The sequence below is a fragment of the Eleutherodactylus coqui genome, chromosome 1 (assembly GCF_035609145.1).
Source record: "Eleutherodactylus coqui strain aEleCoq1 chromosome 1, aEleCoq1.hap1, whole genome shotgun sequence".
Lineage (NCBI taxonomy): Eukaryota > Metazoa > Chordata > Amphibia > Anura > Eleutherodactylidae > Eleutherodactylus > Eleutherodactylus coqui.
Genome location: NC_089837.1, coordinates 468,526,128 through 468,598,216, shown reverse-complemented (window position 1 = coordinate 468,598,216; position 72,089 = coordinate 468,526,128). Strand labels below are relative to the sequence as shown.

At 42.7% G+C, this 72,089-nt stretch overlaps 2 protein-coding genes across 3 annotated transcripts; both read left to right on the top strand.

Annotated features, from left to right (window-relative positions):
- The first annotated feature begins 9,858 nt into the window (after positions 1–9,858).
- Positions 9,859–11,752, top strand: LOC136613107 (SCAN domain-containing protein 3-like). Its single transcript, XM_066593963.1, has one exon. It carries the CDS (start codon positions 9,864–9,866, stop codon positions 11,670–11,672), a length of 1,809 nt encoding a protein of 602 aa, XP_066450060.1. The 5' UTR covers positions 9,859–9,863; the 3' UTR covers positions 11,673–11,752.
- Positions 11,753–17,590: 5,838 nt separating this feature from the next.
- Positions 17,591–40,829, top strand: LOC136613096 (uncharacterized). 2 transcript variants are annotated; one of them, XM_066593948.1, is made up of 5 exons: positions 17,591–18,011; positions 25,646–25,702; positions 25,846–25,964; positions 27,274–27,421; positions 29,102–30,608. In XM_066593948.1, exons 3-5 carry the CDS (start codon positions 25,922–25,924, stop codon positions 29,934–29,936), a joined length of 1,026 nt encoding a protein of 341 aa, XP_066450045.1. In that variant the 5' UTR covers positions 17,591–18,011; positions 25,646–25,702; positions 25,846–25,921; the 3' UTR covers positions 29,937–30,608. The 2 variants fall into 2 exon arrangements, with proteins under 2 accessions (XP_066450045.1, XP_066450050.1); XM_066593953.1 differs by lacking the exons at positions 25,846–25,964; positions 27,274–27,421; positions 29,102–30,608 and adding exons at positions 40,505–40,561; positions 40,701–40,829.
- The last annotated feature ends 31,260 nt before the right edge of the window (positions 40,830–72,089 follow it).

The window sequence follows — 72,089 nt, the reverse complement described above, 5'->3', positions numbered from 1 at the left end:
TTTGACACCCACCACATCATTTATCCCCCAAAATAGCTGACATCACCGCCACCCCAGAAATAAACCTGGATGTCACACATTTCTCCCTCACCGATTATTTTACACAATTTATAAGCGAGGAACTCCTGACTAAAATAGTCCACAAAACAATTCTCTATGGTAGACAGCATATTGCTCAGTGTCCCTCTTCTACGCACGCCAAACATTGGAAGCCCACAACCCTGTACAAGTTTAAAAACCTCAGAAGAGATGAGTCCCTGATGAGCTTTAAGGGGAGACTACATTCAAGCAATATATACCAGCTAAAAGGGCGCGTTATGGAGTGGAGTTATATAAACTGTGAGACAGGGTATACCCCCGCCTTCAGAATTTATGAGGGTAGGTACGGTAAAATGAATCCTCCACAGTGTCCCCCTAATCCGTCTGTAAGTGGTAAAATTGTCTGGGAGCTAATCCAGCCCTTCCTGCACAAGGGGCATCACCTCTACACAGACTATTGTCATACAAGCGTTCAAACTCCTGCACACATCAAACACCGGAGCATGTGGGCGATCCGTAAAAATAAAAAGGGCTTTCCACAGAGCTGGTGGAAAAACAAATTCTGAAAGGAACATCCTGCTTTTTTCAAAGTGATGAACTGCTGGCGGTCAAAAACAGGGAGAGAAAAGATGTGCTTGTCCTCAGTACAGTCTATACAAATGCCAGAGAGGTTCTGCATCCGACAAGCAAAAGCCGGTGTGCATAATAAGTTACAATAAATTCATGGGGGGCGTTGATTTAGCAGACCGGGTATTGCAGCCATATTTGGTTAAACGGAAAACTGGATCCTGGTATAAAAAAGTGGCCGTATACCTCATTCTAATGGCGGTCCATAATAGTTTTGTCCTGTACAAAAGAAGAGGAGGCAGAGATTCATATTTTGACTATTAGGTGAATGTAATTGCACACCTCCTCTTTCAAACTGAAGACCCCTGACTTTGTCAGGAGTCTGAATATGTCCGAAGACTAGCAGAAAAACATTCTATTTTCCGAGTACCCAATATCACAAACCCACAGAAAAGATGCAGAGCGTGTAGCAAACATGGGAGATGCAGTGATTCTCGCTACTATTGCCCTAAGCGTCCCACAAAACCTGGCCTCTGCATCTCCCCATGTTTTAAGAGGTTCCACACTCCCACATTATTAAAAAATCATTTTTATACAAATCCCATTTTTTTATTCACACAGTATTATAAAACCATCTTCTGTAACTGTGAAATTGATACTTTTTCTTCTAGGCCCTGATAATTCTTTTTGGTCCAGGCCCTGAAAATTGATACTTTTTGATAAGCAGCATATCATTAGGTATGAGCAAAAATGATGAATTTTCCCTATTACCCATAGATGCATTAAAGGGTCTACTTCTCCTGCTACTCCCTTTATTTTGAGATCCTGCCATGTGTCCACACGCAGGATTATGGCCGCAAAAGGCGTATTTCTAAATACAGGAGAAACGGGGGGCGGCTAGCGCATAGAAGAGTACAAAATGACCGCTGAGAGCTCCCATGCAGACTTTGGGCGCCTGCAGATAGACGGGTCAGATCCCGCTGCAAGACCTGACCCGAGCCACTGCAAGGACCAGCGCAGCACTCACCTCTCCCGCGGCTCCAGCTCTTTGATGTGCTGGCTGCCGGCCAGCCGGCGCAGAGCGGAGCCAGCGGCCGGGTAGTGACATTTCTGTGCGGGGCTCGCAGAAAATACAGCATGTCGCGATTTGTTTCCACACGTGATTTCACGCGGACAAAACGCAGCGGTCTGCCTAGGATTGCATTTTCCGAAGCAATCCTATGGCAGGTTCCACGGGCGGAAATTCTGCAGGAAATCCCACCACAGAATTTCCTCGCGTGTGCAGGGGGCCCTTCTCTCCCAGCACCGGCAAAGAAGAAAGAAAAGGGAGCAAAACACAGGCATGGGACGTCGGAAGACGGGCAGAGCAGAGGAGGTTGACAGCGGGACCCTGGCGCGCTTTCTCGGCGCCTCACGCACTGCTGGTATCGGTCCCAAGATGATGCCGGACCCGGACAGACTACATTCGTCTGCCTCCATAAAAATATTTATTTCTAAAATGGAGCGTAGGCCTTACAGCGTAGTAGTAGTTCCGGTAGCGATGCCACAACTGCGTCTGAAAAGTAGTTATTTTCCAATAGCGACGACTCTACTGCGGAGTAGGTATGGAGGTTGAGGAAGGGGTTGGGGTAGCAGGGCCAAGTAATGCGGTACCTCTCACAATGTGGAGTTCAGCTAATTTATTTTTACCCCGCATCACCAAATTTACTGCGACTCCAGGAGTTAATTTGGATGTTGCTAATTTTATACCTTTTAATTTGTTCATCACTGACAGCGTCCTGGAGCTTATTGTCCAGCAGACTAACATCTACGCTAGACAATATATTACAGAGCACCCCACATTTATATATTCTAGGATGTAGACCCCCATAAATATCCCAGGGCTAAAAAAATGATTGTGAATTGTCCTATTAATGGGGGGTCGTAAAAAAAAGTCCTCCATGCGGTCCTATTGGTCTGCAAGCGCTGTTCACGCAACACCAAATTTTTTTGTTAAATTACAACGTCTCACGATTGAAGAGAGTGCGGTCCTTGGGTCTTTTGATGTGTCTTTCCTATATACGATAATCCAACATGACAAGGGATTAACGGCCATCAGACATTATCTCTCCAGTTCGGATATCTCTAATGGGTGTGCTGAGTTTATCTTAACTCTATTGTCCTTGGTATTAACCAACATTTTTTTTCTATATGATGACCAGTATTATCGTCAAAAACAGGGTATGGTTTCTACAGGCTGAGATCGGAACTATCACATGGTCTGACCATGCGCCCCCATTTCTTTATCCCTCCAAGAGAAATTTACCCTCTCCCCATCACCCCCGTGGAGACTAAATGAATACATTCTTAACCATCCTGAATATGAACAGCCACTCAGGGAGGAGCTGGAGGGATTTTTTAAGAATAATGTCGGCTCGGTTCCAAGCCCATTTACCGTGTGGAATACACACAAAGCTTTTATGAGGCATCTTTATAAAATATGGAGCAAGAGCTAAGAGGAAAAGAGAGGAAGAATTCAGCCGCTTAACGGATCAAATTAAAACTCCTGACTCACTAAATAAAAACGACCCATCCCCACAGAAAACAGCAGATCTCTTTAAACTCAGGGCAAAACTCCAAAACTTATTAGCCACCAGACATGACATTACGTTTCAAAAACTTAAAATGCAATTTTATGCACACGATAATAGAACAGGTGCACAAAGAACTTAAAGCTAAAGAAAGAATCAGATTCCTCCTAGACCCTCAGGGCAGGAAAATTATACACCCTCAAAAGATAGCAAATGCATTTGCCACATACATATTCCTCTCTAAACAATCTGAAGGACAATTCAACTATACATCATCCCCAAAAAGGAAGAAATACAGAACTTCTTACAAAGCGTGATCCTCCCCCGCCTAACCCCCGAACAAGCAGCGGCACTCTCTACACCAATTTCCTCTCAGGAAGTCTTTGAGACGATAAAACTTTTAAAGTCTCAGAAGACACCTGGCCCAGATGGCTTTTCAAACGGCTATTTTAAAAAATTTGCCCCTCTGCTGGCCCTACATCTGGCGTCTGTGTTCAACGGGCGATGAAAAGCGGCTCCTTCCCACCCGAAATGTTGGAGGCCTTGATCGTCACAATTCCCAAACCAGGAAAAGATGGCACATCACCGGCTAACTTCCGGCCCATCTCCCTGTTGAACACCGCGAGGGTCCTTTCCTCAGGCTGTCTGTCCCCTTCATTTGCCATTTCTAATGGCACAAGACAGGGGTGCCCCCTCTCACCTTTAATATTTGCCCTGATGATGGAACCACTGGCGGAACGAATCAGGAGTAACCAGGACATCCAGGGGATTAAAATAGCAACACAGGAACACAAGATAGGGCTATACGCGGATGACGTTATATTAGCAATTACTAACCCTTCCATCTCCTTGGCGCACACCCAAACCACCTTAACTCAATTTGGCGAGGTTTCATACTATAAGATTAACAATATATAATCCCAAATGCTAAACCTCGGCCTAGACGCTAAAACAACACAAGCCATATCAAACTCCTTCCCCTTCACCTGGTGTGAACAATCTATCCCATATCTAGGCATTAATATAATGTACCCAAGCTCTCTTACCTTCTCCATAAAATTACCTGCCACTTCTCAATCGGATTCCACGTATTCTAAACAACTTTCGTAAACCCTTCATATCCTGGGCGGGCAGAATTGCAGCTGTTAAAATGATGATCCTCCCTCGAATCTTGTATGTCTTTAGAACAGTAACGATTCCAATCACTATACATTTTCTGTCCAAACTACAAGCCCTTATTAACCGATTTATCTGGGGAGGATCACACGCCAGAGTCAAATCTTCACTTTGGTGAAACCATACGAATTAGGCGGCATGAGAGCTCCCGACACCAAAAGATACTTTGCGGTGGTTATATTAGACCAAATCAAACAGTGGTGGGCTAGGTCATCTCCCAAAAAGTGGGCGGCTATAGAAACTGCGAGTCTGGGTGCCCCCCTGATCTCCCTGCTGGGAGTCAGACCACCGCCCTTGCCGACACACACTCTACCAAGTCTCCAGGTATCGGCCCAGATTTGGAACCAACTAACCTCATCGGCCTCAGATAAGGTCTCAGCCACGGCCCTTCCACTGAGATTTCTCTCCTCCATTCTCCCAGATTTCGACTACGGAAAATGGGAGACATTCGGGGTCAGGAAAATAGGAGATATCTGCGAAGGAGTCATAATGGATTTTCCCAAACTAACTAAAGTATTCAATCTCCCTAGTAAAATGGGTTTCTCATATCTGAGATTAAGATATGCACTACAATCCTTAGATATCCATAATCCAATATTCCCCAAGGTGGCTTTCATTTTTTTCTCACTCCCTGCGGGTACTTCCGGAGGCATATCAACCTTCTACGAGAACTCATTCTCGCAGTTCGCACAATCCAAGTCAGTCCATGTGACACTTTGGATAACTGATTTCAAACAACAATTTAGTCTAAAAGACTGGAACCGTGCACTTGCTTGGACGAAAAAAATCTGCAACATTGTATTTGACTTTATTTATTCGGTTACACACCAGTTTGTTTCCCCGGACCCAGCATTGGCCCTCTGCTTCTTGAACACTAACAAATTGTCTCCTTTCCATTCGGCCCTTATCTCGCACATTATTCTGGCAGCGCGGCTGACAATCGCCAGGGGTTGGAGATCAAAAGAGGCCCCCTCTATTCTGGAGGTGAGAAACTCAGTGAACTGCACCTTCCACTTAGAGGAGGCCTACTCATGCAGATTTGTTACCAAATCCCCCCGACTATTGTTCTGGGCAGCTTGGCTGGACTACACATCATCTAACCCTCTGTGATCGGAATCCGTGGTGGCAGAATTATACATGGCAAAAGACCCTCAGGCAGATGAGACTGTCTGGGCCTGAGTACAGAAAGTCACCCCTTTCCCAAACACCCCCAGCTAGATGCACACACATAGCTATTTCTCCACATCCACATAACCCCTATCATAGCTCCCCACACAGCAAGGCCTGACTAGTAAGCAACCCGTACAAAACAGTGATATATCTGGAAAATGGAATTGTACCTCCGTTGTTTTGTTTGTTATATATAATTTTCCCCCCTAATTCTTTTTTTTTTCTCCTACTCCCTTATATCTTTTCTATTGCTGTTTTTCTTTATGTATGAAAAAACTTAATAAAAATATAATTATTTAAAAAAAAAAACAAAAAAAAACAGGGTATGGTGATGGGGTCTAACATGGCCCCATCCTATGCCAATATCTTCATGCCACACTTCGAGGACACGTTACTATGTACCTCCCCATCCTGGACCATGGTCCAGCTTTGGTGTAGGTACATAGATGACGTGTTCCTGGTTTGGAACGGTTCTACAGCGGAGCTGACTGAGTTCCACCGGAAAATTAATAATTTTTTGCCGGAATTGAAATTTACGTCGACGGCCTCGGAGGTGTCCTTACAGTTTTTGGACGTATTGGTCATCAAGCAAGGGCATAGATTAAAAACAGATTTATTTTCCAAACCCACCGATTAGAACAATCTTTTGCACTATATGAGTTTCCATCCGCCATGATTAGATCCTTACCCTGGAGCCAAATGCTTAGGGTGAGACGCGTGGTGGATGATGAGTTTCTGGACCATTGTCTAGAACTTATGTGCGAAAGATTTACGCAGAGAGGGTACCCTAAAGAGGTTGAATGGGGCCGCTCCGGCGTGCTCGCGCCGGAGAGCTGGTCTGCGCATGCGCAGAAGACATGTGCGGCGCGAGCACGCCGGAGCGGCCCGATTCAACAGAGCAGAAGACCGGACAGCGCAAGCGCGTCTAATGGAAGGAGAAGGCAGCTTTAGTCAGCGCCATGGAGACGGGGACGCCAGCACCGGAGGAGGTAAGTGTATAACTTCTGTATGGCTCATATTTAATGCACGATGTATATTACAAAGTGCATTATTATGGCCATACAGAAGTGTATAACCCCACTTGCTGCCGCGGGACAACCCCTTTATGTTTGATGAATTATCTGAGACGATTGTGTATAAAAATAAGATAAGGAACACCCTGAAAGAGCATATTGAGAAACTTTGGCATCATGCCTTAGACTGGCTTATGCTATCTATTTATAGACTAAACAATATTGCTCCGAGGGGGTTACGGATGTCTATTAGATCAGCATTCCCTGATGACCCCAAATTCACAGGGGAATTAAACATCATGCTCGGCACCTTTTCCGATTTGCTTCTGGGCCAACTAATAGACAAACGTAAGACCTTGAGTGATATACTCCTCCAGAAAGTTTTATATCTTGGATCTAGAGGTGACACTGATTTACTAATGGTGATCGCCAAATATATTGAATCTATATATACTGAGATTTCTTGTCGCAAAATTAAAAAACTACAAAGGCATTTAAAAGATAAAAAAGAGAAAAAACTTTGTTTGGGAATATAAGAATAAAAATCCAAATAAAAAACTTAAACAAGAATAAGAAGAATCCTCACACTAACTTATCACCTGATAGGAGTGACACTAACAATACAATAAAGACTACCAACCTGCTTACCTACCCTCAAAGAGGCAAAGAATGGAAACTCTCTAGTCAAAACCATCCTAAGAACCACTATCATAATAGGAACCACTGGGATAAACGACAACATCCCAGGGGGGGATTTCCATACCCCCACCTTTGTTCCTAGACATCATTATATGCCGTATCCTGCTCCTACCTTTGGGTGGAGACACCCACAGGACATGGATTACAATAATCCAAGACCCCTCCCCCTCACCTCAGAGGGCCTCCACGATGGAACCATATAAAAGAACCGTATAATCAGGGCTATAACCAATTGACTAATAGATATCATTGGAGAAATCCCCGACCTCAGTATAATCGAAAGAGAGGGGGGAGGGGAAACTATCTTAATAATCCGGTCGATAATAACGACAGGGGTATTCCTGAAAGTACCATCCCCGAGAATCCACTACCCATGAGTAAATCTACACACATGGACGGTCTCCTAACTTTAGACATACAGACAATTTTCCACAATCCTACTGATCGGTTGGTTTCTCATTTCAGTAATATTACATCTACTATTTCTAATACTTCTATCCAAGCACCACCTATCATTACAAGTGTTCCAGGCAGCCCCACGGATTTAATTTTCTAATACATTGGAACCTTCTAGTAAGACAATCTCCCCCCCTCAAATCATTTCTACTCTACATACATTACAACCTAGTCTGACTTCATCCATTTTTTTAGGGGAGACCACCTCTCGGTGCCCCTTAGCCGAGAGGTCCATTACCAACATAAGGGCCACTCGAAGTTCTTTTGCTACCAATGTCAAAGGAAAAATGTCACTACAGAAAGTAAATTTAAACCATATGGGGAACACAGAAAAAATTACTCACTTCTACAAGTCCCCAGTGATATCCGACCCAAAAGGACTAGACGAAGAGGGAAGCGAGGTGGCTGAACCCCCCCCCCCCCCCCCCACAAAATCCCAAAGGCCCCCAAAATCAACCCGCAAAATACAATCCCCAACAGTGAGGCGGTGAAGGCGGGAATATTTAATCTCTCCAAATATATTCTTAATCAAAGAGAAGTAGATATCTTATCAGGAGGCCTATCTTTTAGCCCATCTAGTGACCCCGACCCCTTCGAGCTTTTTGTGGACTTAAATTCTTATGCCCGCAAATTATGCCCGAAAAACACATTTTTCACTTAATAAAGATAAAAACATCTTGAAGAATGCAATGGAAAATTCTAATCCTTCTATGGAATTCAATAAAGAGAATCCTATGGATGATAAACCATTGTATACGGATTTAAGGTTACCTAGCACATTTTATCCTGTAGAATCCAAAGGCCCACACATCACGATGTTCTACAATGAAGTTTTAACTGGCTTCAAACCATTAACTAACAATTTAGATAAACAAAATAGAAAGAATAATAATCTAACCAACTCCCAACTCAAACTAATTCAGAAACTTGTCAAAGAACAAGATCTAGTGATAAAACCAGCTGATAAAAAGGGGGGGGGGGATAGTCCTAATGGACAAAGCCCACTATCTTGAAGAAGCGACTCAAATATTAAGCAATAGCCAAAACTATAAACCCATATCTGCAGACCCTTCCCTTGAATTAAGAGAAAATTTATTCCGTTTAGTTGATAAGGCCTATGATGATAATTGTATCTTTAAAGAGGAGGAACAATTATTATATCCTAAACATCCTGAAATAGCAGATTTTTATTTTTTACCAAAAATCCATAAATCTACCACAAAACCACAAGGAAGACCAATTATCCCAGGGATTGGCTCACTAACGAGTAACCTGTCCCAATACATAAACAGTTACAGCGTATAGTAATTAATCTCCCGGCTTACCTAAAGGAAGCTTCACACTTATTACAATTATTACAACAATTAAAATGGAAAGATTCTTTCATCTGGGTAACCCTAGACCAGCGGTCCTCAACCTGTGGGTCGCGACCCCGGCGGGGGTTGAATGCCACAAAACACAGGGTCGCCCGCAGCGCCTATTGTCCACAGCAGTGCTGGCCTCAGAGAGGGCCCGTTGGTGCTTCCAGCGCACCCCGGACCACATCAATATTCTTTCGCCTGTACCCCCAGCTGCGGGTGAAGCATGACAGCTGGGACAGGGACGTTGCCGCTTTAAATGCAGCAGACGTGCCTGTGTCTCAGATGCTTCACTGCAAGGTCCCGCCGCCGCCGAGAACTTCCGCTACTGCAGAAATAAGGTATTAAAGATCAAGCGGTCTATAGGTTGACAAGGGGGGTTTGGGGGAACGAAAAAAGGTGCTTGGTGGATGACAGGAGGGCTGAGGGAACTGCTAACTATTATGAATGATAATAATACTCCCCCTCTATTATCTTTCATATAAACAAGCTGTTAAGTATTATGAAGGATGATGCAGGAGGCACAGAGGAATATGAATTATAGTGGGGGGAAAGAGCTGCTAAGTATTATGAAGGATAATGGAAAGGGCAGTGAGGGATATGAAGGATAATGGAGGAGGGTGCTGACGATTATAAAGGATAATGGCGGGTCTCCCATTCAAGTAAATGAGATGTGGATTAAGCATGTGAATATGGCCCCCTGGTCATATTAACATGTGTGTAATTGAAAAAAACACAGGAAATAGTAAATAATAGGATTCTTTTCAAGCTCATTAGACACGACCATCTTTTATTTTTTTTTAGCAGACCTTCTCATGACAATGGATCGTGCATACAAGAATATTAGGAAAAGAAAATACACTGAGGATTTCTTGCAGTATGGTTTTACCTCAATAATTACAGCAGGAATTGAGAAACCACAATGTGTTATTTGTTGTGAAGTTCTCTCAGCTGAATCTATGAAGCCGAACAAACTAAAACGACATTTTGATAGCAAGCATCCAACCTTTGCTGGCAAGAATATCGACTATTTTAGAAACAAAGCTGATGGACTTAAAAAATCTAGATTTGATACTGGTAGCCAGTACCACAAACACAATGTAGCAGCTGTTGAAGCGTCATATTTGGTGGCACTCAGAATCGCCAGAGCTATGAAACCTCACACGATTGCTGAAGATTTACTGTTGCCAGCCGCAAAAGACATAGTTCGAGTGATGATTGGAAATGAATATGTTCAGAAGTTGAATGCAATTTCCTTATCTAATGACACTGTCCACAGAAGAATAAAGGACATGTCTGCCGATATTCTTGATCAGGTGATCCACGAAATTAAATCTGCACCACTACCAATATTCAGTATCCAGCTTGATGAATCTACAGATGTGGCAAACTGTGCACAGTTATTGGTTTACGTGAGGTATATTAATGATAGCGATTTTAAAGATGAATTTCTTTTTTGCAAACCGCTTGAAACAACAACAACTGCACGTGATGTTTTTGACGCAGTTGGTTCTTTTCTAAAAGCGTATAACATCTCCTGGGAAAAGGTTTGCGGTGTTTGCACAGATGGTGCTCCTGCTATGCTAGGATGTCGCTCAGGATTTCAACGTTTGGTACAAAATGAATCGCCAAAAGCAATTGGAACACACTGTATGATACATCGCCAAATATTAGCGACTAGAACACTGCCGCAAGATTTACAAGAAGTCATGAAAAGTATCATAACATGTGTCAATTTTGTTAAGTCCAGCGCCTTAAACAGTCGAGTGTTTTGCCAACTGTGCAACGAGCTAGATGCGCCAAACAATGCACTGTTATTTCACACTGAAGTCAGATGGTTGTCAAGAGGAAAAGTTTTAAGACGTGACTTTGAGCTTCGTCATGAACTGAAAACATTTTTCAGTCAGAAAGTAAGACCACAATTTGAAACACTTTTTAGCGATAAAACTGAGCTGCAGAAAATAGCTTACTTGGTTGACATCTTTGCCATCTTGAATGACTTAAATTTATCACTACAAGGACCAAATGCAACGTGCCTCGATTTGTCCGAAAAAATTAGATCATTCCAAATGAAACTTCAGCTTTGGAAAAATAAATTGGATGCAAACAAAATTTACATGTTTCCTACACTAGCAGCCTCCTTTGAGGAACATGAAATTGAGCCAGACAAAAAAATGATGATGATAACTTCTGTGAAAGAACATTTGCACATGCTTGCAGACGAAATTTCATCATACTTTCCTAATCTACCTGACACCCCATTTGCACTTGCCAGAAGTCCATTCACAGTGAAAGTTGAAGATGTTCCAGAGACAGTGCAGGAAGAGTTCATTGACCTAATTAACAATGATGCAGCAAAAACAGATTTCTCTACGATGCCACTGACAAAATTCTGGATTAAGTGTTTACAATTATATCCTATTCTGTCTGAGACTGTGCTGCGCCTTCTTCTTCCTTTTCCAACAACATATCTTTGTGAAATAGGGTTTTCCCGTTTGATGGTAATCAAGTCTAAATACCGAAGTAGACTTGTTATGGAAAATGATTTTCGCTGTGCCCTTGCAAAGACTGCCCCAAGAATTTCGGAATTGGTAAACAAGAAGCAACCACAGCCATCTCACTGAATTTAGCAGCATACTGTTGCAAAATATTGCACTGTTGTTTACTGTTATATTACTGTTGTTATATTTAAACCCATGCTATGCTAAGGCGAAATATTGTTTATTGGAATTAGTAATAAATGTTTTTTAACATATAATTCAATTTTTTTGTGATTGATCACTAAATTAAATTATTTTTGATTTGTAGCGATGATAATACATAATGCATATCAGGTATTTACATTCCGAATCACAGCTGTAGTAAAATTACAGTTTTGAAGTAACCAACAAAATTATTTTTTGGTTTGGGGTCACCGTAACATAAGGAACTGTATTTCGGGGTCACGGCATTAGAAAGGTTGAGAACCACTGCCTTAGGGGAAGCCTTAAATCAGCCATCTCCTATATTAAAAAACTAACATCTCAAACCGACAAAGAACTCGAGACCCAAACATTAGAAGCCGAAAAAACCTATGTCGCAAACCCCACAGACTTTAACAGAACAAATTGGCTCGGCCTAGCCCGCCTATACAAAATCCAAATACACGAAAAAAACAAACGTAAACTATTCTTCACGAAACAGCACTACTTTGAATTGGGCAACCAATCAAGCCATTTACTGGCGAATCTCATCAAATAAGAAAACCAAGCAAATACGATCCTAAAAATCCAAAACACGCAGGGCACAGAACTAACAGATGCACAATCCATAACAGCCCGTTTCCAAGAATACTACGCAGACCTCTATAAGTCATCCTCAGACAAATCGCTCCCAGACACCCTTAATTATCTACAAGATCTAAAATTTCCAACACTCTCAACCGAACAAATAGAACAGCTGGAAGCCCCAATAACTATAGAGGAAATCCAACAAACAATTAAAGATATGGCACCCAATAAATCCCCCGGACCCGACGGCCTCCCAATAGAGATATATCGGAAATATAGTGACCAAATAATCCCACTCCTACATGAAACCCTTTATCAGGCCCAACTGGGAAAGTCTCTCCCCCCATCTCTATATGAAGCATCTATTATAGTCCTTCTAAAACCTGACAAGGACCCAACGGACTGCAACTCATACCGGCCCATCTCATTAGTAAATGTAGACTATAAAATCCTCACCAAAATCCTTGCTACCAGGCTGAACCAAGTAATATTATCCATTATACATCCTGACCAAACGGGTTTCATGCCAGGTAAATCCACTACAATTAATATCCGTAAAGTACAAACGGTGATCTAGTTGGGCAGGAAATACAACATGCCCTGGGCCCTGGTCTCACTAGACATGAAAAAAGCATTTGATTCCCTGGAGTGGAATTTTCTGGAAGCCTGCCTAACTCGCTTCGGGTTCGGCCCCAAGTTCAGACAATGGATCAATATCATATACAAATCCCCAAAGGCTAATGTAATAGTGAATGGGGTCCCCTCGGCAGAATTCCCACTCACGAAAGGCACCCGTCAGGGATGCCCATTATCCCCAGCTCTGTTCGCCATAGCCATAGAAGCCTTGGCAATCCGGTTGAGATTATCCGATAACGTGACGGGTATCAGATGGGGGGGAGTGGAGAGTAAGGTGAGCTTATACGCGGACGATACCATTCTTTTTCTATCAAACCCGGAAACCTCCTTCTCCCAAGCCATGACCTACATAGACCAATTCTCCCAATTCTCCAGATTATTTGTGAACTGGACCAAATCCACAATTCTGTATACTGACCCTAACCCAAAAACTGACCCCCATGTCATCAAATATAACCTTGCAACAGTCTCTAGGTTTAGATACCTAGGGATAATCATGTTGCGCGAATACCAAAATGCCATAGATGATAACATTATTCCCTTACAAGAAACTTTAAGACACAAATTTAAGAAATGGACCAAATTACCATTATCAGTAGCAGGCCGCATAAATCTAATCAAAATGGCGATTCAACCTAAATGTTTATATATATTTCAACACATGCCACTACAGGTCCCCAAACGGCTCTTTCAATCCTTTAACTCCCTCATCACGTCATTTGTGTGGAACTCCACCCGCCCTAAACTAAGCCTCACGACTCTACAAAGGCCAAAAGACCAAGCGGGGATGGCCCTCCCAGATCTCCAATTATATTATCTAGCAGGACAGCTGAGGAACATCCAACCATGGTTCCGTTCCAAAAAGATGCCCACGGCAGACAGCTACTTGGCGGAACAAGTAAAAGGCAATAACCTATTAAACTACTTAGAATTTCCAGAATGCTCAAACTCAGCCGAAATATTTCCTCTACACAGGCTGGCACTCAGTGTTTGGAGAGAAGTTAAAAAATTACAAAAGTTCCACGACGTGATGTCAGATCTCCCTCTTTGGGACAACCCCGGGCTGACTGCCTTGCTATCCATCCCAGACACCCACTACTGGACCAACCTGGGAATTACCACGATAGGCGACATATATAAGGAGGGAGTGATCCCCACATTTACCCAGCTACGCGAGCAGCTCCAGGACCCGCAACTGCAATTATTCAGGTTTTTTCAGCTGAGACATGCGCTGAACACTCAATTCCCGCCGACCTCCACTCAAATATCGAAGATACAGCTAAGGTAAATTCCAGACGAAAATACTAAAGGCAGTACTATGGCGCATTGTTTTAGGTTTTTCTTCCTTTTTAGTTCAGCAAAGCTCACAAATGCATAAACAAGTATATGCATGACATGTGACTGAACTTTAACATTCTACATTTTCTTTTCCTGTATCGTATAATTTATGTGATAAATAAAGAGAAGTTAAAAAAAAAAGGTCCTAAATTCTTCAGGATATCTTCTGTCTTATGGACCAGATGCCCTTTTTGCGACTGTATTTTAGGGACATGAGTTAATGGCGTTCTGGGATGTAAGGTTTTGGCTAGCCAACTACCGCATTTGTCGCCATATTCAAATGCTCCTCTTTTTAGCTTGTCTCTATATATTAGGGATCTTTGGTCCAGGATGGTCAGGATCTGTTGTCTGAGGGATGACATTTGGGCCCTAAGGGTATCTGATTGTTGGCGTTTGTTGGTTGTCTCTTTGGTATTTAGTTCTGTCAGGAGGGCGTTTAGAGTGGCGGACCTTTCTTTTTTGAGGCGTGCACCGTGAGAGATCAGGACTCCCCTCAGGACACATTTTAGGGCCTCCCACTTTACAGGGGACGGGGTAGTGTCATTATCGTGTGCTTCTACAAAATCCTTAATCTTTTCCCTGATGTCTGAGGTGCAGATCGGGTCTCTGAGGAGATTGTCATTCAATCTCCAGGTGCGGCCCCTCCGATCCATTCTCTCAGGAGCCAGTCCTCCGAACACGGGGGAATGGTCCGACCATAGGAAGTTCCCATGTGAGCAGCTGGGGGCGCAATCCAGGAGACCCTGGGAGACCATGATAAGATCTATTCTACTGTATGAGTTGTGTGCTGCAGAATGAAAGGAGTAGTCCCTCACACCCGGATGGAGTATTCGCCACAGGTCTACTAAGTGTAACGAGTCTAGTGTTTTTCTAAGGGCCCGTAGTGCTGCTCGGGAGACAGAGGACTTACCTGAGGACGTGTCTAGAGCGGGGTCCAGTACCAGATTGAAGTCTCCTCCCAGGATAATCTTCGAGCCGTCTGCGACTTCTGACAATTCTCTGAGGATTCTGGAAGTGTGTGATGTCCGATTCTGGTTGGGGAGATAAACATTAGCAAATGTTAGTATAGTGCCCATCACTTCTAATTTGAGGAAAAGGAACCTGCCCTCAGGGTCTACACAAGAGAAAACTACCTGGTGTTGTAGGGTCCTATGTAGCGCTATAGATACTCCACCAGCTCTCCTCAGCGGGTCCGGCCCATGAAACCAATGGGGGTAATTCTGAGATTTGCATGTTGGGACTCCTCCCATTTTGAAATGTGTTTCCTGGAGCAGGGCCACCATGATCCATCCTTTATATGAAGATGGTAAAGGATTTGCTTCCTTTTTTGAGGGACATTTAGGCCCTTAACATTAAACGTGCAGAAAGTTAAAGTTGCCATGGTGGCCACTGCTCCAGGACCTGCGACCCGGGTCCGTCCTCCATACCTTCTGAACACGACTGGGTTAGATGGGGGAAAACACAAGAGGGTGGGAAAGGAAGGGTAGTTGCAAACTGGTTAAGGGTAGGAATGGACATAAAACAAAACAAACAAACAGGACCTAAGGCCCCTAATTCAAACTACAAGTTGCCTAGTCTAGGCAGTTAACAGCTATCTACTAGGCTGTCTGACCTAACTGGGTTGGTGATAGCCTGTGGAGAACTTTAACCCCCCCCCCCCCCCCGCCCGCTTTGAATGTAGTTTAAACTTTTTTTTTTTTAGAAACTACAGCTACCCGCCGCTCAAAGACCCATCTCGCTAAACAAAATTAGCTATGTAAGAAGAGAAAGGAAGCACTTCTCTCTAATGAGGGCACCGTCTTGGGTCAGTCTCCTGTTGGGCTTCTGGATTCTTCTCTCACTCTTCGGCGTGAGGCTTTGCGTTGTTTGTTTGTCTGTTTTTCAACGGTCTGCCAGGATTGTCTTGGGGGCGGAATTGGTAGTGAGCATGTAGTTGGCCAGTCCGGGAGCGCCACAGAAGGAAGTTCTAGTATGCTGAGCAATCCTGGAAGGTCTCCCAAGCCTCTGAAGCTTGCTTGTCTCCCATTTTTCCTGGCAATAAGTTGGAATGGGAAGCTCCATCTGTAGAGAATGTCTCTTTCCTGGAGTAGTAGAAGTAGTGGTTTCAAGGCTTTTCGCAATTGTAGGATACGTCTGGAGAGATCCGGCAGGATCATAATTTTTGTTCCTCTAAATGACAGCTCATTTATTGCTCGGGTTTTCTGTAGGATTAAGTCTTTGTCTTTGTAGAAATGTATCCTACAAATAACGTCCCTTGGTCTGTTAGGGTCTGTTGGCTTTGGGCCCAATGAGCGATGTATCCGGTCCATTTCCATGGTCGTATCTGCCGGTCTTTTCAGGATATTATTGAAGAATTCCCGTGCCCACTTCTCAAGCTGGTTTGGTTCGATCTCTTCTGTAAGACCTCTGATTCTTATATTGTTTCTTCTATGACGGTTCTATAGGTCATCAATTAGAGTAAACAGGTCAGAGATAGTTGAGAGTGAGTATGTAATTCTTGTGTGTGGGCATCGATGGTTTCTACTATCTTTTCTTGCGCCTCTTGGATCGTCTCTACTCTTTGGCCCACCTGGCGGATCTCTTGGTGGAGAGCTGCGACATCTTTTTTGCGTTCCGTCTCCATCCGATGGAATAAGGTATCCATTTCATGCCTGGTTGGCAAGGCTCGCAGATGTTCTTTCCAGTCCCACTCTTCTCTCTCTTTTGATGAGCGAGCGGTTTGTGTTGTTGTGTCATGGTTGGTGGTGGTTGTGGGGGTAGATGGGCTGCTGGAGCGTCTGTCTGGCATTCTCTTATGGCGCTGTGTGCCCGTCGATTGGCTCTGTGGGATTCTTTCCAGCATAGCTGAGTCTTCTTTGTCTTATCTAAAAATGGTGTGCTGTGGTTGTGGCTGCCAGCATGAGCTTGTGGCCCCCAGCGTCGTATAGCGGTTCTGGCTCTGTGAGGCTTGGTTCCCAGTCTCGTGCTCAAGTTGAGGTGGAGATGAGGACTCTAATTGTGGAGAGGTGCTTTTATTTATGGGCGCCTCTGCGGGGTTTTCCACATCCTCTGTCCTTTCAGTAATTTTGGTCTGCCTGGGCTTGGTGGTAGCAGCCTATGTGTGGTATGCTGTGACTTTATTGTTTGTGTATAGTCCCAGGCTTGTTTCCCCTCTGGGTCTTGTGCTGCCTGAGGCGATTTATCTGGGGAGACTTCTCTGCCTGGTACTGTCTGCAGCTCCTGTATGCCATTGTCTGGCTGTAGCTGTTGTCCCCTGTATGTCTTGTGTTTAACTGTGCTCGTTTCTGTAGGGGAACTAATGCAGTCTATCTGCTTTCTTGTGCTGGGAGCTCCCAGGCTCTCCTCTTCTCTCCTAGGCATACAGTGCTCTGGGGGGAGGGGTCCGGTGCCGAGCTCTGCTATGCAGGCAGGCTCTCTCTCCTGTCCCGGCTCTTCTATCTCCCTCTCCCCCTCGTACCTTATGAAGCTGCCGTCCCCAGCCTCAGGGCAGGTCTCCTCAGTGTGGGAATATTTGCCGATCACTGGGCTGGCTGAGCGAGCGCGGGACCTTCTGCCGCCCTCTGTGGAAAGTCTCTCCTTCATGCTGCGCTCTGGTGCCTTCCTGGATGCCTCCTCGTGTGTGCCTCGGGCCGCTGATTTGTGGAGGAACGCTGACAGGGGTCCCACTGGTGTCTTTTGGCTCCCACCTGGAGTGTCTCTCTTCCTTCCTTTTGCCATCTGGTGAGTTTTTAAGGGGTCTGAGCGGGTCTGGGTGCTGTTTTTAGCGGGCTGGAGCAGGGAGCTCGGCAGACATGCGACTTAGCTCTCCATTAGCTAGCCACGCCCCACAAATAGTAATTTACTCAAGCGATTACTTTTTTCTCAGACAACTCGCTCTTCTTTGTTAACTACACAGAGCTATGGATTTTACTCTGTAACACAGTTAGTAATTAAGGGTACTGGAAATAGAAAGAAGATATCGACTTTTTCCACGTCATAATGCATACGAAATCACTTAATATGTGAGCAACGTTTCAAAGTTATAATGCCTCCTGCCTTTTCTAAAAGCACTACATGTATCTCGCTTTTTCCCAGTTATAGTGGTTTCACTGTAGTTTGTTTTTTTGTTTAAAAAAAAAAAAGAAAGAAAAAAAAAGCACCCCTAAAAAAACAAAAATTATTCTGGCAGCACTGACATCCAAAGACAAAACATTAATACATCAACATCGGTTACACAGCTTCATAAAAGATGCTGACTGTTGTATAAACGACTGGCAAAACACACCTGTAGACGTTAATGTACAATGATGATTGCCACTTGTTAATTCAAAGGTAAAGCTATTGCTTCTATTAGCGTCCGTTAGATGTATATTGCAGATTTTAAGTCATACATGTCGAGTTAGCATTCAACATGCATCTACAACACTGACATGGAGTAAAGGCAAATAGTTTTTTATTAACAATAGAAAAACATGCAGTCCAACATTTTGTGAAAACTTTTTGATAAACATTTACGCCTATAAAGAACCCAAACGATTGGGCAATGCACATCCACATTCGAATAACACAACACTGTTGCATTGCGGTGGTGTGCCACAACTCCTAAAATACAGATGGTAGAATCAAATTTCTACTACACTTACTCGTTTTCCTTCTATATGGCTTTTAAATTGTCTGCATTTTTCTATATAACTGAAGGTTAAAGGTGTATTTGAAGTGATCCATTAGCATTCACAAAAATAAAGTCTCTAAAATAGAAGCATGGCAATGAAAATTTTGAATCCCATTGCCAACCAATGCTATTTCTAGCAATAATTCCCATAAATACAACAACATGTATAAAACAAGCACTGCTAAGAACCATCCTAAACATAACTTGCAGTGCATACATTTTACATTATAAATAAGGCTAGTGGCACAAATTTGAACACTGCAGTCTAGTGCCAATGTGGGTTTGCCTCCATTCTTTTAGGTCGGCCAGCCTTTCCAGAAGTGAGTTGAGAACATGCTGTTGCGCTCGTACCATTCCCGTACACTTTACAATTAGGTTCCGCAGATGTTCTGACATTTCCGTGCATGGCCCAATACCTAAACCGTGTGAAAAGAGGGAACAAATTTTTATAAGTAATGTCCAGCTAACAAAGTATTGTAAAAATTTAAATGGCTTTGTGTCGTCAAATAAGAATAAAGTGCATTGTTGTTAAATTTATGACATTGTGTGGCAGGTTAACAACTTTATTGAAGAAATGCAGCTGAAAAAAGGGTTGGCATTATGCAAACATTGTCTTTTCAGAATTTTTAAAATTACAGATAAATAACTAAACATCTTCAGATCTCCTATGTAGCTGTCAACTGTAAAAAGTTATTGAAGTCATATGTGCAATGCCTGCATCGGTCCTATGTTCCACCCGTTTTCAAAAGCATTAACATTGAGAGAGTTAAATGCTTAGGTTCCTGCTTTCTGCATGCCACTGAGTTTAACAGTATAGTATTTCTATGCACATTTCACATTCGTTAATTTAACATGTCAAACTGTATGCATTTCTTTTCCTCTCTGTAGACACCTTGGAAATAAGCAGGAAGCATCTTCAAGCGTGATTGTATTCCTTAACACAACGACGCTACTAATTTTTTTTTCATTGTAACAAGACTGCGTGACACTACAAGATTTAAAAAAAACGAATGTTGTTTGGTGATATGTATTTTTTATACTATAAACTCTGTCGCATGCATAATGTTGCGTACATTACGGTAATAGATTGGGCAAGGAGATTTTACCGATTACACTGCATTTACATGTATATAAAGTTGTGCCTACACTGCAAAAACCAAAGTCAGTGTTTCACACACCGAAACACAAGAAACAGCGTGAAAAGAAATTGTTAATTGTGTTAGACGGTAGAGATGAGCGAGCGTACTCGGAAAAGCACTACTCGCTCGAGTAATTTGCTTTATCCGAGTATCGCTGTGCTCGGGTCTGAAGATTCGGGTGCCGCTGCGGCTGACAGGTGACTCGCAGCGGGGAGCAGGGGAGAGCGGGCGGGAGAGAAAGATCTCCCCTCCGTTCCTCCCCGCTCTCCCCTGCAGCTCCCCGCTCTGTGCCGACACCCGAATCTTCAGGGACGAGCACAGCGATACTCGGATAAAGCAAATTACTCGAGCGAGTAGTGCTTTTCCGAGTACGCTCGCTCATCCCTATTAGACGGTTAGCATTTTGGTTGCAGGTGGTTAAAATTGAGGATACATGGAAACATAGCACGATAAATGCCTAAGAAATCGTCGTTGATAAAAAGCAAACACAAAATCCAGTGAAATTAAAATAGGTACCAAAAAAAGGGGGTCCGTACTGCTACAGCGCACGCACAGTAGTAAAAAAAAAAGTAAGTCGTAAACATTACAAATATCAAGTTTTGGGTATTTCTTTTGTTTACATTATTATTAAAAATGTAACTTACACGCTTGAGACCAAGTTAACCTTTTGCTGCTTCAATTGAAAACCTTTGCAACTATACAGATGGCCACAGCTATTATTTGCCCTGTAATGCTCCCTGACAAATATGCACTATCCTTATAAAAGTGGTTGATAAATATTAGGTTGATAATGTTTGTTAGCAAAGCAAATTTTTTATTTTACATTACTGTTATTTTTGAAAGTACCATTAGCCTAAACGGTCGTTGCAAATCAGTAAAACCAAAATGTTTAAGTAAGACACCGGTGTCGCATATATTTATCTGCTTCCGTTACCAAATCTTTGCTTACGAACAGAAGTTTGACTTTGTAATGTGTTACCTCCGTTGCCAGTGGTGTGCAGCAAAATGTTTTCTCTATGCTTTGTCTTGCAATATAGTGCTGCTCTATCAACAAAGCTAAACAGGCAGCACATATTCTATTCTGTCGTTGTGCTAATAATGGAAGCATTCTGTAAGTTTAATGTGGCATAACCAATAAGTTTCCTTTAACTGGGGTATGTTGCTTGCAAAATTCAATTTTAACCAAAGATGTGTTACAGCGCCGCTATGGTGATGCGCATTATGGGCCCATGGCCTGCTCCGTCATTCTACCGAAGCTCAAATTTCCATAACTCTTTCTCCGCCCTTCACGAATTCATAAGCTATTCACTTGTCACAACCATTGCAAAAGTTGGCATTGTTTTTCAGTAGTTACTTTTATTTTTATTACTGTTTTTTGTTTTTATTTCAACCGTTTGTCTTTAGTCATTTTTCTTGAAGGTTGTTGAGCCGATGTCATCTTGCATTTAGGAGTGGCAAAAGGGATCTTAACTATATATGCGCTACAGTAATGAGTCAAAGCACTGCATCGGTGGTTTAGATGTTACCAAAAGACAATGTTACGGCTCTTGGTCTTATGCGCACGGAAAGCCTTAGTTATAACTGATATCTTTTATTGCCTTGGCTATGGTAGGGTGTTATTTATTCACGGAACGGTCAAGAAGACGCAAGAGGACTATAATTATGTAAAAGCATTTTAAACAATACGTTTTCTGTTTTGCCACAACATGATAGAGTTTTGCAAAGTAAGGACCAGCATTGTGCTAGTCATACGACTAGAGGAGTTGTGTTAAGTGTTGCATTACTTACCACCACATGACACAAAAGGGCCGTGTTCATTTTCATTAAGCGGACTACTGCAAGGGGAAAAGCTGCAAGCGTGCCTCTCAGGCGAGAGTTGGTTTTCTACCGAAAGCTGTGGTGACAGCAATTGGAGATCCTTGATCTGTGGCGATAAAAAAAAAAATTTAGCTATCATAGCTTTGCAGCATTTTCGTGACAGTTGCTTACAATCCAAAACATTTACCTCCTTTTGGCCTTTTTTTTTTTCCCCCTTGCTGCATGTTTGTCTGGGCGGACACCTGCTCTACTTCCTGAGGGAATATCTTCTGTCTTTTGCTCCATATTCTGATTAGAAGTTTTCCCTATCAAAAAGGTAGATGAATTTAGTGTGACACATTTGGAAAAGTAGTAGTCAGGCAATAATTGTGCCTTTAAGAATGCAATAAAATTCCTTTTTTGCACATCTGCAACATTAATACCATAAAACCTGTGCCCTGCAAATTAACGTTTCAGCAATCCTAACCTAAGATGTGCACATAACACCTGTGTCCATTTACATGAGTCCACTGCATAACACATAGAAGTGTGTGAGGTTACAGCGCATGGTTTTGCTGCTCACCTGTGCCAGTGAATGTGGTGATGGATTGTGAAGGCGCGTGCCAGTACTTAGTAAATGAAAAAAAAATTTTTTCATGATTTTAACTTGTTGGAAATATTCATTAAGTGAGCAAAACTGTGCGACATGTATATCACAAGTAATAGGAGAATGCAAGACGGAAAGCGAAAAAAAGTAAATTTATGATAAATTATGCCAACAGGCAAAGTATCAGCAATAGAAAGTGAATTCAAAAAGTTTTTTACACGTCAGTTGAGGGTCTTCAATTAGGGGTTGTCCAAATTGACGCAATCCGTCACTCTATTTTTTGCCTGGGCAAATACTTAGAGCTTTTTATACAACGCTAACCGTAAACTTTTAAAACTGCGAACTGTTATTGCAAAAATTGTCTGATTATGTAAGCAAACATTTTTAGAACTAACACTCATTTGGGGAGAAAAAAATGAAATGTTTGTTCTGTCATCTCAGTTCATTACTAGTTATAATAATGTGAAAAATTTTACATTAGCTTTAAGTATGCGACTTATCGTAAAAGGTTCGCTAAACTAAGTATTGCCGCATGTTAACGTGACATAAATGCTTGTCTGTAAGCTTAATCGGCTAGCAGTGCCATTTTTTGTGCAGTGATATGACGTTCACGTACCTCGTTTCTTTGATCGGAGCTTGGATCGAATTTCCTGTAGAGCTACAGGGCTTTTTAATTTAAGGTCACTCCACTTTTTTTGGACCTGTCCCGCTGTCGGCAACACTCCATATTTCTTGCTGAGGGCTCTTCTTACCTCCGCAATTATAATCCTTTTATGTCGATTCGGCCGCATGTATGGCCCATGATGACCGTCGTAATCACGCGAATCCATGATACGGACCAGTGTGCGGAGTTCTTGTGGCCCTAGAGCTGGAGTCCGGCGTGACATCTTTTCAGGGCGAGAGAGTGGTCTAAAATGGCCGCTGCGGTCGTTTCCGGCGGTTTTCCCGCCATAAAGTTGTGGCGCGAAGGATCTTTCAGGAGCAATGCGCCTACGGGCATAACCCGACGACAGTTCAAACTTGCTCCTGTTGCGAAAGCGAATAAGCAAAGACTTCGTCCGCTGGCCGGTACGCTTGAACCGGAATGTCTGGAAGTCAGAATCGTTAAAAAATAAGAACTTTGGGAGCATGAACTAGCACATTTAATATAATTCGTAGGCTGAGTTCCGTTACACTGGTCGTTTGTTAGAGCTGCAAATGGTTCAAAAGATTCAAAAAACTACACCTCTACGATTTTGTAGCATGGATTTCGATTTAGCCTCCGCAAGCGAAACTTTATAACCAGTATTTGGCTTATGCAAATCTGTATGCATAACCTAATTAGTTGATGAGGCTGCAACACGCAACTTTTAATTATCCTTTTCAAATAGTTGTTCCCAAAGTCAGCACATTGGTTCCTTTTTTTTTGGGGCGAGCCACTGAGCTAATCAACGTGTGCATGACTGCTAGATTACATAACCATGTGCTTTGGAATTGCGAAATGCACATATTAAGAACACTCCAAAGTAGGCCAGATTTTAGGCAGCTTAGTGAGTTTTCCAAACGAACGTTTCTTTTTTTTCGAACTTCAATTTCACTTTAATCACGTGAGGGGGCGGCCGAAAATTACACCGGAAGTTCAGAATATTTTGGCGCCAAAGCATTAACGGAAGTACGAAACACTGCACCGGACACCGCCATTTTTTCCTCGTTACAGCATCGGACACCACCATGCAACAGACGTACATCCCCTTTGGGTAAGCGGGAAGTCCAGGCATTTGTTCATATTATGGACCGTCGTGATTACGACGGTCTGAAAGGCCCCTACCTGCATCCCAATGCTCATAAAAGGAGCATATTGGCGGAAGTCGCACGAACGTTGGAACGCCGTTTCGGGACAACTCGCACACGCTCGCAGCTCCAAAAAAAGTGGAGCGATTTAAAGGGCAAGGACCCAGGCGGACTGAAGAGAATTAGGAGATGCAACCGTCATCGTGAGCAAGGTGGGCATATGCGTTAGTGACTTACGCCTTACTTCGATTTTTTGGCGAAAAAAATATGCACTTCGAATACTTTACAGCGAGTTCTATTCTAAGCAGCAACGTATTTCTTACAAGCAGTGCTTACATATAATCTATGTTCAATTTTGTATACTTCATTAAAGTATTCGATAAATATACATGATTTAAGCGTGTGTGTGTGTCAGCTTAACACATAATTATGGAGCAAATTAATGCAGCAGCACTAAGTAGAATGGTTGCATAATGCAAAGTGCTGCGTAACGTGTATGAGCATGTACTAACCTACAATAACAGCAGCAAACAGCATTAAGCAACAGTTATTAAATTGTGATGTACAAGTTAACTGCAAGCAACGATTCTATTATATTGGTATGATAAAATGTTTTTGCGTGTTGGCAATATGCCAGTGTAATAGTTTGTCGCCTTTCAACTATAGCTTCCCAAGCAGAAAAATTATTTAGACAGTTCAGCTATGATGTAACCGCCATTGTCTGATTGTCATACGGCAACAAGTATGATGTTTTAAGTGTGCCAACCTTTTTTTTTTTTTTACAACTATGGATTGTTGAGAATAATACAAAAGTAATCATTAATGATATTCCATAAATCTAAATGTTGAAGAAGTTACATGCAAATACGGTGTGTGTCACTGAAACTTTACAATTACCAAACTGGGTACTCCTCATGTAAGTCTCACAAAAGTGTAAGGTGTGTACCGTTAGTAATATGATCGTCCTGTTTGTTGTAAAAAGGTGCGGAACTGCGTCGTTCAATAATACTACCACCGCCCAACAGCACTTGTTAAAAATTCAACAGCTATTATTTCCTTGCACTGCCGCCTACAGCTATGCGTGTTTGTAGTCAAGACAGTAGTGCACCAAAGGTGTAAATGCACAGGGCTTCAACACTACCGTCATCAATGTTGCCTTACTACGTTATGTTATGATTTTAAAATGGGCTCCAATGTTACGCAGGCATGCTGAGAGTTGACGATACTGCGAGTCACAAGTATGTCTAAAAGTTGTATAGAAACTCCCCCCCCCCCCCCCCAAAAAAAGGAACGCATTAACCAAGTAATAAGCAAGTACTCTTTGTATAGTTACTGAGTCGAAGCATTTGGATATGAGAAATAACACCAATTGTTCATTATGCCCAAACAGCTCGACGACAGCAGCTATCACTCCGCCAAGAGGACCAGAATCAGCCCCAACAGAGAGGTGAGTGTTAAATAATTGCAGCGCTATTCTTAATTCAGTACAATTTACATGCGCCGACAATAATGCTCATGTCTAAACTATTGTTGCAAAATAACATTTAGTCGTCCAATTCCCTAAAGCTGTGCAATGATTTTGTCACATAGTAATGCTACGCACAGGAGGCAGTGCATCCCGTCAGGATGATGAAATAGTGATGTGCAGCAGCCCTCCTCCTTAGGAATGGCACCACCCCCGCCAAGCGTTGCAAACGCAATATTTGAAGGTATACAATGCACCATAAGCGTGAATTGTTGAACGTAAAGTAATAGAGTTTGGAAAAAGTTATAACTTTTAAGTCATTGATTAGTGAAAGAAAAGTAACACTTATTGTTGTCGTGCGTCAATGCGATTTGGCAAGCTGCTGTTAAGAAGCGACATTTTTATAGAGCAATTTGAGCTTCTACAACCCATTATGTCCCGTAAAGTGCAGCAGTATGATCTGTATAGTCATTATCAAACTCTGCAATCAGTAACACCGTGTACTGAACACAAGGACTAATGTTTTATACACAGAATCATTGTACACCGCAATGTGAATGTTGTTTGCCGCACTATGGGTGTGAATGTTAAGGTTCAGATTTAGGGTGCGTTCACACAAGCGCCTATACGCGTCGAAAAAACGGCGAAGCGTAAATACGTCGCACAAGTGACTGTAGGCTTACAATGTTGTGGTTCACACGAGCGAAAGTACGCTAACGCGGCGTTCAACGGATTGGCGTGAAGGTGTAGCGAATGATGCAGCTGCAATGGAATTTCTCAATTACAATTATGTTTCGAAAGAAACACCTGTGATTCCCGGTTGCGGACCCGTTTCCTCTGGAAAGTCCTTTAGCTTCTGATTATGCGTCCACCTGGTGGTAGGCGGCGATTGCCCAATATAGCAAGGAGCTTTCAATGCGCGTGTGACTTCACCATTATCGGCAAGGAAGGATTTGGAAGATGATGAACAGGTTGATACCGGCCGTTGAAGCGAGACCACCCCTTTGGGACACGCGGCACAGGCATTATCGGAATGTGTCAAGAAAGGACGCGCTTTGGCGTGAAGTCGCCAAAGCAACGCATTCGAATGAGTGGCAAGCGGGCGACGCGCAGGAACGTGCAGAATTGGGTAAGCTTTGATTATCTCATTATTCGCCCAATAAACCATTACGCTTAGAATTGTTGCAGTGCAGCTGGCGATTTTTTTATTTTTATTTTTTTAACACAGCAAGCCTTTTACTTTGCAATGGTTTGCATTTCTTTGTGTTTGTTCTGGCGGTGTTTCCCCTGTAAGCTCTTTTGCCATTTCAGAAATGTTTGTTCATGTTGCGCGTAGTTAGCGATTTTACGCATGTATGCGCATTGTACAATAAAGAGGTGCAGCCAATGTTGTCGCTGCAGTACAACATCATAGTTAATACATTTTGCATTTGCGCTTGCAACGTTTCCTTGCCAATCAGGATTAATACGTGTGCAAAGAAAGGTAAAGTAAGCAGGTGATTGCCATTGGTAGCTTACATATTGATGTGGTTTTTTGTTTGCTATCTGTGCAGTAGCCACCGTTCAGAGAAACTGGAAGTCAGCCCGCGACCAGTACAGACGCAAAGCGAGACAGACCCAGTGTGGCCAGCACCGTACCAAGAAGTGCTATAAATTTTCACACCTGTTGGGGTTTCTGGACATTCTGATGGATGTCGGACCGTAAGTTTGTACTCACACTGTTGTAACTGTATGTACCTTATACTCAGTCAAATACACTGGATATCTGGCAGACCAAGGCCAAGTCTGTATGTCATGTTGCCAATATTGGACAGTGCATTTCATATGGCCCAAATTTTTTTTTTTTTTCTGTGCTTTCCCATTTTCCCCCTGAACCATGTTGGCACAATGTTACATTCCTATGCCGAATCGTGAATCACTTCTTTCACATACTCCCTTCCACCCACGCAGCTGTCGAAGTCTTTAAATTTTATTGCAATTTTCAGTTGTGCGAACAGTTGTTCTCATTTCTGCTTGATGACAATAATTTAACAAGCTAATGCACACAGCGTAACGAAATTCAGCAGTAGTTACATACCAATTGACCACAATCATGCAACACTTTACTTGTAATGACTCAAATGTGTAAAAGTTGTTGAACCGCAATTAGAGCAAGTCCCCCTGACATTACCAAAGAATAATATCAACTTGTGTGGCTGTGGGACTCAGCTCATGGCTTTTTTTTTTTCCTATAAAAGCTTCTTAGTAGAGATGAGCGAACGTACTTGGATAAGCACTACTCGTCCGAGTAATGTGCCTTATCCGAGTACCGCTGTACTCGTCTTGAAAGATTCGGGGCGCTCCGCTGCTGACAGGTGAGTCGCAGCGGGGAGCGGGGCAGAGCGGGCGGGAGAGAAGGAGAGAAAGATCTCCCCTCCGTTCCTCCCCGCTCTCCCCGCTCCGCAGCGCGTCCCGAATCTTTCAGGACGAGCGGGGAGGTACTCGGATAAGGCACATTACTCGGACGAGTAGTGCTTATCCGAGTACGTTCGCTCATCTCTACTTCTTAGTAACGCCAATAGTTTTCAAGTAATTTTTTTTCCCTAAGAAACCATTGCCACTCTCCAAAGTCTAACGCTTCTTTGCCTTGTTCAAAACACTAATGTCCATTGCACGTAGTGATAATGTCTACGCCATCATTTTGCATATCTCAAAATGCTTTGTTGCAGCCCGTTTTTTAGCACTGCACACTAGTTTAGCCGCGCTTGAACAACTTATTAATAAATCTAACAGCAATGTGATGTTATTGCGCATCAATCACTTCTCATTTTGCATTTCACTTGCGGAGGCCTTTTACTAACCATTTTGGCCAGGTGCTCATGCATCAAAAGCTTTTTTGCTCTCCACCCTGCTGCTTTGTTTTTTTTGCCTTGCATTAAATTTATTTACTATGCTTTGGGTAGGGTTAGGGCACTCCGAATTGTAATGCAAGCCGTAGCATTCAAATGCATTAACAAAATGGCTATAAATGAACAAGGGTGGTCAAATGGCATTGCCTATTAAATGTCCCACAAACAGTATTCCTCGAAATGCAATCTGGACTCGCTTGTATCTTATTAAACATTACACTGTGAACGTCATCGTGATTAGAACATTGTTTCTCCCATTGCGTTTCTGCCAAAAGCGGCATTTGCAGGACCACTAATGTAACTCATTTTGCACATAACTTTTTTTTTCATTAACTGACACAAACTGTTGTGTTACATGTAAAAGGGGACAAATAAAAAGGGATAATTGGTCACCTGCAATGAGGCACGAGTACACATTAACAACACAGTTATTTGTACATTGACGTGTCTCATCTTGACTCTAACGATAATTATCCTTTCTGTTCTTCCACAGTGTTTCAACCAATTTGCCCGGCACACTGGACTCCGCTTCAGCAGTGGAGGAGGATGTTCACCCCTTGGAGCGCAGTAGGACTCAAACCAATGTCCAACGTGTTCAGACAAGGCGCGCAGCTAGTCGTTCAGCCGTGAGCTCCGATTCTGAACCTCCTGCACGGGGAGCATTTCGTGACGGTGGAGAGCAGGGACTGGAGCCTGATCCTGTGCAAGTGAGCCAGACGCCTGGCGATATGTCCCCGTGCTCGCGGGTTGACCATGCCGTTTTAGGTTACCTGCGTGGGCGGGAGGGCGCGGACTGGGCAGAGCTTTATTGCGTGTCTTTGGTGCCCAGTTTTCGCGCTCTCCCAGCGCATCTGGTTCCAAAGATGAAAGTGGCCGTGGAGACTCTATTTGAGTCAGCAATGGGGCCTAATCCCACCGAGGAGTGCTTTTGGTTGCTGGCTCAATGGAGTCTCCACGGCCGCGGACGTTACCCCAGTCGAGGTAGCTATTCATCTGACCAGACAGTGAGACCTGTCAACCCGTCTGAGCACGGGGCAGAGCCAGCGTCGGACTACTCGCCTTTCTTAGAGGGTCTCATGTCGCCGCTACCACAACCACCCAGCGGTATACCCCAGAGTAGCGTGCCTGTGTTGGAGCCACTTCAAAGCGTTTCAACACCTGCAACACAACCAAACCCAAGCTGCGCTAACAATTCGCGCACAACAGCAATGCTTCCAAATACTAACACAGGACTGCAACTTCAATTGCCAAATGTTCAAACGGAAACCCCACTCTTTACTCCCAAAGGGATGGAAGACTCTTGTTTGGGGAACTCCGCCATGCATTAAATTGCAACGTAAAGCTGCAACCCAATCATCCACAGTCACCCAAGCACGGCATGGCTGGGAGACAACTTCCAGTGATGACGATATATCATATAGCAGAGTTGTTTCCAAAAAACAACCCACTGTCATGCCTAGCACTAGTACCGGCAGGGCAGCTTGCTCTCCCGGAATACCACGTGTTCAAAGTGCCATACAAGAAAGACCATCTGCATCTGTGGCACAAAATGAGGATGGGAGCAAAAGAGTACAGTTGGGAGAAGTGCATCGTTCAAAAGTTTTGCAGAAATCCTCTTTGAGGAAGCACAACCTTTTGCGGCACAGTGCCCCTCCCTTTGATTCTGCTTCGGAATCCAATGACAATTAAGTCTACACATTGGCTTTTCTATGAATTTTCCTTTTATATGCTTGACGGCATGAAAAAACAAGCAATAAGTTGTTTGTCTGAAGGGGGTACTATTATTTCGCAAGACACTCCACCGGGGGGCTTTGCATTCAACTCCCTATTGCAAGTGTTAAACTAGCGTAGTGCTGTATGTGTATAATATTGCACTGAAATATGATTTTTATTTCTTCTCAGTAAATATGTACACTGTAAGTAAATAATATGTTTAGGAAAAAACAAATGCATTTATTTAGTTTAACGAAGCAAGCGCATATTAATCATCATTAAAAAAAAACAAGCAAAAACCTATAACTATTGTTTTATTTCTTCTGTGTCATGTTGAGGGATAATATTCCATTGACGCACTCTCTGTGCCATAAAACGTATCTAGCATTTCAACGTTGCATGGATCAACCCACAAATGCATTGGCCAAAATCAACTCTTGCGGCTTACATTTTTTGCTTGACACGTGAAAGGCATAACGCCGGTATCAACGTGTACATGCAAACATTACAGCGATGTACAATGGGGAAAATCACCACCTGATAGACAGCCCTGCACCTTGTAACCCTACAGCCTGCTTAAGTGTTTGTAAACCAGGCATTGGTTAAGATTAAAAAATAGTTTTGCCTTTTTATAACAGCACCAATGATTTGGCCGTGTTGGACGCACAACATGCATGACCATCGCTTTTCACCTGACTAGGCAGCAGTGATAATGTTAGTGGGACTCAAGAAGGACATGCGTTTGAGTATTCAGCGCAATAGTGTAGAACCAAAATTGCATCTGCTTCACTAGAATACGCTAGGACATTCACATCAACAATGGATAGGAAGCATCACTAACACTTTCATTGCTTTCAAAGGGATAAGATCGTTTAATCTATTCCAGTTTATGCACTCCGTCACTTTGGGGCAAAAGAGGAATGTTTTGGTTTCCAAATTCTTCTATGTCCCGTCTATGACAATGTGCAATGTAATACATGCCTTCTCGTACATATATTATTAACATACAAACCTTGAATTGAATCTTAAGTGTACATTAACTCTTGGAGGCGCCTTTCACTTTGCAGTGGTGTATGCGCCGTTCTAGTTTTGCTAATGTGACTGCCACTTCCCTATGCCTGACGTTGCCGAGTGGTTTTTTGGACTCTAAGTACACGCATGTTTAACAAACTGAGAGAATTATGTCGTTCCACAATATTTATTCTACCAAACTCGTAGCTCTGGCAGTTAGACATGCGTGTGACAGCCTTTTTTTGACAACACAGATACAGCAAACGCTAAAATGTATTTATTTTTTAAAGGAACAGAAACACTTTAGTGACTTTGCAAACAAGAGTGCTTCAATGCTTCACTGTCTGCTCATTGGAGGGCTGAAAAAATGTGATTGGTGATGGGAAAAAAACCCAAGAAAAAAACCAAGACGTACATGTTGTTTAAACAAGTGTAAAAGCTGCGTCGGATTCAATACAACCCAAAGAATAGTACAAATTTCTAAATGAAGCATTGCTGTTGATGCATTAGGAAAACTATGCTATTCCTTACATTGACACTAATATTATATGCATAGATGCTTGCTAAATGAATCGCTGCAGTAATTTCCATAAATGGTTGCGCTATTATTCCCCCCAAAAAAGCATTGCACATATCCGCGAAGTTGTGCACACCATGCATAATCCTAGTGTTTGCTTGCCCTAAACCTTTTGCTGCTTTTCATTAGAATCTGCACATATAGGTGGCATATTAAATTCTACTTGTAGCAAAGCATTATGGATTCTATTCAAAAATCGCCCACAGCTGCTTGACAGGCCTTCTGGTTAGCACACTTTCTTAACGCAAACCAATGTCCCCGTTCCACACCATCAACCTGGGTTTTCTATTCGGCCTAATCAAATGTTCTTGCTCTGTGCCACACGTTGGTCTGCACGGCCACCTTAATACACTAGCCATTTGTAGCACTCATGCCATTGCCTGCCCTTCGTTACTCATTTCAATTCCCTGGTTCTCTGCGGTATGCAAGAGATTATGCAGACAGGCAGCCTGGCCCCGGGTGGAGATGGAGTCCTTGCATTGCAAGTCTGATTGCTTCATAACACAGCTTGCATAGCTGTGCATAAGAATTAACAGAGGGCAACAGGCAGGAGTTTATTGTTTGCAACAACATTTTCCTCCATCAAACTAAACCGCATCTCCCCTTCAACTTTGGTGCTGTGTTCGCGCTGCCTCTCACTGAAACCACATTTGCCAGGGCATGACGTCAGGTCAGATGTGCGACGCGTTGGCCGACAGGCAAAGCAGGAAACACTATTGGTCGCCGGGCCCGTGGCAGTACGCAACCGTCTATGCTCGTGGTCATCTTTTATCGCTAACTAATGACAACCCCATTCAGCCTCTATGCCTAGATGGGGCCAACGCATCTGTTTGGTTTTCTTGTTTTTATTCAATTTTCCTCTCTGTACAACTGGCAACAACCAGAGAGAAAATGCAGGTCCGCACACATCACTCATTGTGCGCATAGCAGCAATAAAAACATCAAAGCCAGGATAGAAGCTAAAATATTTTAATAAAACGATTTTGTGTCTTACAACCTTATCCAACTTATGCAAACACCATCACTTGACAGTGTTTACATTGAGACCCCAGAAATTAGTACACTACGTACGGCAACCTTTGGGGTCAATACACGGATTTTACAAAAACACAAAAAAAATAAAAAACCAACAATTGCAGTGCATGATGCAGTGCCAGGGGACCAAAATGCTAAACAGCGCTAGAAGTGCACAAGGCAACTAGTGCAGAAGGGCGAACTATGCATTAGGCCACAATGGAAGCGCTGGCTTTTGTGCAACCTATGCCTTCTACAACCATGTGCCGACTGTTTCTTGCCGCCACTGTTCGATGTCGTAGACAGTTTCTAAAACGGTATGGATAATACGTTGCTGGGCTAGCAACATAGCTGTGCATGACACAATTAGCCTCCTTAGCCGATCTCCTTCTTCGGCATCAGCGTCAATGGTTTGACCTGTAGAGGATAGAGAAATTCAAGGATCAATTAGTTATTAAGGTTGTGAAACGCAACGTCTACACGCTATTCTCTTTGACTACCATAGTACACCACATTTGCTATTCATAGAATGTTACGTCACTTCTTCTGTATTGCTTACAGCAAAAAGGCAAAGCTACTTACTCTGCAAAGGTTTGCGTAATTGAGGAAAAGTAATAAACTGTGCTGCGTAATGCGATTTTGCGTACAGTTTGTTACTACAATGTTGGTTTGCGCAACTCAACGTACCATCCATAGGCGCACCCAAAATAAGCTGTCCTTCGGACAGTCCTGTAAGGGTGTCTGCATTATTATTATTCCATTGGATTTAAAACCGGAAGCAAATATAGTTAGTACATTTTTAAAGTGCTTATAGTTTAAAAAAGTTTAACCACAATGTTTATGCACGCACTCCAGAAGTTATGGAAGTATACGCCACGCTTCTTTTGGTTTACCCAGTATCACCTGCTCCTTGAAGCGTCTACAATGTGAAATAGTGCAAGTAGTGGCTTAGTTGGGAAGTAAACACTAAACGGTTTGTTGCGAGGCAGTAGTGCAGCTCAGTAAGCATCACACAAACTGGTGTAAAGTGTAGCTAAGTGCAGAATTGCTTTGTGTAAATACTAGAGATGAGCGAACGTACTCGGATAAGCACTACTCGTCCGAGTAATGTGCCTTATCCGAGTATCGCTGTACTCGTGCTGAAAGATTCGGGACGCGCTGCGGAGCGGGGAGCTGCAGGGGAGAGCGGGGAGGAACGGAGGGGAGATCTTTCTCTCTTTCTCTCCCGGCCGCTCTGCCCCGCTCCCCGCTGCGACTCACCTGTCAGCAGCGGAGCGCCCCGAATCTTTCAGGATGAGTACAGCGATACTCGGATAAGGCACATTTCTCGGACGAGTAGAGCTTATCCGAGTACGTTCGCTCATCTCTAGTAAATACGTTTTCTAGATCTGCACAGCCACTTGTAGTAGTACGGAAATAGTTAGCAAGTCAATGTGCAGTTTCATTGTCTACACACGTAAATAGAATCAAGTTCGCGTCGCAAGACTACCAACAATGATACTTTAAAGTCACCCTTTTTGCATTATGTGGAAATAATGATGTGCGCCTCTCCACCTCCGTATTTGGCATGTTATTGCCAGATCCTGCTCAAACTGCCTTCCGGTTTCTTTTTTTATCTGCCGAATTGCGTACTTCTTTTTTTGCGTTTAACATTATTGCAATAATGGTGTTTCACTACAAAAAGAGATAGTTTTAGAAATTAGCCTGGTTATCTGTCTAAGTAATATTCCGAGTATGTCTGTAAAGTGCATCATGCATTTGAAAAAGGAGGCACGAATGTACGCGCTGCAGAACTAGAAATGTCACAGTTTTTCAGTTCTTCTTCATTGCTTTCAACAACGAAGCATTCAGTGCACTGTTAAAGTAACTACAGTGAAATATATGTCACCGTGAAGATGCATTGAGTTACTTTCCAACTATGTTGCTTTGATTATTTGTACCGCTGTATTTCCACATTAGTTAAGGGACATAAATGGTGACTTTGGAGTTCTGTGTTTCAGTGGCGGAACTGACATTCCGCGTGAAAATCCTAAGGCCTCATGTCCACGGGGAAAATCAAGCCCGCTACAGATTCTACATGGAGAATCTGCAGCGGGTCCCTCCTGCCCCGCGGACATGAGCGCTGAAAATAAGAATTTTAAAGAATTTACCCATCGGGAGCGGGCGGGGAAAGTCTTCTCTTCCTCACGGCCGGATCTTCTTTTTCGGCCGGCGGATGAACTCGTCACGGCGGCGGCACGTCGCCAACGTGTCGCGCGCATGCGCCGGGCACATCCGCCGAGCCGAAGCAAGAAAGATCCGGCCGTGAGGAAGAGAAAACCTTCCCCGCCCGCTCCGGATGGGTAAATTCTTTTAAATTCCTATTTTAGGTCTCCCGCGGATCCGGACGGCTTCCATAGGCTTCAATAGAAGCCCGCGGGAGCCGTCCCCGCGGGAGACCCGCACGAAAATGGAGCATGGTCCAGATTTTTTCATGCTCCTTTTTTTTTTAAATCCCTTTTATTGACCATCCGCGGGTATTTATCTACCCGCGGGTGGTCAATGCATCCCTATGGGGTGCGGATCCGCGCGCGGGAGAAGAGTTAAAATCCGCTGCGGATTTTAATTCTTCTTTTGCCCGTGGACATGAGGCCTAAATGTTTTGAAAGCGGCGTTGCATTACAACATCTAACAAGCTGTCCTTACGACATATCAAACTGGAATGTAAGAGTCAACAAGTTGTCACCTTTCTGCATAACCAAGCATTGGGCAAAAGAGTTAGCGAAGCCATCAGTTGTGCGGAAAACTATCCATTAGTTTGCAAATCTGTTTTATTAAACCTTGTTTCAGTTACACATATCTATTGAAATAGCAAAATTGACTCGAGGGTGCCGTAAAATGGGTAGAATAGCAGAAAGCAGTTATCCTGGAATACATAGATTTACTTACAAATGCGGAGAGGGTAGTGCGTTGCATCAGTAATACTCGGTTGACGACGATGGGCGAGCGGTATACGCAATGGTGGCGTGTCACCGTCTGTATTGCGTACCATCGCTTCAACTGGCGGCGTGCTCCCCAAACCTGCAAAACAGCAAGCGCTTAATGGAGAACAAAAAGTACCAGAACCCTTGTCGTCTGCTTCATCGTTACTCTTCTGCATTGTCAACTTACCCTGAAAAGGTTCCATGGCTTTTTGCCTGGGATGACGCTTTTTCTGCCTTGGGCTGTGCACTCGGGGTTGGCGGACAGCGTTTGCCTTGGAATTCTTATGGGCTGCACTTGAGCTAGAATGGAAACGACTGAGATGTTAGAGACAATTAGAAATACATATCTTGGTAGGTCAAGTATAGATGTCAGGTAAAATGTTCCCAATTTGGCAGCAGTCTTAGCCCCAAGTATACGCCTCAAATGTTACAAGAAGCGCTTAGTATCATTCGGCCAAAAGTAATCTGTGAGGTTACATTTGAAAATTCAGATTAATACTTTAAAACACGTTCACAACTACAGTGTGCATAGTAGTTTCAGGAACGGAGTGGCTTGCATGTTAGTTTAGGGCACGTGCAAGACAGCCTAGCGTAACTGATCTAAGCATAGCAAAAAAGTGATATTGTACGTGTTTGTCCCAAGGGCAGCTTTCACAGTTTTAAAATAACCCTTTATTTTGCAAGTACGAATACGTAACCTTCTGAAATCGATAAGGCCTTGTATTCCAACACTTGTAAATAAACATCTCTTATTGTGCAAACGCTTTGCATTAATTCTGTAGCTACAGACAGCAATGCGACAGAGGCAAACCATCGTCATGTGTTATAGTTACTCGGTGAACGCATGAGCATTTCAGTCAGTACAAGTTGAAAACCAGTTAATCTGTAACACCCGTGCCCGAAGGAGGTGCACACATACAATGAGAGTAAGTTAAGCATTGAATATTTAGTGAATGTCAACGATGAGTTTCCCACTAGTGCTTGAGAACGCAGAGCGAGTCCTTTGCGGCTGCTGTGCGAATATTCGTTAAACATGCGCCTTTTACATCGAACAATTCAGAAATTGTGGCTGCGGGGCTCAGGGCCAAGAAATATGAAGGAAGCTACTATTGGTTGGGTTAAAAAAAGGCATCGCCTACAGCAGGCAATGACAGTACACTGACCTTTCTGCCGTTTTTTAAATTTCCTGCGAATCTCGCGTAACACGATCGGAGACTTCTTTTTAATGTCGCACCATTTCTTTTGGATTTGAATGGCGGAGCGCTGAGTACCGTATCGCCGCTCCAAACTGCGGACGACTTCGGGTATAATTCTGCGCTTATGTGCATTTGGTTGAAGATAAGGACCTCTGTTCCCGTCGTAGTCGCGGAGGTCCATTAGCCTAACGATTTCGCGAATTTCGCGGGCCCCAAGGGGCGCGCATCGGGGTGCCATGGCTTGCTTGTCCTTTGCCCCGAAAATAGAGGCCTCAGTTTCCTCCGGTTATTTCCCGCGCTCAGTAACAGAGGCGGGGCTAAAACAGTTTACACGCCCTCTAGGCGCTGCCTAGCGAGCGCACGTTCATATAGGACGTGCACCCCCCACAGCTAAGCGACTCCAGTCGCAGTTAATCGTTAACCCGCGCAAGCGATGCGATGCCTGCATTTTGCGAACATTTGTGAATCTATTTTGGAAACGTAGATGTCTTGCAATTACTGTTAGGACAGCAAAGGGGCACTTGCAATATTAGGTACGCAATTAGCAAGCGCAAATTTAGGTGGGCGAAGCGTAGAAATAATTAGGCCTACTGTTGTGCATTTTTTATACAACCCACGACTATTCACTGTTACATTACTTTGTTTTATGCGTTTCGTTACACTTAAAAAGTATTATATACTTCGTATCATTCGCTGTAGCTTCGCGTACGTGCGCTGCGCGGATAGGTTATGCATAGCTGTGAAAATGTGATAAGTAACTATCCCACACTGAATGCACAAAGGCGATAATAGGAGTTTTCCCAAGTTGACGTAGTGTTTAGAATTTTTCTGAAATGTTCGTATGAAAATTAATATTTGGCCACTTAAAGTGTACTCTGGGCCTTTATTCTCCTTTTGAGGATGTCCTTTTTAAACTGCGCATAAAAATATTTCTACTTGCGGAAAAGAAAAAAGAAAAAAAAAGGCTGCAAAACCACACGCTCTTCACAGCATTCGTCCTGCATGTCTCGCTGCAAGTGAGGACTTGGGAAATGTGAGTAACAAACTTTCTTCAATATTATGATCTGGAGTGGTTAACGGCGGAGTAAAGGGGCCATACCTGAAGTCGAATGCCAATAAGCGCCATATCTAAAGGGAGTCACCACATTAATGCAACGCCGCAACGGGACGGAACAGACATTGCCGCAATTACGACCACAAAAGGTCCAACCTAATGTGGGTTAATCCGCAAGGACTAAAAGAAATACCCCGTGAGAGCAGACTTTGAGCGAGCGATGTAGCCTCAGTGCAAAAAGTGGGATGAAAATTGCCAAAGGTGCAAGTTACTTTCAATTCCACCAACTTGCAAACACTTGGCGTTTAATTTCTGGCCTTCGTTGTAGAGAATATCTGTTTGGTCCACGATTGTCAAGTAGTTGCTAGTGAGCATCTTTGCGCGTTTACAATGTTCAATCTGCTCCAAGGCACTACTTTTTCCGCACATGTAATCAGGGAATATGTGAAAGGAGGCATGATGCACCAGTAGTTACCAACTTTCACTCGCACTGCGGAGAAATGGGAAAGTGCTGCTTTCATGCGATCTGTACGTGCACGCATCGGCAATACGTATTTCGAAGTGTGTATATGCATTCCTGGTGGCGCCGTAAAATAATTCATTTAGCGAATAAAGTGCGCTTGCCTTATGCTTATATGAATCACGTACATTTGCTCCAAAATGAACGCGATAACTCGAATCAATGCGAATTTTGGGCGTTCTTCCGAACGCTTTGGCCCTTTAATGTATTTCAATTGTGCCTCCGCGACCCGGAAGTAGGAGTCGATTTCCCGCCGAAAAGATCCAGTGGCGGCAAAGCTTTCAGTTTTGGCGCGAAAAGACCCTGGCCATCACAGCAAGCACCTAAGATGGCACGCCGGACGGCTCCCCTAGGCAAACGCGAGCTCCAAACATTAGTGATGATTATGGACAGGAGAGATTATGACGGGCTGAAGGGGCCATACCTGCGGCCTAATGCCCATAAACGGCGCATCATAAAGGAGGTAATTCAAACGTTGGAGCGCCGGTTTGGAACGGTCCGCTCCCATGCCCAGCTCCAGAAAAGTGGTCGGACCTTAAAGCCAAGGACCCTGCGGGACTCCGAGAAATTCGCCACAAAAACCGACAACGGGAAACCGGTAAGTATTATTTTAAAATGGCGACCGATTGTGTGTGAATGTTAGCATGTTATGGATTATAATTAATCGCAACCAATTCGCTATTGCGAATAATCGCAACTATTAGCATTTGCAAAAGCGAATACCGACATATTTTAAAAAAAAAAAAAAGGGCAGCTTTAATTTTTCCGCTGCACGCTCAGCTGCTTTCGACGGTTAGCTGCTGCAGTGTGTAGGCCAACGCTATTGCACAGGTAGTAGAACTCCATGAAACTCGCCGCATCACAGATGTTAACACTTTTCATCGCATAATGGGTGTGCGTAGTTCTATAAATCACTGACATGCCTGCAGTGTTTGGGGATGGGGTTATGTTGCATCATTGGTGTTCAGTGTCGCTTTCCTGCGGGTAATGGCTTGGGTGTATTGCAGTGGTGTTACAAAAGTGAACCTCAAGAACTAAGGCAGTAGCCTAACCAGTCGGTAGTGCATGTCACTCTGCTTCTACCATAATGAACTTCAGGAACTTGTTTGACACACAGCGGTAACTTGCATCTACTATATCAAGTGCTTATGCTACTCCATAACATGACAGATTCCAGACATTCAATTACGATGGGCGAGTGATGTCAAGGATATGCGCACATTTTTACAACTATTTAACTCGCAACCGTTCTGCCCATCTGCACGCGACACCCGATGTAATTGGTCAGCGAAGAGTTTCTTTGTGTAGCTTAACGGGCTCTTTGGGTAAGACATTGTTACTGGTTTAAAATGGGTTGCCATCTTATTATGAGGTGTTTAATAATTGTTATCCAAAGTACAGCTGTGAAACGAGCTCTGTAATATCTAACCTTCACTTTATTAAGTGTTTCCCATGATATTGCCGCCTAATAGGGAAGGGAACATTCCATTGGCATGTTCCCTGTTAAAGTGTACTTAAACACCACACCAATAGTCTTTCATTCCACTATAGACTTGCCCGCCCGTTAGTGAGTATATCTTAACAGTTACCCACTAAAAGGGGGAACAAAGTTCAAGACTAACCAGAGCCAGATTAATATGGTGTTGCGTATTACTGCTAAAAAATGGATAACCATTTGGGATTTTCGCAAGTATGCATTCCATTTATTGTTTTAACTTTGGTTTTACACATTATGAAGTACCTAACCGAGAAATTATCTTTTGCAAATACTACATAAAAATGCAACAGTATATAGCATGTTTTTCCTTCCGCAACATGTCCTAAGTGTCTAATTGCATTTGTAACCAGGTCGCGCTGAGAGGCGTCAACAGAGAAACGAGGGAATGCACACAAACATGGAAATACGTATGTATACCGTTGCATTAAAACGATAAACAGAAGTAAAATATTCTTTTTATTCTTACCAAACATTTTGCATAGCCAACAGACGAGGATAACATAATCTAGTAGGTTTGTGCATACATTCATATTTGTTTGTCTGCAGCAAGGCCTCCACGCGCAGGTGGAACGGCGAGAAGTTCTCGTGATAGGCACCGACACAGTTCAGAATGTTCGGCGCTATACTGGCACGCGACCATCTTTTCCGAGTAAGGCTCCTCAAGGGGCGGCACAAAGTATGTCTCTGTTAACTAATATATATGGAGATGAACAATGCAAGAGCCATGCTGTTAGCCTGTATAATGTGTAAACGCCATTACGTCTTGAGTTTGCACACTACCAGCAAGTGCTTGCCGTTGGTTTAAATAAGCTTCCTTGTTTGTGGGGCACAAGATAGTAACGACAAATGGTGTGTGCAATTACATGTGATGGTGACCGTTACTTGCAACGACAAGCATCCCAAATGGCGTGCAAAAATCGGTCTTTTCAACTGCTTTCCTATTAATTGTGGCCTTGAGTTGGAATGAACAAATGATAAGGCGGCTAGTTTCAAATTGGTTCAAGGCAGAAGATTGTAAGATTTCAATGTATTCTTACTAACTTACTAGCTCTGTGCGTTAACCATTCTATAGCCTGGTAATGTACTGTGGTTAACTTACATGTATCAACATTTTAGCAAAACCAACTACTTCGGTATTGTGTATGTTTTATCCAATCTTCTTTGTGTAAGACATTAGCCACAAACCTTCTCATGTGTTGCTCCATGATGTGTTTTACATAAAAATGCAAAAGTACATCTTACACGCTGAGTAGTCCGACAATAATGTAAAAAATATCATCTACATGTAGTGGTAGAAAGCCAAATACTATTTGACACATAATATTACAACAAGTAATTGTTCAAATAATATCTGTGTTCACAGGTGGTAAATCATTCCAAAAGCGTTATGCATTGTCTGCCCCCCCAAACAAAAACCCAAAACAAAAGGCACCTCCATAAATTTATTATCTGCATAGACTATCCAGAATTGGTAAACAAACTATTGCTGTGTACTGAAAATCACAACACGCCAGCCCTGAAATGCTGTGGCATTTAGGAGTACTTAACACAAATGCGCATGTTTTTCTTCTGAAACAAAGGGAGCATACAAGAAGCCAGAGGTAATTACTTTGCCTTGGTCACCGTACTGCGTTTGTCTTATTTGCTTATTAAACCTCTGCAAATGTTCATAATGCTGCTGCTTGCTAATCTGTGAATGACAGGTGTAGCATGCTGTAAGGATTACCGAAAATTTCCACATTAAAGTCGCATGTGCAAGCCGTACACGCTGATGTAACCCTAGTAGGGCAAAACAAAGTAAAATGGTAATGGCATACATTGCAAACATTGCTGGTGGTTTCATTCTTAATGTTGCTATTATGTGTAAATATCAAATGCAGTACCGACGCAGTCTGGTGCATTTGAAAGTATGAGCATCGGACGTTCACGATGTTAATGCTTGTTCAGCTGTTCCTAGGCTCCATTTCTTTGGTTCCACTGTTATAAAGTAAACACACAAAAATACTAAAAAATAACACTAGCAGCGTTACATGCACAGTATTATTGGCTAGCACAACAGTATGGCACATATTACAAGATGTTGCTGTACTGCGTTACAATCCCAACAAAATGCTGTTAAAATCCCACAAACCATTTTGCAAAGTTGTGAGCATGGCGCTTCATGAAATTTGTGAACCCCATTCATCATCATATGCGCCATCCAAAGTGACGTTTCACCTTAGTTTAGTCCGAGTTTGTTTGTCATACGCATAACACAGTGTTTCCACTTACCCACATCACTGTAGTGACTGCCATGTGCGCCACCGCTGTAACACCTTCCCTCTGTATTTTGTTAGATGTGGACCACCACGGCGAAAGTGTGGCAAGACCCGACGCCAGACAAGCAATAGTTAGCTGCACGGCTTCCCTGATTGCGGCACAACACAGCATTTCGTGTGCCCTAGAGCGCATTGCTGAGCTGGAGGCAAGGCGGGAGGAAGAGATAGGGACACGTCTGTAAAAGAAAACATTGTTCATTTCTGTTGAAATGGTTGCTGAAGTTTAACGTTATCTACATGTTGTTTTAAATGTTACTGCATTATGTTAAAATGAAAATCCTGAAAAGTTTTATGGCAATGAGAAAAATTGATATTATGTATAAAAAAAACTGTTAATAATTTCTATAACCAAGCGTCCCGCTTATGTGTATACGTATACTTACTTGCAACACTGCAGAGGTACATTCATGTCTAACACTTTGCACATTGCTCCTATAATCCCCGAAAGTCTGTTCCATTTGCTATGGTAGTTGGGCAATAGCATGCATTGCATTGCAAGGTTGATGCATCATAGGGGCAACAGTAGAAATCTATGCTTTAGAAACCCTTGGCTTCCTTTTAGCAAAACTCGCGAACATCTTGCCCATTATCATTTGACAAGAAATGCATTCTTAGCTCTCCTGACATTACCTGGTGGCTCAAGAAATTACTTGGTTGTCCGTACATTAAATTTCTGCAAACACACATAGGACAAAGTTTGACCATGCTGATTATTTGCCAAGTTAGATACAGTTACAGTTATTAGTTTTTACTCTGCAGATGTAACAGTGTGAGCGCAGTGAAGTATGGTTCCACAAACATTGATAGTTAATATTAATTGTGGCCATCAGCACATTCAGAGCGCAACATCAAGTGTATTTTTGCCACTGGCATTATGTAATTATAAGCGCTTCAGGGGCACTGTCGAACATGTATACCTACAGGCAGCGCCTACTAAAATTTAGAAAGTGATGATTAATGTTCGTAAGATGCATCATAAAACAAGATGCATCGTTAAGGCTCCGCTAGAAAAAGAGAGTGGCATTCCAAGGCATGCGTAGTGAAGCAATCTTGAGGATTCATATCTGTAGCTTCCATAGCTGAAAATGTAAGGCTTTGGGTGGTCCGAGCAGCAGCGGAAAACACACCATCGTTTGTGGGACACCATTACTGCCCAACATTATAGTGTACAAACTTTTCCTGAGCATTGACGCTACAATTAGACAAGCATAATCCGAAAAAGACAAAGTATTCAAGAAACGCAGATGTGTTAACAGTGTCCATACTTTCGTACGTTTAAGTTATTAATATTAGGCCAACAGTCAACGATTAGAAAGTAAGTGTGAAAGACATGCATTCCTAAGCCGTATAATGACAGCTTCGAGTGGTGCCAGAATTAGTAAGTTTACTTGCGCAGTACAGCAAGTAATGGGTAGTAGAGCTGCAATGGAGCTTCCATCTATTTTGGAGTTGACGGTGATTGATATGAAGTCTAATTTCGCTCTATTTGCCTGTGCTGCAGTAGCGTAAAGACGAATGTTTATTCATTGTTTTGTACAAACGAACAGCTCTTTAAGGCTTGTTCGCATTGCATGCAACCATTTCTAAAAACACAAGGTAAGTTAGCTGGTTTATTTGACAAAGACGGTTACAGTACAAAAGCGCTAAGGAGCAATTGTCCTAGACCAAAAGCAAATTATGAAGGTAAGCTAATATATGAACCCTCCAATTTGCAAAAGACCAATGATCGTTATGGCGAAGAAGTTGATCTACGAAGTATAATCAATGTATTGAACCAGTGTTACATAGTCAAATACGCAGAAATGTTTGCCGTACAAGCAAGAAAGCAAGAATTGTGGTTGGGTAAATAAAACACGCCGAATAAAATATTAAATAGCGGAAGAATGTAAAAAGTGTACGGCAACTGAATGTGACAGTGAAAATCATACTATTACATTCCTTCATATGTGTGGATTCACCCTTCCTCCAAAACATCACTAACTGTCTGTCCGCTGTCTCTAACACCATGTCCTCTCTCTACCTAAAACTAAACCTCTCTAAAACTGACTTGCTGGTATTTCCACCCTCCACTAACCGACCTCATCCTGACATCTCCATCTCAGTGTGTGGCGCCACCATAACTCCTAGACAACACGCCCGCTGCCTTGGGGTCATATTTGACTCTGATCTCTCTTTTGCCCCCTACATCCAATCTCTGGCCCGAACATGTCAGCTGCACCTCAAGAACATTGCAAGAATCCGCTCTTTTCTCACTGTGGAGACGTTAAAAACGCTTATTATTGCCCTCATCCACTCCCGGCTCGATTATTGCAACTCGTTGCTGATCGGCCTCTCTTGCACCAGACTCTACCCTCTCCAGTCCATCCTGAATGCGGCAGCCAGGCTCATCTTCCTGTCCAGCCGCTACTCGGACGCCTCTGCCCTGTGCCGGTCACTGCACTGGCTGCCCGTTAAATACAGAATTCAATTCAAACTCGCTACCTTCATCCACAAAGCCCTCCACAGTACAGCGCCACCCTATATCGCCTCCCTCATCTCAATCCATCAACCAGCCCGGGCTCTCCGCTCTGCTAATGAAACCAGACTGAGCGCCCCTTTAATTCGAACTTCTCATTCCCGCCTCCAAGACTTCTCCAGAGCAGCACCGGTCCTCTGGAACGCACTACCAAAGGCTACCCGAGCAATCCAGGACTCGCAGAACTTCAGGCGTGCTCTAAAAACGCACCTCTTCAGGGAGGCATACCGCATTCCCTAAACAAACCTCTCTGTACTCCGCCTGATAACATGCTCCCTGACCTACTGACTGCAATCCCTGCTAGCCATCATAAACCGCTCCTGCAGTCACACCGTTTCTGCCGTCACACGGCTAAATGTCTGACCATTGTCTATGTGTATAGCATCGCTCACTCTCCACCCCGCCATACCGTGCACATCTCCAGCCCCTTTACCCTCTGTATCACCCCATTACTTGTAGTATGTAAGCTCGTTGGAGCAGGACCCGCACCCCTATTGTTTCCATCAACTGATTACTATGTAACCGTGGTTCTGTAATGTTTGTATTTTGTCTTTCTGTATTCCCCCTGTCTATGTAAGCGCTGCGGAATATGTTGGCGCTATACAAATAAAGATTATTATTATTATTATTCTTCATTGTAGCTATGGTACGATGGATGCAAACATTAATGCTGCGAATACCTTAACAAGCGCCAATCAGGTAAACATTACGTTACATTAAAACTTTTGTACTAGTGATACCTAGAAGGAACCTTTGGAAGTTGAGTTACCAGCTGCAGACAGCAATTGGATGTTCTCCTATAAATCTTTGTAATGTCAAATGCATGTCAGCAATGATAGCAAAGCAATACTGCACGGTGGTTTACGTAGTAATGCAAATCCATAGTACTTGCAAAGTGTTGAATTGTTAACTGGCAGCTTCATTAGTGCGAATGTGTATTTTTAAATCTAATATCGAGGTATTAGATGCATCATATGGCGTACACTTAGTATTGTGAGACTGCGTTTGGAGCGCAACATACTTACAAAACTGTAAGCCATATAATGTGTAAGCTCGCAACCCACGTCACGGGTCCTCGACACTTGCGAGTCCCTACCGTTTTAGAAAAATAATAATTAAGAAAGAAATTAGTCTAGAAATTTGCTGAAGAGGGGCTTAAAAAAAAAAATGCTGATAGGATAGCCACGCTTAACTGCCTCCCTGAACATGGTTCATCTGCCAGGGAATGTGTCCAATGCGTACTTATGAAAAAAATTGGCAAATGTGTCTCGCACTCGCACAGCAGTCCGCTGAGGCCTTGCATACTGAATTAGGTTTAAGTTTGCATTTGCAACTGCAAACTGACCATCATCAGCATTCCATTCAACATTACTACGCCTACATAAGTTATGCAGAACCACGGCAGCTTTAATTACTGCACACACGTGCGCAGGCGTCAGTTGAATGGAAGTGTGAAGCACCCTCCAGCGGCTGCACAGCAATCCAAAAGCGCACTCCACAAAACGCCTTGCACGTGTAAGCCGATAATTAAAAACCTGCTTCCTGGTGTCAATGCTTCTGCGAGCAAAGGGACGCATAACATTATTTGACAAGCCAAAGCCAAGATCAGCCACAAAAACAAAAGGAATGGCCGGCTCTGTCGTACCTGGAAGCGCACGTGGTACCCTCCAGCAGGCAGTCAAACTGTACGATTGAGAGCCTGCAAAAAAGCTCGAACTGCTCTGGGTAACAACGCAAACCTCCATACATGTGTTGGAAATAATCGTGGCTATGTGCCGACAACATCATCGGGTGCACCCAGTAGCGCCGCTGCCTTGCTCTCCTCCGCCGCCGGTTTGGTTCGCCATTCTGCCCCAACACATGGTTCACTGCAGGAACACTCCGGAGTCTTCTACGCCTGCTGCAAAAACGGCGATGAAAGAGCCATGCAGCTGCAGCATCCTGTCTGCTTATGGGGAGCATATTGTCAGTATTACAAGCAAAGAGACAATGTGAACGCAGTGTCTCTTGCTGCAAAGATCAGACAGTGTGAAGTGATGAACAGAGTAAATACAAGTGAGAAGGCAAGGGGTTGGGCCACATCATTAACCAGTAATGCATCACAGCTTGCAGGATAACATTTCTTTCCGACGTATTTTCGTAAACGCTGCGACGCTCGTGTGTACGGGCGACACAACGGGAAACGTCCGCCGGAAAATACGACCGACAGATCGCATTTACGTCGCACACGCTGCAGCGCTTAAACGGCGACGCTCGTGTGAACGCACCCTCACACATAGCCCATTACCAACATATCTCTGTGTAAAAGGTTTGAGGCACAAAGTTGAAATGTCCAAAACTACTGCTACTACACAAGGGTGTAGTATTCATTTGGAAGCAATGTTTTTTATTCAAAAATATACAAACTTATATATACAATCTGTCTAAAATACAACAGTATTTATCTAATATCACCCACTAACGGTAACGTTACAATTTTCCATCCTGGAAATTTACGGTTAGTATAACAACATCCCTACTTGACGCTAACGTAGACATTTTGAGTGTTGATGGCATGCAGGTAGCAACCTTGGCAATGCCATGACAGCTTGATGTTATGTTTGTGCTGGAAGGTGTATAAAGTGAATACACAACTAAATTTTTTTTTTTGGATGTGGAATGATAGCACAAGCGATCAATAGTTATTAACCCTTTCCAATCCAATTTGTATCCTGGTTATCCTAGGGGGCTTACTCTTTTTCTGCTGTTATACAATGGCGCTATATGCTGGCTAAAGCCAGTACTGCATGAGGTGACACGTTGGATAGGCTCTGACAGCAGAGGCTGGCAATATTCAGTAAGAGAACCCCGACAGACATCTTTCAATATCGGAGCTGTACAGCCTTAAATCATAATGTCTTCAGAGGTCAGACAGTGGATTGGAAAGGGTTAAACGGTTGCTGCACATTTGCAAAACTTTGAGGGTTGTAAAATGTATAACGCTGTGTGTAACTTGCCACCAAATGAGACGCATGTGTTTTGTCACATTCCTTTTCGACATTTCCCATTTGGGAACTTGCAGGGCAGATATGCTGCAATTTGTAGCCCCCTTAAGGTTTTGACACATGAAATTTTGAAAAGAAGATTTTCATAAACTATGGGGTGCTGGAACTGCGCGTAAACTGTCAAAATATTACAAATGCCTATGTAGTTAGTGCGTTGGGGGACATCAACATTTAATTAAAAGATAACATGTTTTAACCGTTGTCATTTACTTATAAAAGATGCAGCTTTGCAAATGTGCACGATGAGATTGTCTCCCAAAAGCCTACACAATAGTCTAAGCTACAGCTCGTACATTGCAAATAAAGAAAATGGGTTGTTATTGATGTCTGTTTGTAACAATTTATAATTGCACGTTTCCAGAAGGAATTTTGTAAATATAATTGATATAGGAAACGTATTACATGCTGCATAAATGTTTAAGGGCCTCATTGCACACTCTAGAATTTTTGGGAAACTGATAGGCTGTAAAATGTTTACAGAAGAGGTGAACTTACTCAGTAATTTGGTTCTACTAGTTTTATCATAGCAAATCCTTTGATATTAAAATTGTTTTTAACTCCCCATCTTTCATCCGCTTTTTTCCTTCTTTCAGATCCGAGGTTGATGCCAAACCACGGTACTGCAATTACAGGTCACGACTTAATTGTCGCTATTAGCTTCTCAGCATCAAGTCGCGGACGCACTACAGCGTATTGCTGAGTTGGAGGCCTGGCGGCAGGAGACAATCGGCACGCGTTTGTAGTTTTTTTGTTTTTAAAGGAGGTAGTTAGTTACTGTTTTAAAATATTGATGTGTTACATTTTAAGTTTTACACTGTGCAATATGCAGTGTTTAACATAATTTTAATACGAGAACTTACAGTCACAGTTATGCTGCAAATACAGCAGTGCATGACCGACAAAAAAAAAGAAACAAAACCATTTTGTTAACACGGGCAGTTTCTGTGCTATGTTATCTTTCTTTCTGCATTTCACATTTACTGCTCCTTCCCAACATACACGCAGTCTGCATTATTATGGCTGACTTTGGTCTGTAACCTATACTTTCAATTAAGATAGTAGGTTTAGAGATAGTAGTTCCGTAGATAACCTGTGAGTTCAGCGGGATGACAACTAAAGGAGTTTCACCGTTGCCAATGTGATCCAATCTCTTTGAACCCATGACCCGTAGTGTTTAGACACTATAATGTTCCAGCCATGCATTGAAGGGATAAACCGTGGTCAAATATAGAAATAGTAGTTTTGATGTCCAACAATAATTGGAACGTTGGTTCAGCGCAATCATTAAGTAGAATTTTGCACTAAAATGAATATGAAAGATGAGGAGGTGTTTTTGTGGCGCCACTATGTATTTAACATCCTGTAACCTTAATACGATATTTAGTTTTGGTAGCATGCCAAAGTGGAGCAGTGCTAATGTGTGCCTTTTACAACATTAGTTACTGCATGACTTTTGTTGGGATCAATACACCAATATTTGTTTTCAATGGATGGTTGTTTGAGCGACTCAAGTGTATTTTAGCGGCAATAAAAAATCTAAAGGGAGTTCAAAGTTAGCATTTAAATACCACGATCTAACGTGTAACAATTAATAATTCAAGTCATTAAAACCATTTTTTATTATTCGTAAGAACATGTGTCCTTATAAGCGCTTTAAGTGTTATGTAACCAAACTCAAAAAATTTTTTTTTTTTGGGTAGTTAATCCTAAAGAAAAGAAGGAAAAATAAGAATTAGAACAGCAACGTTTTTAACTAATTGCATAACATAATACATGTTTTATAAAACGTCATTTTTGTCATCGCCTCGAACTTAGAATTAAGTAATCCTTGACATTTGTCTGTAAAGGGTGCAGTTTGTGCAAAACATTTGTAACAAATAACATTTACAGTAACAGCTGTGGAGAAAAAACAGGTTTTGATTACTCCATGTTACATACTACTCAATGAACAGTTGGTAAGTCCAATTCATTGAAAAAAATAAAAAAATTTAAAAAAACACAAAAACACTGGTCGATTTATTTTAAAAAAAAATGCAGTTGTCAATTAAACTTAAATATTAAATTTTTGGTCTATGTGCCAATACACTCCACTACACATTCTTTCAGAGTCTGAACACCTGGGTAAAAAAAGGACCAGAGTATCTCAAAAGTTGTGTGTGGTTGGCGTGACTATAACAGCAATTGGCTGTCGTGCAGAAGCAATCGAGTGTCCAATTGCTGAAAAGATATTGGAACATAGCGCCGTTGTGGCCAATAAAGCAGGCCCTAATGCATTTGTACAAAGGCCAAGCGTGCACATTTACGTTATACAACAATTGCAGACCACCACATGCAGAATTTTTATGATTATTGTGATTAGTTAGTGCAATGAATTGCAATGCTGCTGTTTCAGCAAACTCTGCTACTGTGCGACTTTATTTAAAAAGCAGAAATATCAACATAATTTACAAAACATTGATAAGTACATTAAAAATATAATGGTTTAGGAATTAAAACAACAGTTAAAGCAACTGTGGACAAATTGGTAATTGACAAAGTAGTTTTTTTTTTTTTTTTTTTTAAATTGACAATAATTTGTATTGCGAATACATTTATATTGTGTCTCATTTATGAAAAACAACTTACAAAATAATAGAAGTAATGCACAGTGGTTTAAAAGTTCCCGTATAAATCCACAAGAAATGCCAGGACTAGATATCTGCCCTCAAAGTTGTAAATCGGTAGTTTACGTGATAGCATAGGCAAGCAATTTTGAAAATTTTTTTGGAGACAACAATAAAAATAAACTTGGTGCATAATGAAAATGTTGTGCCACATGCCAAGAATTATGACACTACTGCAATGGTGTTATCTTCTGTTGCGCCATTAATTTTGTGGCTGTGTAATTCTGACAGCGATGGAACAGTGTAAACGGGTAGTTGTGAATGGGTGGAGGATTGCCAACAAAATGATTAATGCTTTCAAATGCCGGCAGCAAATAATAGACCAAAATGCAAAGAGAAAAGTACGTCTTTAAAAAAAAATAAAAAAAAAAAGGCAACAGCATATGCCCTTCATTAACATTGCTATCCGACTAGCAAAAAAATAAACTCTGTGGCAAAACGCCAAACCAACGCTGGGAGTGTTAGGTTTACCTATCCATGGATGTGTTCAACTGGCCTTGGCAAATGCATCAAGATGGTTCATAGTCATATAAACAAAGAACATATAGTGTACTAACATTTTGAAAAATGTTCACCCAAGTGGACCGTTAGACTATAGCTGGCACAATGAGAGTTGAATGTTAAGTAATATGTAAGGCGCATAAACGTACCAGCATGGCCAATAAAATACCTCCCCATGTTGCTTTACCACCGCTCTACTGCATCTGCATTTCAATTTAACGCCTAGTCGTTGGGCACATTTGAAAAGTTGTGTACCACTGCATGGCTATCACGAGAACATGTAAAAGACGATAATGTGCAGTACAACTATTGCTAGAAAGCAATTATGTTAATAATTGATAAATTGGTTCAGGATCATTTCCAAAGCAGAAATTTGTGAGCGTTGAATGAGTCCGGTCGTCATCAATGGTGCAGAAAATCCCAACACTATATAAAAACAAAGACATAATTAGTAACTCATCCACCTTAGTTATTGACCAAGCACGCCACTAGTTTACAAACACATATTATGGCATTGTTAGAGCTTGACTACATAATAACAAGTGCATTAATTATAAGGATTATGGATAAAGCTTTGGCACACAGTTTACATTTTTGATTTATCATTTGACTTTAGATACATACAGCTGTAGCGTTCTGCTACTTACTTTGCTGTAGTTGAAAACCGAGGTATTAGTTCCATAATGAGCCACATAGCGCAATGCTTAGATATTTGCAGGCGGCCTGCAGCAGAGCGGGACTGCTGTGGAGCGGGACTGCTGTGGAGCATTATGTTAAGCTCGCAACCCGCATCAAGGATCCTCGGTGCTTGCGAGTCCCTATCTTTTGAGTAAAAATTGCCAATGAAGCTAAAAAAATTCAAGGCTTAGGCTTAAAAAAAAAAATGCTGCAAGGGAAGGGCTACTCAACTGCCTCCTTGTACATGGTCCAGCTGCCAGGGAACGTGTCCATGCGGAGTTAGAAAAAAATCTGCAAATTGCTCTCACACTCGCACAGCAGACGAGGCAGCCCGATGAGACTGCATTAGCCGAAGATGTCCTATGAGGTCATCTGAGGTACCCTCAGCAGCATCCCAAACAACATTACAGCGCCTACAGTAATTATGCAGGACCACGGCTGCCTTAATTACAGCACACACATGCACAGGCGCCAGTTGCATAGAGGTGTGAAAGACACGCCAGCGACTGGCTAGCAATCCAAACGCACATTCTACGTAGCGCCTGGCACGTGTAAGGCGATAATTAAAAACCTGCTTCCTGGTCGTGATGCCCCGACGAGCGAAGGGCCGCAGGACACGATTGGCAAGGCCAAATCCCTGATCAGCAACGAAAACAAAAGGCAGTTTGGTATCTGGCATACCAGGAAGCGCACATGGTTCTGGCAGGGATAGCTGGGCGGCCGAAAGCCTCCTACTCATTCTGGATGCGCTGAAGATGCGAGCATCAGCAGCACTACCATAGGCACCAATGTCAACAATGCGGAAGCAGTAATTGCTATCGGCTACGGCAAGAAGGACCACAGAAAAAAAATGCCGATAGTTGAAGTATCGGGACCCTGAGTTGGGAGGCTTTCGAACACGTCTATGTTTGCCGTCCAGAGCCCCCAAACAATTTGGAAAATTGGCCCTCTCCCAGAAGGCACTCGCAACTTCATGTCAATCATGCTGCGATGGAGGGGCCATGACTATTGGAAGAAGGTACTCCCATACTGCGATGCATGTTTCAGCAACTATTTTTCCTATGGTTGAACGGCCACGTTGAAATGTGAATTTTAAGGACGCATAGGAATTACCAGTTGCCAGAAACCTATAAGACAAACAAAAGAGAATGAAAAAAATTAACACTGCATGATGTACAGTAAAAAGGCTGTAAGTACACAAAGGTTCAAACATACGTTCCCAAATTGGCATTGCAAGTCTCCTCGAAAGTACTAAAAAGGGAACAATACAGTTTATGATTCATAGATTCTAGGATTACATGTTTTATTGTAGCGCTATCTACAATTGTTCAGTAACATTGCCATAAAATCCTATGTTTTATTTCCAAAAAAGTGACTCATTGAGTTAGGACTGCTGAGATGGTGCAAAAAAAAAAAAAAGAAAAAAAACACACGCTGTTGGGCAATTATAAGAATGGTACTGTTTTTTAATTTAGAAATAAACATAGCCCACTGCATAAGATCACTATGGGATGTGCTATAGTAGTTCAGTAAAACATAGACAGTTTGACTGTCGGCTTTGAAAGATTTAATAGTTAATGCAATGCCCTTGGGCCTTATGTCGTCGGGGAATAAGACTACACATGTCTGCAATACGACTACTACTGTGAACGCAATTAACAGTACTCATAAGTGAAACAGCAATAACACTGTATTTTATTGGTCACTTTGGTCCGACTTTACAGTGGGACAGATTGATCCTTTTCACGCAACACTTTACAATTAACGGTGTGCATGGCAGACTTGATACCAAACAAAGCTTCTGCTTTTGTACTATCTTGAATACACCAACATACAAGTATGCATGGCATAGCAATACGTACCGTACAGCATAGTAGTTTAACATGTGCAATACTTTGCAACATTAGATGTAATAGCACTTCTGATGATAAAAATTGCCGCAAACCAAAACAAAATCAAAGACTAACATGTGCTAGAAGTGTGTCACCTTACAGCATTGATGGATGCACTGTCAGCAATACAAAATGTACAACCACGTTCAAAGCGTGGGAGTTACATGGAGCAAATATTTACCTTAGTGTTATAAGTAGCCTTTCTTCAGGTCGAATTGAATCTCGCATAGTAGTGTCGTGCCGTATTAGCGAAGACTCTGTTCCACTCAGAAGCTCGTCAAAAGCAGAAACTGTTAGTCTACAAAACTGTTGAAACTGTTCGGGATACTGTCGAAGAGCAGCATACAGTTCGATGAAATAACCCGAAGCGTGCGCTGACTGCATAATCGGGTGAACCCAATATCGCCGCTCGTGAGCAATTCTAGCAGCGGCGTTGGGCGCCAAACTTGGAGGAGCAGTATCACTTGCGGCCAAAATGCGCCGTCTTCTACGCCTTGAACAGAAGCGGCGATGCACCAGCCAGGCTATGGCTGCCTCTTCCCGTGTCACTGTAAACATATTCTTCCAAAACCAGAACAAACTCACACCTACACAGAAGAACTCTCTTGTGGGTATAAAGTTCGGCAGATTAACAAAGAGCTGTTCTTTAGATGGTTTCACAATGCTCCGCCCAACAGCATTACTGCATAATTCGAAACAGCCTTGTGTCGCTTAATCGCTAGACGACGTATTATCGTTTACGCTTCGACGCTCGTGTGTTCTGGCAATACAGCATGTAAAAATTAAAAAAAAATCGCCGAAATATACGACCGTCAAAACGTTTTTACGCCGCACACGCTGCGGCGCGAATACGACGACGCTCGTGTGTCCTCGCCCTTAAACGGTTAAGCAAACTTTGCGAAGCTGCGCATTTAGATTTCAACAGTGAACTTTTTGGAGCTGCAAAAGACCTGCAGCAGCAGTCTAAACCTTTCTCACAAGTGTCGAGGATTTTCCCCTGCTGTTCTGTAATATGTGATGCGCAAAAATTGTGCAATGCATGTCGTGCGAATGTATCGCTGCCATTCCTCGCAACAAAATTACATAGCCGACTTGTGTGTTCGCTATCTGGGCCCCAATTACATAATACGGGGGGCCGTGACAATTGCAAATGTGACTATAGGAAAAAAGAAAAGGCGCAAAGCTGCAGCAGCATAGCGGCTAACTAATAAAACAAAATGAGAACAGCAACCTTGTTAAGATGGTAAACCATAGCATTTGGCCAGACTAAGAAGACATAGGGAGCATCACTAAGGCTGGGCTCACACAGGCCGCTAATCTCGGGATTAGCCAGCCAAATCTCGTCCACACGGGACGGCCAATCCGCTGCGGTAAGTCCGGCTGAAACCGCGGCTGCAGCCACCGCAGCCGCGGTATCAGAAGATGCAGCATGTCTATTTACTTTTCTTTTTTGCTTATTTTCATCGCGGCCGCGCTCTCCTCTATGGAGCGCCGGCCGCAAAGGAAAAGCGAGCAGCCGGGTTGCTTCAAAGCCGCCACGGCTTAAACTGCGGCAGTTCTCCCGGTGGATTTCCGTCGGGAATACGCCCCAAGTGAACATAGCCTAAGAGTTTAGTTAAGGAAAAGATGCGATAGTACAAAGTAAGACTAATGCAATACTTACAGGCCAACATCCATTAGTATGTCAAGAAAGCCAAGCAGATGGGAATACTTGTATGGTTTTTTGCAAGCGTTAGCTGAGGTCTGGGCCAGCCGTGCTTCTCGCCGGTATTGATCTCTAGCGGATTTCCAACGGCGCTGCACCGAGATGACTGTGGAAAAGTTAAAGCAGTTCAATAGTTGAAGCTTATGCTATTAATTAGCAGAGTTTAAATGCTAAATTATTGCAGAAAAATGTGTAAAATCTACTTCAAACGTTAATATTTTCACAACATTACAACTGTGTACACTAGCCGAAGCTAGCACATGAATGTTAAGAACAAGCTGCATAATTAGCAATTATGTTCGATTTCAGTGCACTCACTGTTGCAACGGATGCGCCGTGCCTTCGCATTAACTGTACAAAATGGATAGTTAATAGAGATGAGCGAACGTATTCGGTAAGGCCGATTTCTCAATCAAGCACCGCGATTTTCGAGTACTTCACTACTCGGGTGAAAAGATTAGGGGGGCGCCGTGGGTGAGCGGAGGGTTGCAGAGAGGAGTGGGGGGGGAGGGAGAGAGCTCCCCCCTGTTCCGCGCTGCCACGCCCCGCCCCCCGGCGACTGCCGAATCTTTTCACCCGAGTAGTGAAGTACTCAAAAATCGCGGTGCTCGATTGCGAAATCGGCCTTACCGAGTACGTTCGCTCATCTCTAATAGTTAAATAACAAGAGCTTAGTGGTTACGGCAATGCTGCAAACGACGAACAATGGTGTGTCCGTGGAGAACATCGCTGTTCACAGCGCAAAGTACCATCAGTTAATACATTGCCGACAAAGCAAACATGGAAGGGGACAATACTATTTAAATGTACGTACCGAATCCTGCTTGCTCCTGCAATGCAGGAGTTGCAGAGCGCCACTGATTTTCATGTGTAGCTTTTGCGACTTCCCGCCACAAGGCGTCCTTTTTGTGGGTATTGCGATAGTGCCGATGCCGCGTATCCCATAGTGGTGGCCGAGCTTCTACTGCGGGAATTAGGCGGTTCATTCTTACAGGCAACAGGCAACGTGAAAATGCTGAAGCCCACAACACATTTGCAGAACCGAACTTTTATTTAGTTTTGGTAGCCAAAGGGTGCACCAAATAGCATATATTGTGTACACCCTTCAGTCCCCACAAGTCTTCCACCAAACTTCACGCATGTCTAGAGCATTAAACAGGTGCACTTCTTCAAAAAATACCACTTTAGCAACTGAAAGCTATCATCTTTTGTCTAATCCTGTTCCCGTCTTCTAAAATGTTGCATCTGTGATACCATAGAATGTCACAGGGTTAAGCAAAGCCAAACCCCCTTCCTTTTTAGAAGTACAGTGTCTAATTTTATACGATCTTGGAAGCAGAAAAGGAGATTCCCCATGCCGGATGGATAATCCTCGGTTTACATGGGCGAGCTGTTGAGCAAATGCTGCCCGACAGTGCGTCCCAGTGATACTTGGTCCTGTGCTATTACACAGTAGCGAATATCAGAGTGCAGCCAGAGCATACATATACATTGGACGATATTGTTCAGAATTCCCCGGGAACGAGGGATTCTGAACAATAATCATTTACTGTCGTCACGTGTAAATGAGCATTAGTGGGGATGTCCTTATACAGCACCATATAATGCAAGGAAAAACCAAGACATTTATTTGGAAAAACAAATAGGTAATGAGGTATTGGTCAATATTTTGGCCAAACTTGCGAGTCCCAAACTAAAAAAAATAAATATATCAGAAAGTCGGTAAAAAAAAATTTAAAAAATGGCACGGTTTGGACAGTTTAGAACATGTCAGTTCATCTGCCATGGGACCTCTCCCTTGGGGAACAGGAAGTAGTCAGTCAAGATGTCCACGACCCCAGCTGGTCTATCCTGTGTTGTCTCATCGACTGCAAAAACCTTGGAAGATGTTGCAATTTGACCTCCTGCAGTCCAACCCATGTCAGCCCAGCAAACATTATGCAGAACTACGGCGGCCTGAATTACCTACCGCACACACGTTATCAGGTTCCATCTGACAAGTTCCCAGGAAAACACGCCACTTACTGATCAGAATCCCAAATGGCACCCCTTTGTGCAAGAATGGCACTGTTAGCTCCCAAACAATTTTTCCATTGATGCCAATATTTGAAAGAATTCTTTCAGCAGGAAAATTAGAAGCCTCCATTTATTTAATCATTCATATAAAAATATACGTTAGTGTTTCAAATCGGTTTCGGGGTAGACCAGTATGAGTGGATGGAGGATTTTTTTCACTAAATCCATTAATTTTTTTTTTATATGTGGGACACTTGTGGGGGTGCATAGTCAGAAGTGGAGTGCCATGCAATAAATTGTCTAGCATAGATGTTGGTCTGGTGGACAATTAATTTTATGACTTCATTATTGATGCATGCATTTAAAAAAAATCAAACGGGGGCAAAATTATCAACATCTGCATTAACACTTGGGAGTCGTTCACAGTTTAGACAGCAAATTATAAAAACGATTCTTTTTATTATAATTTATTGAAAAACAGTAAGCACAAGATAGGGCACTACACATAAACCTCCAAGTTTTTTTGAAGGTGTACAAGTCTCAAAAAGAGACTTACTACCACTTGCTGCCTCTACTTTTTACCTCTTCTTGATGAGCAAAAGAGGGAACTAGTAGGTTATATAGAGGATAGGGCAATGTGGTAGGCTAATAAGTCTAAAACCGTTCATAAGCTCAGAACTCCGGATGTCAATAGTTTGCTATGTACCCTTCCCTGTTAGTGATTTACTAACAAGTCACTGTAGGTCCATCCGCCCAGTGTCTGTTTGTATTATTGGGCGACAGTGGTATATATCCCACACTATAGGATTAAACCTTGCATAAAGATGTAAAAAGGTTCACTAAATACGTGGGGATAGTCATACCTTCAGAAAACACATGAGTCGCAGATGATTGTTATGGCTTCTCATCTGTCAATTTACTCATGTTTCCCAAACGTTTTTTTGTCATCACAGGGAGGGAATTTCAAGTAGACGCCTGTTTATGATAAATAGTAGGTGATTCTACTTATTTCGGTCTTTTGTTGATTTCGTCAGTCATACAGATGGCTAGGCCAAAAATGTGTTTGTGGTTTCTTCACAATTTTGGATGGTACTTTTTTATCTTTAGTTGATACATTCAAGCATCCAATATCTTGATCAGTGTTACAGTCTCGACGCGTTTCTCCGCTTGATGATAGCGGGCCATCAGGAGATTTTTTAGCATAGTACCATGAGTATTATAACATGATGTCAGCTCTTGAGTTTGAGTCTTAAGTCCTTGGATTGATATTAATGTAGGGAACTTTTGTTATCCCCGACATATATGAAACAATAGAGCTTTCTTATCTCAGAGATCAGTATCCTTATATTAGAGTGTGGCTTAAATGCAGCATGCCAGCACTCAATATTTTTCTGATCTCAGAGGGAAGTATAGGAATGCGTATTATGATATAGCTCCTATATGATGACAGCCTATGTAGTATCCAAGGCAGTCTTATCCTACTGATAAAGAATCGGATAGCTTATCCCATCTGATATAGGGATTCGTAGCTATAGCATAGTACCTATAGTAATAAAGCCCACCGAGAGGAAAAGACTGTCATATTTAGTCTAATACCCCTTTTCCATTGTGGTGAGAAGCAGCCTCTTCTAACTGCCTATTTCTAGCAGGAATGTCTGCAATCAGACAGAGAAATGGTAGCGCCTCTGGCCTTGATGGTAGGTCAGGGCTAACACTTGGGAGTCGCTACAAATTAGGGTTATTGCAGGGAAAATACATCCACAAGAATCCCAAGTTGCGGGAGGCATCGCACTACTTGGCCCTGACAACTCATCATAGGACTAGCAGTAGAATTAGAGTTGCCACTGTCAGAATTTATTTCTGCCTCCCACTCAGTTTTGGTATCATTACCAGAACTGCTGAGACAAAGCGCTGCGTAGGCCTGTCCTGCGGTACATCTCCTACTCGATGGGAAAATTTCAATTTCATTAAATTTCAAGGTTTTTTTTTCAATATTGATAATGACATTCAAAGTGAAAGTCAAAAACTCTTAAAAATGTTTGGAAGGAACGACACGACATATTAGCAAAACAGAAAAACTAACTGAAGGTGAAATGTACATAATAATATAACGTCAAAGTATTACAACCAAAACAAAAACCGAGAAACTGTCAGTAGACAAACTACTATATATCGTATGCTACTTTTTATTTGTTTTTTCTTTTGCATTTTTTTAAATTAAGAGAATAAACAGCGGTTAGCTGAATGCAAAAGCCTAACACTTCCTGAACAAGAGTACAATCCATCATACAAAAAAAAAAGTTACAAAGATGTTTTTCACTTTGTGGTTGAAGTGGGTGAAGGGTGAACACAGGTTGATTATTGGTACTTGCACGTATTTTTCTTTTTTTCCACATGGCTAGATGTTCATTCTCTTTCATACAACAGTGTGGCCGATTCCTCCCAGGCAAGCTCTCTCTTATTTCTCTTTATAACCCTCATCTGAAGGATTCCAAAGACAGGGATAGTCCTCCATGAAGGCCACTAATTTTTTGGTGCCATACAGTCTGTAAACCTCTTCCTAGGCTCTGATGTTTTCTCTTCAAAATAACCACCGCCGCTGGAGTTGTTTTTGTAACTTTTCACCACCTTCAAGTTCTTTCTCCCTCTCCAAATCCGTAGTGCATCCGCAAGTGTATTTGCGGATGCACTGCGGATCTCCCTCAACCCATAGCAATACATGCCAACCGCACGTGATCCGTGATAAAATGGAACATGCTGCGGTTTTATTCCTGCACATGCCATTCGCTAATCACTAAAAATACCATCCGCGGCTATTTAATTAACTGCGGATGTTCGAGGATTTCCTATGGGCAATTTGTCCTGCGGGAGACCTACGCGGATTTGCTAAATGTATTTTGCCCATAGACATGAGGCCTTAAGCTTCACTTTTGTCCCATTTTTTTACTTTGGGGTACACTTTGCCACTTTTATCACTTAATTTTAGCTTGCATCACACACACATATATATATATATATATATATATACATATATATATATATATATATATATATATATATACATACATACATTTTTTTAGAGTATAATATTGAATACGATATATTGAATACGATGTGGAAACTCTCATATTGCAGCTGGGAGTGTGCACTTTCAGCCCATATTATATATATATATATAATTGTATTTCTGAACATGTTTTTGTAAACAGCTAAAATAACAAAACTTGTGTCACTGTCCAAATATTTCTGGCCCTAACTGTACATACATTTTTTTAGAGTATAATATTGAATACGATATATAAGTATGTTAATTTTTGCTTTATTGTTCAGCCTTGAGCATGCTGCTGCAGTGATCACCGTTATGTTTTTATCTTATTTTTGCTCACTGTAGGTTAGGTGAGATATTAGGTCAGGTGTTTTTCCTTTGTGTCTAATAAGTTTTGACTGAACTATTTATATTCAGATTTTATATTTATATTGCTTTATTATACATTTATATAATTTGTATGTTAAAAGGAACTGAAAAATCAGGTGACTTATGTGACCCCAAAGGCATACTACTGACTAGCACGGTATTTGAGTATGATAATTTTTGTTGTTGGCCTTGCTGATCCACGCCACATTTTTTGCAAGGTCGTCATAAATGGCACTGCAGGAAGAGCCCCGCAAGAAATAGAAGAGGTTCTGGGTGAACCCTATAGTGTCTCAGCGATAACAAAAGGGGCACTTCAACCATATATATTCTGACATGTGTGCCCACCCAGAGAGGTTTTCTGCTTTTACCCGCATGTCTGTGGAAGCATTTGACAAGCTGCAGGAGGAGTTGTGACCTAGACTGACCTTTGTCAACATGAATATGAGGCGCTGTATCTCACCTGAGGAGCGTATGCTGGTCACCCTACGGTAAGTTCTCGCGGTAACTTACCATGTTGTGTTTGACGTTTTCATCAATTTCCACTAAAGTTTTTTTTCGGAGTGTCTTAAGCTATTTGTATCACAGTGTGCTCCTTACTCTTTTCCATTTGTTCAGGACTGTTTAAATATTTTTGTCTGTGTACCTTGATCCTCTTTTCCGTACATTACTATTTCCTTTTGTTCAGTATGAATGTCTGGTAATTGTAGCTGTGTTTCTTGTTCCTCTTTTCCATACAATGGCTTTCCCTTAGTTCAGGAGTGTCTAAATAATGTTGTCTTGTGTACCTTAATCCTCTTTTCCGTACATTACTTTACCTTTTTGTTCTGCATGAATGTCTAAATAATTGTTTCTGTTTTGTCATTTCAGATTCCTTGCCACCGGGAACTCATTTGCATCCCTGCATTTTGAGTTCCTTTTGGACCATACCACTGTCAGTAGGATCGTCAGGAGGACCTGCAACGTCATTTGGGTACATCTGAGGTGGTCCATGATGTTGCCTCCTTTTGTGCAGCAATGGCTGCAGATCACTGCAGGTTTTGAAGCAGCGGTGCAGTTTCCTAACTGCATTGGAGCCCTAGATGAAAAGCACATCCGTGTAAAGAAGCTGCCGTGCTCAGGGTCCCGTTATTTTAACTACAAGCAGTACTTTTTGGTAGTCCTGTTGACAGTAGCCGACAGTGACTACCGATTTCTACTGGTTGATATTGAGGCCTATGGAAGCACTGCAGATGCTCGCATTTTCAGGGCTTCTACAGTGGGCCCGCGGCTTCTTTCCAACCAGCTAGCAACCAGTTGCTTCCTGGTTCTTCAGGTCCAACAGCCCCATTCATAATTGTCACTGATGAGGGCTTTGGCCTGTCAACCCATGTTCTTGAGCCATATCCCCGCAGAGGGTTGGACACCAGACGACGAGTCTTTAATCAACGATGCAAGCAGGCTCTGCGATTTGGCCAATGTGCCTTCATAATTTTTACCAGTAAATGGCGAGTTTTCCTGAGCACTATTCAGATGGAACCTGAAAGCACAAGCTCGCTAGTTAAAGTTGCCGTGGTTCTGCATAATTTTTGGCGGATCAATGATGCGGGGTGGACGTTTGTGGATGATCCATTGCCCACAACCGCACCAGTTGCAGACGTGGATCTGAACCAAGCGAATAGGCCTGCATCTTCGGAACTTCAGGTTACAGAGCGCTTTGCGGCAGATTCTTCCTGACACATCAGAGAGAAGTTTGATTGCAGCTTGCCTCTATTCATGAAGCCTGAAGATCAGGACTTTCTAAACAACGATCAGATTTTTTTTTCTCAGCTTCCAATTTTTTTTCTTAAGGTAGTGTTCTGCCTTTTTTTAGGTAGGGAGTTGCAATACAATAAGGACAATTAACGTGGGTTATGGGCTTATTTAATATGGTTGAACTTAATTCTATTGCCGCTTTCCGACACAGCGGAATTTCCGTGCGGACGCCCAATGCTGAATCCACGATTAGAATCTGCCCATGTGCATTGGTTCTTATGCTCCTGGGTCTTGTGTGTTAGACTTTGTGGTTTGGTATTGTCCATAGCTCCATGGGTATAGCTACCTCATACGTAACACAGGGAAGATGTACCACTGTAAGTTTTCCAAAACCTATATAGTAAGCCCCTGTAATTAAGGGGGTTGTCTCGTTGTGAGAAATGAATGCAAGCACTTCTTTTTGGCCATTACAATGCACTTTATAATATACTTTGTCCATTCTAAATGAGCCATACTGAAGTTACATACTTACCTACAGTAGTGCCCCCCCCCCCCCCCCCCCGTGTTGATGATCCCGTCTTCCCTGGTTCCGACATATGCTTGCTGCCGGCTTCTCGACTTGTCGGCATGCGCTTAAGAGGTCGTTGGTCCGTGAACAAGCGTGTTATAGTTAGCGCATGCGAAGTAGCTCCAGTCAGGCCGCGATTGCGCTTCTGTATCTTCAGGCATGCGCAATCCTCGTGCCCGTGCAGGAGATTCAGGGCGGGCGGGGGGTTGTGTGGTTGGGGTGGAGGTGGGTTGTCCCAAAACACTTGTCGATTTTATGTGTAATGCTTTTACTCTACAGGGCATTATTGCTAAAAATAAATCCCTTTGGGCGGCGGGACAACCCCTTTAATTCAAGAAACCCTGGTGAATATTAAACAGCCATCGTAGTACTATTCTTGCACAGTGAAACCTTCTTGTGTTTGCCATCCACACGAATTCTCGGAGGTCAGGAACCTGCAGAAAGAAGCCAATGAGAAAAAATCTGTGGGTGTATTCTGAGGTACTCTAACTTAGCTTATACTTCTTCATGTCGTACCTTACCTTCTTATTGGGCAACTACTGATGGAATTGAAGCTCCTTTCAAAATACTCCAGGAACTCATCAACAGATATATTGTTCTTAGGGCTCTACACTTGGCACTGAAATAATTTATTATAGACCTGTTTTTGTTTTTTTTTCTATAGGTGATCATAATTTGGGTGGTCACTGATTGGGCACTGTGTATTAGTGTTGTAATGTAAGAATCTAAGGAACGCTTCAAAGCATTGGCCAGGAACCTGTAAAAAGAAGCCAAAGAGAAACAATTAGTGAAAATAACACGACATTAATTGAAAAGGTGAACTGTGCTGCAGATCCATGTCCTTGTCGTAGCCATGTAGAACATTGGGGTATGGAATAAGATATCCGTGATCCAATAGATCCTAACATACTTGGCTTCTTCACTATCCCCAAGTTTAATAAAATACCCAAAAAATTGACTCTCTGCTGCATCCACGGGGTCGATCTGTGCGATTTAGAAGGAAAAAAAAAGAGGGGTTTTATTTGATAAATTGTTGGGCATACAAACTAGATTAGATGATTTTCCAGTCTAGGCTGAAAATATTCAATAAACTGTAATGAAATGAAAAAAAAAAAACTTGGGTAAAAAGTGAAAAAAATAAATAAAAAGATAATGAAAAATCCAAAGCAGACTATCAAACACAATGCTCTGAGAAGGGAATTGTTAAAACGGGCTAGAATAGTATGCAGCAGCCCGTATTAAAAGGACATAGTCAATGGGTGTAGCCGATCTGCCATGCAGCTTCATCAGGGGTTGTACCTCTGTAAGTTTCCCAAAACTTATATAGTAAGCCCCTGTAAATAATTCCAGAAACCCTTGTGAATAATAAACAGCCACTGTAGTACTATTCCTGCATAGTAAAAACTCCATGTGTTTGCAGTTCAACAAATTGTCGGTGGCCAGAAACCTGTAGAAAGAAGATAAAATAGTAAAAAAAAGTTAAACGGGGTTAACACTAACTCAATCTCAAATGACTTGTATAAAACAGAGTAGCCTTCGTTATATGAACCCAGTCTACTAAACACCTACCAAACTTTATCATACTATTGATGCCCACCTGCATAAGGCAAGCGGCAATCCCCCGTGTGAAAAAATGCCCGCAATGGATGAACAATTACTCCAAACCATAGGGTGGGACAACCTGCTTCACTTTCGCAACTTATAATACCTCCTCTTTTTTTCGACTTTCTCTTGCCCAAACATCATCTTGTTGTCAGGCTACCACACAGCTGGCAGACTCTGTTCTCTCCCGCCAAATTTTCCATGGCCCAATCCAATTCCTGTCTCCAATGCTCAGTAATCTTCACCAGCATTTTCTGGTAATTCCTGCTGTTCCTGAAATAAACTCGTAATGACACCATTAATCCCCTACCTACATCTAAAGCTTCTCACTGCTCCAGATTCCATGAGGCCCCAGGACCTTAATGTCCTGCGGCCGTACATGAATAGGGAAACGTTGGTATAAAAACTATATAGAGGTAGAGACTGTAACTCTGTTCTAGCAGTGGATGCATCAAATCTCGACTTTTTCTATAACTCCCAGAAAGGGAGGTTGGCATTCTGCGGGTACAATTATGATACCCTTCCTTCATATTTCCAAAACCTGTGGATGTATGCTGAGGTACTCTCACATAGTTTATACTTCTTCATGAGCTAGCTTGCCCTCTTCTTGGACAGCTAGTCTTGGAATTGAAACCTCTTTTAAATTGCACCAGGAACTCATCAACAGAAATATTCTACTCGAGACCAAACATTTTAAGAATCCCGACCTAATTCTGGGGACCCCTGCAAAAGCAGACATCAGGGCACTCACCATGCCTTCACCTCTGCTGGCTCCTGAAGTAATGTAAAAGAACGATTGGCACAAGCACTGAGAACATGTCTAAAATGCCATTGACTCTAACGGTGCCTGATACTCCAATGGCCCAGGAAAAACGGACCTATGCAATCAAACAGAACACAATAAAACAGATGAGCAGATCCCAAATTTTACTCTAAATTTCTGTCAAATTGCATCAGAAGTGGCATTGCATATAATGCCTGACATGCCAAAAAACTTAGAACAGGTCTAGCAAACCTCTCTCAGTCATATTCAACTAGCGTCTAACTCTAAACGAACAGACAAAATGGAGCGATACAACAGCAGCAATGAGAGATGTCAAATCTAAAATAAACAATGCAGAAACAATCTATCAATGCCCAGAGCATGTCAGACAAAATCAATGACTTGGAAAACCGACCAAGGTGCAATAATCTGAGACTCGTGGACTGCCTGAATCAATATGCCAAGTAGACCTATTTCAAATCTGCGAAAAAGAACGCCAAGAGGCACTGAGCCTCGACTATTACCACAGAATGGAAAGGGTCCATTGCATAGGTCTGAAACCACCAACTGTTAGAAGGGCTCTAAAGAAAAAGCCAAGGCAGCAAAGACCATGCTAAATAATTATGCACTTCTTGGACTTCAATGACAAAACAGCTCAGAGGAGAGCTTTCAAAACCAGAATCCATCCAATTCGTGTTAGAAACAATGAAGTACTACTATTTGAGGACTTTTCTGTAAGAGTGGTAAAACAAAGGCGTGCATTTTCCAACGTCTGCACTACACTGTACAAAAAGAAAATCTTCCAGCTTCAGTACCCTGCACGCCTGTTAAGAAAATTGTAGATCAATGTATCAGTTAATTATTCTATATTACATTGTAGAGCATGATACTAGTATGAGTAAGGGGTTAAATGTAACCCTTCTTTAGGCCTCCATGTCTTCTCAGGAAAGATGAGAGTCTACTAGACCCCCCATGTATGCATATCTATAGACAGGAAACTATAGACTACAGGGGGTAGGCCTGTAAAGCATTACATGCATTCCTTTCTCCTGAATTCATAATGGTCTCATTGTATGTAATAGATACACCCTAGAAGGTGTAACTTATGTTAATCATTTTTATTTTAGCCTATCATATATTCTATCCATTTTGGAGGTATATAATTTTTGCTGTGATGTCATTTAGGGTATATATACTTTGTCCACCTCAGAATAAAGTAGAAATCACTTGATACCACATAAGCTGGTTTGATTTGAATTTCTCCTGGGCTCAGACTTCTGCACGAGATCTGGGATCGTCTTCTCTTTTATAAACACATAAATTCTCCTTACATTTTTGGTCCTTCGAGCCGGAATCACTCACTGCAGAGGGAAAGGATAGCCTGGCTGTGAAAAGGTGGGTCTGAAGTACTCTCCGATCATTAAAAGACCTCCGTCTTGCTTAGACGTCATTAGAGGCCAGTCGGGCATCCTGTCTGAAACAGTGACGTTTTTCCGAACTAGCCGGAGAATTTGGAAGCCTCCCAGATAATGTGTAGTAAGTATAACAATGGTTAAACTTCTCTTCTCTCTTCTTCTTCTTCTGTATACTTTAGTGTTAGTAGAATTTACAATGTGTATTGTAAATGAGAGACAAGTATAGACGAATAGGTTGTCAAAGGACAATAGCAGTAGTCTATGTGAGACCATAGCCATTGTGAGAAGGCTACAGGAAAGAATTAACTCCGTGCGACACGTAAAAAGTGGTTAGATGACGTCATGGGACACAGGGGTGTCCAGGAACTTTACTTCTTATCTTTCTATTACTTTCTCTTTGATATTATGTTATAGAGTAATTAAGAATATGAAGAGGGCGGCCGCCTACTAACATAATGTACTATTTGTATTGTTGTCTTATATTGCATGAAGCGAATGTGTGAGGAGGAGATGGTAGATCCCTTCCATAGTATAATCAGAAGGGAATAGGAGGTTATATAATGAGATACATGGTTACCCTGAGGATGGGATCCTTGCAGGATGTTTTGCAATATGCAAAACATGCAGAAAAGTGTTACAAAGAAAAGGGTGAGAAAGTGAGGTTTTTTTTATATGGGGAGAAGAATGTGATATGATGGTTCAAGAAAGTCAGAGAGGTTATTGGATAGCGAGAGGATGTGAAAGTAGAGACAGAGGAAGAAGCAGAGCTCAGGGATTTAAATGTATGTTGGAATTATGGGAAGTCTAGTGATTTTGCCTGAGAGTGCCCTGAGAAACAATGTTCTCAGCCACCTTGGGGAAAAATGACTAGGAGGGGTGGATGTACAACACTTGGAGGATCTCATGGCAATTTCCACTGCCTGAGATAGATCTCCAGGTGAATGGGCGGATGATTACTTTCCTGGTGGGCTCAGGAGCCACCAGGACATTAATACATCCCAATATGTGGCCAATATAAAATGTAGTAATAGTCATATCCTGGTAAGAGGGGTTAATGGCCGGACCCACAGGGAATCCCTCTCTGAACCAGTTATAACAGACCCAGGGACAAATAAGCCTGTGAATGTCAGATTATATAGTCTTGAATATGTCCAGTAAATGTGTTGTGATGAGATATTATGATAGAATTAGGTATACCTTCACCAGAGTACCTCAGGGCTGCTGTGAATCTCCAACAATTTTCTCCCAGGCTATGTCAGTACACTTAGCCCAGTCCCAGCCTCTTAGAGGTAGTCAGCTACTACTGTATGTTGGTAGCCAGCAGCAGACAGTGGAGAGAATTGTGGGGGGGGACACAGTCACACTCTTGAGGTTTATGTATGAGCAAGGCCATAAAGTAAACAGGTAGAAACTCCAATATTGTCAGTAAACAGTTAAATATTTGGGGTATAACCTGTCAGATGAAGGTAGGCAAAAAATTCTGGAGGTCCCAAAACCTTGAGCAAATGATGTCCTCTTTGGGAATGACAATGTTACGTGTGCTGCTGGGATATGTTGTTCTATTGTGTTTCCAGCAGCACAGCACTCACAGGGTTAATGATTGAGCTGGCTGGGTGTGGTACTGTCTGCTAGCCAATCCCCTGGTCAGTCTGTATGGCCCCTCAGGCGAGCAGTCATGAATGCTTGTCTGGTGAGGTTTGCAGTGTGACTTGGTTCATGTCTGTTTGTACGTTTAAATTCTGTCAGTTTTGTGTTAGTTTGCTGTGTGTCCGGCAATCTGTGTTGTGTCCTGTTGCAGCGTGCGGTGTGAACGCTGTCCGGTTCTGTTGGACTCCTGGTTAGTGTAGGGACTAGCGGTATAACCAGGAGCCGTGAAGTGGCCTGCTAGTTTTCAACATATTGTACAACATGTCACTTAATACCTGATATTATATTCAGCTTCCAATCTGTTACTAGTGGTTGCATGTTGTATGCAGTGTATTCTGGGTCTGTCATGTGGCATGTGAATGCATCCTGTTCTGGTGTGTGGCTCCTAGGATCAGCTAGGGCCCAGATCCGAAGACCGCTGGGCTGCCCTTATTAGGGCAATGTCCCCGCTTAGGTAGGGCCATTTCTACCTCCCGTTAGCACAGGGTCAGTTGCCTGAAACCGGTGTGAGTCCCGTGTGACCCTGGTGATACCCGTGTGTGTCCCCTTTGGTCATGATCATGTGGGTTCCGTGCTTTGCCTGCCCACACGATCGTAACAGACAAACTTCTGCAGCTCCTGGATCCCAAATTCTGCATCTCTGACAGCGCTTCTTACCAGACTCATCTGTGATGAACTTCTGGCTGCAGCTGATAAGATCCAGTGGGATGGGTCCTCTGAAGAAGCCTTTGTTACATTAAAACAGACTCTGGTGGGCACATCTGTCTTGGGCCTCCCAAATTACAGCAAGCCCTTTGTGCTAACTGTTGACTCAGGGGAAGGATATATGACCTCTGTGTTAACTCAAGAACACGGTGGGAAACAGAGACCGCTGGCATACTACTCTTGCAGATTAGATCCAGTGGCCCGTGCGCTCCCCCCCCCTGTGTACAAGCGGTAGTAGCAGCAGCTGAAGCAATCAAATCTTCTGCCACTATAGTGCTGTCCCCCCACACACTGAGTACCGCACGCAGTTAGTTATACTCATATCTTAGTCCTTCTAGACATCCCCCTGCAGGACACTACTGCTCTCACAGCCACACCTGACAACCTAGGGATGTACTACGCTCCATCCATCTACCTTACTGCCTATTTCTTCAGACGGTCCTCCATACAACTGTCTAGGAGAGATGGCACATAAGGTGTTACTCAGACCAGATCTGCAGGAGGTATCTCTTGTAGATGCTGAATACACTCTTTGCAGATGGACTGTACATCTCCGTAGATGAAAAAAAACTATCTTACCTAAATCGTTCTTCAGATGTGCAGCAGTTTTGAGCCATGGCCTGTGTCATGTCTCAACAGGGGGGATGGTGGCAGTCATATGGGAAGTATTCACAGCCTAGGGGTTTACAAACTACTAAAAAAAAATTTTTGTCTTGTATTATTTGTGCTAAACACAATGCAGAAGGGAGTATAAGACCAGGAGGGGGCGCCGTTCTACACATGGGGGATGCTGGGAGAGCTCTGAGTGTAACTTCTATAGAAGGAGTGACGAGTGCCATACTGGTAGATCTGCTTCCTGACTTATTGACTGCAATCCCTGCTAGCCGTCATAAACCAGCCCTGCAGTCATACTGTTTCTGCCGTCACACGGCTAAATGTCTGACCATTGTCTGTGTATAACATCCCTCACTCTCCACCTCGCCATACCATGCACATCTCCACCCCGCCATACCGTGCACATCTCCAGCCCTTTACCTTCTGTATCACCCCATTACCTGTAGTATGTAAGCTCGTTGGAGCAGGACCCGCACCCTATTGTTTCCATCAGCTGATTACTATGTAACCGTGGTTCTGTAATGTTTGTATTGTCTTTCTGTATCCCCCTGTCTATGTAAGCGCTGCGGGATATGTTGGGCTATACAAATACAGATTATTATAGATGTGTGTCAGATGAGGGACTTGTTGGCATTGCACACAAAGGGGTAAGGCGTGGCTAGATGCTTGCCTGGCTTGATCGTACTCCTAGTCAGGCCACGTCCCTGGTGGCCATCTTAGTGCTAGTCATGGCCTGCGGCCATTTTAGTACCTGCTGTAAGACCTTCAGCCGCCGCCCAGGCGCCATCTTGGCTCCTTACATCCCATAGCTGTACCTTCTACCTGGCATCCCAATGCTTGTACTTGTAGTACACAACACCAGTGATTAGTGCCTTCTCTGAATTGCATAGGAATAGTCAGCAGCCTCCATCACTGTCCTCTGTGTGTTGATATGTTGTCTACCTTATTAAGTGTGTGCTATAAGATAGGATCAGTATGATACTGCGGGATATTTAGTCTAGCGAGGAATATGTACGGTCTCCTTCAGATAAGTGTCAGGTAGTGAGGGGACAGGTTGCTATGGGTAACGGTAGTACTGACAAGGATCAGGGATAGTAGGCAGCAGGACAGAAGGGATGATTACATGATGCAGACAGTCCTGGGATCACACAGTGAAGGAATGAAGGTTTACAGTAGTATTAGATGAAGATGACAACGGCCTGAGTGCTGCTCTGTGTGCTGGGGTCAGCTCACAAATGGTTAAATCGTCTGTTACATGGGAATGCTTCTTTCACCCTCACCCCCACCTTTCAGCTTTAGAGTTCAGTGAGAAAAAGGGAGGGGGGAGCGTGACTGACTAGCCATGCTCTGCTTGCTTGATATGAATAGACCTGTAATGAAGATGATCAGGAATGAAGTTTAGTATAAACCTGTGTGAATAGGGAACGTCCATTCTTGCTGTTATTTGTGTACATGTCCGTTCTGTGATTGGTTTGCAGTGATTTTGATTGTTAAATGGTGTTTTCAATGTGATAATGTCATTAAGAGAAAAATAATAATGAAGTTGTTGATAATGTGAGAGCTGAGTGTCCCTATTACGGGAAGGATAGCACAAGGATGCTGCAGCTAGCTGTAGGAGTCCAGACACAGCTAAAGCTCTGTTTATCTTACTCCATCACCTCTCCCTGATAAGAGAAATTCCTGAGGGGGGTTGTTAACGTTGGAGGATCAAGCGACTGCAGATGATTGGAGTAGTAGTACTTGTGTAAATCTTAATGTTATGCAGTAAATATTGTGTAAAGAGAATGTTATTAATAATTATATGAGGTAGAAAGACTTGATCCCACGATAGATAAAAGTTAATGACAAGTCTTCAAGCTGTGATGAACGTAAAATGTGTGATTAAGTTCCTTAACTGTACCTACCCCCCACAGATAAGTGATCCATGCTATACATTGAGTTTGCTGTTTCCACCTGTGAGCAGGGACCAAATACCTGCTGTTGCCTCTGATCCTGGGGTTATACTTGTTTCGCGCTACCTGGTAATGGGACTGAGGCAGACTACGGGAGACTGCCTGAGGGATGCTGTGCGGAGAGGAGAACCGTAAGGGCACGTTGTCTCTGGGATATGGCCTGAGCTACAGAGAGCACGCACAGACGTGT

Bases quoted from the DNA above. Each gene is read 5' to 3' on its own strand.
- LOC136613096 (XM_066593948.1), top strand. From the start codon at position 25,922: ATGGCACCACCCCCGCCAAGCGTTGCAAACGCAATATTTGAAG. The intron at 25,965-27,273 runs GTATACAATGCA...CTATCTGTGCAG, and splicing joins TGCAAACGCAATATTTGAAG to TAGCCACCGTTCAGAGAAAC. The intron at 27,422-29,101 runs GTAAGTTTGTAC...GTTCTTCCACAG, and splicing joins ATTCTGATGGATGTCGGACC to TGTTTCAACCAATTTGCCCG.
- LOC136613107 (XM_066593963.1), top strand. From the start codon at position 9,864: ATGACAATGGATCGTGCATACAAGAATATTAGGAAAAGAAAATACACT.